Genomic DNA, 72,089 nt, shown 5'->3' on the forward strand with positions numbered 1-72,089 from the left:
CGATATGAATGGGCTGCCATTGCTTCTCTGTTGTCTCTCTTTTACAGAGTGAGGAGTCTATTAGAGACAGGAGTCTACATTTATCAAAGCAAGAGAAAAACACATTCACATTATTAAAGGAAGTGACATACTGGCCTCGGGAGGGTTTGCTATTTGATGGGATGAATTTTGTGCTTGGTCTGTTTTTGAATGTATGTCTGCATTTATGAATGTATGTTTTCATTTGAATGTAACACATTGTGGACACCTTTTGTTCTACAGGCTTTTTTTCTATTCATTAAAGCATAATGTATAATAAAAGGAACCTTTGAGACAGAGGTTATTGGATGCTGCCACCCTCCAAAACAACTGGCCAGACTGTAGTGGAGCTGTAATGCTTTTAATTTTTTCAAAGTTATTTTTGGTCAAATCACTTCCCATTTCACTAAAGAACTACTTCAGTGGGACTTTATTTTATCACAGGAAATGCAAACAAAGGAGGAGACTTGAAAAGAGCATGCTTAAAAGAGCTGAATGAATGGGCCCCATTTAACTTTTTGGAAGCAGCAGGAGTGATGGGCATCAAGTGAAAGATGTGCGTCAAAAGGACTACATTAGTCTCAGTTCATGATGCTCATTTTGTTTTCTCGTACTTTGAAATATTTTAAAGAAAAATGCAAGTTGCAATACACTGTTCTGCATTTCAGTTCTTAAACCTTTTTACTGTAAGGCCCCCTTTGAGAATTGTAAATGCCACTGTTGGCCCCCCGCTTGCTTCACTGCCCCCTTAGATTTTTCCCCCATGGCACCCCCCTGCAGTCTTTCTAGGGGCCACCAATTTCAGAATGACTGCTATAAATATTGTAAGAAGTTGCTCAGGGGTCCCAACCCACCAGGAGGCCCACAGATATGTAATATTTATTCACTGTATTTATTTATTTATTTATTACATTTCTTGACATGCTTTTTTATTGTTTAAAAAGAATTCCATTCATTCTTCCACTAAAAGTTCTGCATAATTAAGTCGTTAAGATGATGTCAAACATGATGTTCACAGTGCTGGTGATGGCAACCAGACGTCTGAAGGGTTTGATGTCTCTAAAAGCTCTATTTTACATCAAACCAATCTGAATGACTTTGTTTACATTTCAATGAATGAATTTTGTAGCCACTTTGAAAAACTAGTGGAATTCCTCTTCAAACTTTTTTCCTGTCCAAAAATAATAAAATAATGAAATACCAATGAAATAATTAACCAAGTTGGTTAGGGGCTCCAAATGTTCAAAAACAGCCTTGCTGTTAAATGACTGCTTCAAATATGTGATTTTCTGTTTGAAGCTAAGCTGTGTTGCCGGATTAGAAGCTGTGCTTTGTTTTCTGGATGCTCTAACATTCTGCCTTCAGCTACTGCTGCTGACTACATTCATCACTCAGCATATCTAATTGAGAATAAGAGACTTTCCTCTTTAAACACCAACCATGTACATTTTGACACTAAAATTAACGGAACACCAATAATCTCCTGTTTAAAGTCCAGCTTTGTATTTAATTTATAATTTATAATCTTGTACATTCTCAGAACTTCAGAGTTTATGAGTTTATCCAGTTTTTTTTTGTTTTCTATAAACAATTTAGTGCAGTTAATGAATTTATTCTAATAATTAGGAATCCAAAACATCAAAGTGTGTGGAAAGTAGGATAAAAACCTGTGCTGCATGGTTTCCTCTCTTACATTCTAAAATGCTTTAAAAATGGGCATCATTATCCAAATAACCATATTGAGGGATGTTCGAAGTTGCGTTGGAGAGCTTGTTCTTAACGTGAGTTCCATAAAGCTATTTTACAACTGCAAGGTAGTTGATTGGTTGAGGTTTTGTGTCACATATCAGCGGTTAATTGCATTGCAGAAATTGCATGTGTCAAAAGCTTTGACAAATCCCCTCCTTCAGGTCTGGTTTGTTTGTTTCACACAGCACTACATCATGGCTGGAATGCCGACATGTTCTTTTCTAAACAAAAGAGGGTGACTTCATCTTTCTTCACTTTCATGCTTTTGCAGCACAAACAAAAACAGAACTTGTAAGGTTGTTTTAATGTAGGATCAAAAATGTCTTAAGGAATTACATTTACAGCTTTTACTTACAGAAAAAAGAAACAGGCACAAAGACAGAGCTGGCAGACTTAAAAGCACTAGACAACTGGACTGTTTATTTATTTTCCAAAGTCATTTGCTGTGTTTGTGCTTTAAACAGTAGAACACTTGGCTCGACTCCCAGAATTCAGAGATAGTTTCTACCCCACTGCTCATCACAGGCCAAAGGTGGAAACAATTAAATCATATCAAGTGGAACTGGCCTGCCAAATGCCTATATAAGGCCTTCTGACTTTTTTGGCAAACTGTTTATGTACTTTACAATGCAAGAGCATGTTGACAAATATTAAAAGACCAGAGCACTGTAAATTCCATCTGCACTGTAAATTCCATCAGCAGCACTTTTAAAGACAAGCAGAACCTCTGGCGCTTTGAAGTATGAATAGCTGACCCAGTGAGTGCCATTATAGCAAAGCATTGGCATTGGAGGAAGAAAAAATAACAAGCCACTCTTTGTTACACCACCCTTTTGATGTTCTCACTTTCTCAGTGTTCCTTTGACCCTGATACTTCCTCTTGAAAAACTCATTACAGAACATATGAGGCCACATACTCAAAAGAACAGATGGGAACTAAATGTTTTTGCTGTCAGAGACAGAGAAGAAAACCCATGCAAATGCTTTACGTCAGCTTCAGGATAGATTTAATGCTTTTAAATAAAAGGTTCATCTTTCAGTTTCACTTCTCTTCAGATCTAGGGTTATTTGAAGCAACGTACTGCAACAATGAGCCTCCCAACAAGGCTACAGCTGGCAGTGCACTGTCCTCATGAACATGTCTTAACACTCATGAAATATCATCTTCAAAACGGCAAAGGATCTAGTTTGGTGGCATATCGTGCATATGAAACTGAAATTGTCTCCATAATGTTCAACACTTTTTCAGGCTTGATCTGAGCTGTGTCTCTTGAAAGATGACCTATTATGTGATGTACTTCTGGACAACCATTCTCAGCTTTATGTATCCTGCTTGACACCTTCCCTCTAGTGAATTAATGATCAGCCCATAAAGCTCAACTGTGCTCATGAATTTGTGCAACACAAATGGTGTTTTTCCATTACACAGTCAAAAACCAACCCAAACAAGAACCAGCTCAAACAGGAACCAACTGAAATGTGAACCAACCGAAATGGGAACCAACAAAGCTAAGCCTTCTTGTTCTAATTCATTTTCTGCCTGCTTGTGAGAGCTGGAACTGTCATAATAACACATATTCTGTGGCTAGTGGTAATAGTGTTAGCATTAGCTTCCTATCCAGCATAACTGTGATATTGTGAAACTCTTGAGCCAAGATGCCAGTTTATTTCCTTTTAATTCTTTATCTGTTCTCTTATAGATGCCTGTTGCTCAACATGGCAGTACTCACTCTCACCCTCCACTCTAACTAGCACAACCCTGCACAACTAAGACTATTGGGAACCCCTAGTGGGCACTGAAGATACTACATTCCTCCCCCTTTAGGCTAGAACATAATACTACATACAACTGTAACTAAAGGTACATTCACTATTAAGTATTATTATGTTCTACTTATCCAGGACTTTATTGTCCTCGTAAGGCAAGTTACATAACAAAGTCTTTTAACTTTAATGGGGCACGCCGTTCTCTCTCCGAATGACGCATACTCACAGTAGGTGTGCTTGGAAGATAGGGCTTTACAAGAACAATCTCTGGTGCAACCTGTTGTTCGGTACAATCCTCACAGTTCTCAGTTGAGGTTGGCACAGACAATTCCACAGTCTCCTGTACTGCTGCAGGTACCCTCACAGGACAAGATAATTGGAGTCCAACAGAGAGACCTGGGCTCTCTGTGGGAGAAACAAGTGGCCCAGAAAGCAAAAGGAATTATCACTCAATCTGATCATGTTTTGTCCTGCAAACTAACTGTAATGCCGTCAGGTTGGCGTTATATTACTCCCTTCAGTAGAACAAATCACTATTCCAAGTCTTTTATTCCTTCTGCTATCAAGCTATTAATTGTGGATAATTTTATTTTATTTTTAAATGATTGTTATATTCATTGTCTCCATGTGTTTATTTATTTATGTATTTACCTGTGTATGTGGATTTTGTGTGTCTGACATATGTAAGGGGTTATTTATTTATTTTTTAAAGTATGTATGTGTGTTTGTATATATGTACAGTCGTGTATATGGATGAGAAGGCTGCAAATGAATTGCCCTTTTTGGAACTAATAAAGTATTCTGAACTGAACTGAACTTTCCATCAGCTCTCAAACTCAACCTGAACTGCAACCTCACAGATGATTGACATGTCTTTTCCAGGAGTGCCCATTTCCCAAAAACACTGAATAAGACAATATACCTGTGCAATCCTCCACAATAGCTGGAATCCACTTCAGACAATATCCATAATTCTGAGCTAGAACTTCCTTTCCTCTTATGAAATCTCTCAGTTTGTTTTGTCCATCTCAGTTTTCTTTCTGTTCAGTTGTTTGCTTCTCACCTTGGTCTGGATGTCCAGTGTAAGCAAATCAAAGGTGGACCTCAACCTTCGGGACATCATCAGTTCTGCTGGTAACACCCCTGTCGTTGCATGTGGAGTTGCGATAGCTGAACAAAAATCTAGACATTTTGCTCCCTTTGCTTTCTTCAGACCCTCCTTCAAGGTCTGCACGGCTCTCTCAGCCAACTTATTGGTTGAATGGTGGAAAGGGGCAGTCTTCACATGTCTGATTTCATTCTGCTTCATGAACTTCTCAAACTCAGTACTTGTGAAACAAGTCCTATTGTCTGAGACTAGCACTTGTGGTAGACCAAGCACACTAAAACTCTGGAATAACTTCTCAATGGTAATCTGACAATTTCAGTGGGTAGGTGTCTAACCATTTTGAATGAGCATCCATGATGACCTGAAACATTCTTCACATGAATGGTCGAGCACAATCTACATACATCCTGGACCATGGACCTTCAGGCCACTCCCACGTGGGAAATGGTGCGGTTGGTGGTGCTTTCTGGTGACACATACCTGGACTCTCTTTTCTACGTCTCTGTCCATTCCAGGCCACCACATGTATGACCTAGCCCTTTAAACCCTGAATGTGTCTGAGATTTTAACATCATTTCACTCATTTCTCTCTCTCACTGTGGTATCACTACTCGTGTTCCCCACAGTACACAACCGTCTAGTGGTCTCGCTCGGTCGCGCGATCTCTCGCGATTCTCTGGTGCTGCTCCCTCTCTCTGGTGCTGCTCTCTGCTACTCTGGTTTGCTGGATTAGCTGTTTGCTGCTGCTGTTTGGTTTGTGTTAGTTTCTAATTTCAACTGAAACAAGGTGAGTGCTTTTTTGTCATGGCTACTGCTGGGTTTTTCTCTTGTTCAGAGTGTGGCATGTTTAGTTTAGACCCCTTCTCCACCGATAGTCATAATGATAGTGGTGTTTGTTCAAAGTGCAAGCTAGTTAACTGCCTGGTAGAGAAGGTGGACAAGTTAGAGCTGCGTATCCGGGGTTTAATAAGGGATAGACAGCAAGGGTCACTGTTAGCAGCCCCGGGTACACCAGGGAGAGCTAGTACCCCCTCGACTCCGGCCTTAGAGCCCCCACAGCAGGGCGAATGGGTAACGTCTCGGCGGCATAGTCGAAAGGCTAAGGCTAATGCTACTGCAAAGGCCACAGCCAGCCCACCTGTACACCATGCTCCCCCAGTTCACGTGTCAAACAGGTTTGCCCCGCTCAGTGAAGCACCCGCTGAGGAGCCTGTTAAAGGTACTCTGGTGATAGGAGATTCTATCGTCCGGCACGTGAAATTAGCTACTCCTTTAGGGGCACCAGCGGCTAGAGTTATCTGCTTACCGGGAGCCAGAGCACCGGACATTAGTGGCAACCTTAGGCTGTTAGCAAATAGGAGATATTCGAGGGTAGTTATTCATGTAGGGGCCAATGATATTCGTCTGCGGCAGTCTGAAGTAACTAAGGCTAATATTAAAGAGGTGGTTAAACAGGCCCAGACGCTGTCCGAAGAGGTAATCTGTTCTGGCCCCATCCCAATGAGGCGTGGCGATGAAGCTTACAGCAGGCTTTCTTCGCTGAACCGCTGGATGTCCAAGTGGTGTACGGACAATCATGTGGGCTTTATAGACAACTGGCTAATGTTTGAGGGCAAGCCTGGTCTTTTAGGTAGGGATGGTGTCCACCCCACGCGGGATGGTGCTGCCTTACTTTCGTGCAGCATAGCACATAGTCTCTTAGTTAGTCGGCAGAGTAGCAGTAGCCTTAGAAGCTGCTGACAAACCGGAGCCGGGACCAGGCCGCAGACAGAGAGGCTTAACCGACCGTCTGTGAGCTGCAAAGAGACGTTACCTAGATACCAATGTATTCAGACTGTGTCTGTCCCCCGAGTCAAACATAAATGTCAAAAAACTCAAACAGTAAATCTAAATAACCTAACGTATATTAAACAATCATATCCAGACTGTAGCACTAGCACTTCAAAACTAAAGATTGGTTTACTTAACATAAGATCTCTAAATTCAAAAGCAGTAATAGTGAATGAAATCATAACTGATCAGAAATTTGATGTGTTGTGCCTCACTGAAACCTGGATTAGACCCGATGAATATTTAGCATTAAACGAAGCCACCCCTGCAGGCTATAATTATATACACAACCCCAGATCGTCCGGTAGAGGAGGCGGGGTCTGCATAATTTTTAGAAATTCCCTAGCTGTCAATCAGAAACACTATGATAATTTCACTTCTTTTGAGCTTCTTTACATCAATATAATTAATCCAATTACAAAACAGAATGCATTTTCTTTAATTAATATTTACAGACCACCAGGACCCTATGTAGAATTTTTAAAAGAATTTAGTGATTTCGCTGCAGATTTAGCAGTTTGTAGTGATAAAGTAATTATAGTAGGAGACTTCAACATTCATTTTGAAAAAGTTGATGACTCATTAAAAAAGGCTTTTGCATCAATTCTAGACTCAGTTGGTATTGCTCAAAATGTAACAGGACCTACGCATTACTGTAATCATACTCTGGATCTGGTTTTGACCCTGGGTGTTAGCATAGATAACCTAGATATTCTTTCTCAAACCTCAGTAATCTCAGATCATTATCTTATTTCTTTTAAACTTCATCTTAGTCATAATATACGTACATCCCCCAGCTACTCTATGAAACGTTCAATAACGCCCTTTACCGCTCAACAATTTACTGATAACCTTCCTGATTTATCAACCATAGTGTACTCTCCAGGTAACCCAGCAGAACTAGACAAACTAACTGATTGTTTAGAAAATACCTTCCGGTCTACTTTAGATGGTGTAGCACCACTTAAACACAAAAAAGAGAGACAGAAAAAACTTGCGCTGTGGTATAACGACCAAACTCGTACTTTAAAGCAATTAGTACGAAATTTTGAGCGAAAATGGCGATCAACCAAACTGGAAGTATTCCACTCTGCTTGGAAAGACAGTATTGTTGAATATAGAAGAGAAATTAATAAAGCCCGCTCAGAGTATCTGGCCTCTCAGATCGAGATTAATAAAAACAACCCTAGAGTTCTCTTTAGTGTTATTTCTAAACTGACTAAAAATCAGGCAGGTACTGATCCTCAGATTCCAGCAATCCACACTAGCAATGCTTTTATGGACTATTTTGATAATAAAATCGAAAATATTCGGGACAAAATTCAACAGATAAATAGCACAGCTTGTCTGTCATCTGGTGTGGCTGATATAGAACAAAATCCAGCTACCGAAGTCAGGTTGGAAGTTTTTAACCCACTACATCATTTAGAACTGGAGAAAATTATCTCCTCATCAAACTGCACAACCTGTACACTTGATGCAGTTCCCACAAAACTATTAAAACAGGTATTACCAGACATAATTAAACCACTATTAACAATAGTAAACTCATCATTAAACCTGGGGTATGTTCCCAAAGCCTTTAAACTAGCAGTAATTAAACCTTTGATCAAGAAACCAAATCTTGATCCTAGTGTACTATCTAACTATAGACCTATTTCAAATTTACCATTTATTTCTAAGATTTTAGAAAAGGCCGTGGCCCAACAACTTGGCTCTTATCTGCAAAGAAACCAGATCTATGAAAAATTCCAATCTGGATTTAGGCCTCATCATAGCACTGAGACAGCTCTAGTTAAGATAACAAATGATCTGCTTCTTGCCGCTGACCAAGGCTGCGTTTCTTTACTGGTACTTCTTGATCTGAGCGCAGCTTTTGATACAATAGATCATAATATCCTCCTAGAAAGATTAGAGAAAATGGTCGGTATAACTGGAACTGCCTTATCATGGTTCAAATCATACTTGACCGATCGTTTTCAGTTTGTGAGGGTAAATAATATACCCTCCAATTATACAAAGGTTAGATATGGAGTTCCACAAGGCTCTATCTTAGGACCGTTATTATTTACGTTATACATGCTCCCCCTGGGCAAAGTTATTAGAAAACATAATGTTAATTTTCATTGTTATGCAGACGACACGCAGCTCTTCATATCAGCCAAACCTGATGACAAACAGAGAATAAAGAAAATGGAGGATTGCGTAAAAGATGTGAAATCATGGATGTCACACAACTTTCTTCTATTAAATAGTGATAAAACAGAAGTTCTTCTATTAGGCCCTAAAGCTGCTAGAAATAAATTATCACACCTAATGTTGAATCTGGCCGACTTCTCAGTCACACCTGGTTCAACAGCTAAAAATCTTGGCGTTATCATAGATTCAGATCTAGCATTTGATAAACACATATCTAATGTTACTAAAACAGCTTTTCTACATCTCCGTAACATCGCCAAGCTAAGAAATGCTTTATCCTTACATGACGCAGAAAAATTAGTACATGCCTTCATTACGTCAAGGCTAGACTACTGTAATGCGCTACTGTCAGGATGTTCTAGCAGTAACTTAAATAAACTTCAGCTAGTTCAAAATGCTGCAGCCAGGGTCCTTACTAAAACTAGAAAATTTGACCATATTAGTCCAGTCCTATCAGCTCTTCACTGGCTTCCAGTCAAATTCCGCATAGACTATAAAATTCTCCTGTTAACGTATAAAGCCCTACATGGGCTCGCTCCTGAGTATCTGAGAGACCTTATCTCCTATTATGAACCACCACGATTACTTAGATCACAGGGTGCTGGCTTCCTAGTAGTTCCCAAAATTCAGAGAAGCTCTGCAGGAGGAAGAGCTTTCTCTTATAAAGCGCCCCAACTCTGGAATAATCTCCCCGATAATGTTCGGGACTCAGACACAGTCTCAATCTTTAAGTCTAGACTAAAAACTTACTTGTTTAGTTTAGCTCTTGGTAGTTAATGTTAATTCCCTTTAGATAAGGCTGCAGATCCAGGGGTTCATGGACATAGTGAATTGTGGGTAAACTGAGATGCTGGTGCTGCTGTCACTCACTACATGCAGTCACTCAGGTTTGTGGACGGTGGAGTGGGTGAATGCCAGTGTCTCAGGGAGCCTCCGTGTCTATGTTACCTTCTGGCTCTCTCCCTTTAGTTAGGCTGTCATATTCAGACCTGCCGGAGTCATTAGTCACACTCTGATAATTTTTTACATTTTCTGTTCTTCATAAATCCAGTCTAAACTAATTCCTAAATCTTTCCTTCCTCCGAGTTACTGACTGTCCACCGGTCCGGCCCAATACTGATGGATGTCCCACCCTCAAGTCCCCCTGTCCCCCTGATTGACCAGACTGATGGAAGTTTCTGGAACGCAGCTTCTCCACTACAGATCACATCCAAATCTATATGAACTCTAATTGTTTCCACTGTTGATTATACACACCTGAATATATTAGAACTGCGTGGATGTAAAATTGACTTTTCAATGTTTAACTTATAAGTTGTCTGACCAGTGGTAGGATGGTCCCCCCTTTAGATGTGAGTCTTGGTCCTCCCGAGGTTTCTTCCTCCTCCAGCTCTGAGGGAGTTTTTCCTTGCCTCAGCGCTCACGGGGGTTCTGTATATTCTGTATATTATGTTCAGTGTTTTGTCTGATTCTCTGTGCTGTGATTCCCATTTTTGTAAAGCTGCTTTGTGACAACATCAGTTGTAAAAAGCGCTATATAAATAAATTTGATTTGATTTGATTTGATCAAGCACCTAACTCCCATCATCTTTGGAAGTATCACTTCAACTTTGGTTCTACTACACTAGACAACACTGAATCCTTGGCTGTCCAGCTCTTAATCTGCATGGAATCCACAGGAACTGAATCTATGCAATCCATTATCAGAACTTGCTCTGTTTCCTTCTCTTCTCCAGGACTCTCTGGAAGGGGTAGTCTGCTCAAAGCATCTGGCCTTCTTCTCCACAAATAAGGCAACTAGCGGTCTGTGATCAGTGCACACAGTGAATGTATGGCCATACAGATACTTGTGGATCTTTATCCCAAAGATGATGGCTAATGCTTCTTTGTCCAGTTGTGAATATTTCTTTTCAGCTCGAGACAAAGTACGGGATACAAATCCCAATGGACTTCCACTTCCATCTGGCATGCAATGTGCTAACATGGCTCCCACGCATCACACACTAATATGAAATCTTGGCTTGGTATGTAATGTACCAGTCTTGTGGCTGATTCCAGTACCAGCTTGGACTCACGAAAAGCTTTCTCTTGAGCTTTACGCCACCCCCACTGTACATCCTTCTTCAACAGGGAATGCAGTTTAGACAGTTTAGGCAGAAATTTCCCATAGAAATTTAAGAGGCCAAGGAAAGCTTTCAATTCTGAGACAATCTTTGGAATTGGCACATCCACTATGGCTTGTGCATCCACTCGATTGCCTATGTAATGCACATGACCAAGTGTCTTTCCTCAAGCTGTCACGATTGGCCCCTCCCAGTCCTGTCCATGTGTTCATGTTTTGGTTCGTGACTCCGGTATGTGGTTGTTTCGTTGGGACGAAACTCCGGCTGTTTCTAAGCAGCCCAAGTTCGATATGTCCCTACGCCACCAATCCGGAGACTGCAAATCCCCTGGCGTTGAGGGAACACGAGCGTTTCGCCGGTCTCGCAAGAAAGCGAAGGACCTTCAAGCCTTATGTCCGGACGACAAGCGCTCAGGTAAGCGCCTTGGGTCTGCCCGTCTTGAGCAACGCTGCAGGGAGGAGCGACCTGCAGCGCAAGACGTGGTTAGGCGGTTGAAACATACATACTTTCAAGAGCCACTGCGAGCTGCCAATTGCTCGAGTGAGCCTTGGGAGCGCCCGGTGGGTTCCGTATCTGTGTGTTTCTCCAGGTTGGAGCCGCTGTCCCTAGCCAGAGCTTCTGATCCCGTGGCCACACCCCGCGGCAAGCCCACGCCTCCGGACCCGCTGCCAGTTGCCGCACCTCCGGACCCGCCACAAGTCGCCGCGCCTCCGGACCGCCGCCAGTCTCGGTGGACATCGTAGCAGGCCCGCCTGCCCCCATGGATGTCGTAGCAGGCCCACCTGCCCCCGTGGACGTCGTAGCAGGCCCGCCTGCCCCAGTGGGCATTACATCCCATGCCCATTCCCTATCTGTTCCCCATGGGCCTCCCATTTCTCCTGTCGGTGTTCCCCTTGGTCCTTCTGTTCCTCCTTTTGAGCCTTCTGTTTCTGTCCCTTCATTTCTGCCCTGTTCGGTCCCTGGTTTTGTCCTGTTCCCTGCGGTTGTGTCTGTGTCGGTTCCTGTTTCTGTTGGTGTTCCCGTTCCTGTGTCTCCTTTTGTTTCTGTTCCTGTTTCTGTTCCTGTGTCTGTCTTGGTTCCTGTTCCCCTGTCGTTTGCATGGTCTGTCTTGCGTTCTTGTTTCCCTCGTCCTGTGTTTCTGGTCGTCTCTTGTTCGGCGTCGTTTTGTGTTGTGCCTCCTCGTCCTCCCTATGTTTTTCATCCTTGTTTTGTTTCATCTGTTCCTGTATCTGGTGTGTCTCCATCTGTGTCTGTTCCCGTTGCCTGTTCTCCATCTGTGCCTGTTCCCTGTTCTCCGTCTGTGCCTGTTCCTGTTGCCCGTTCTCTGTCTGTTCCTGTTCTCCATCTGTGCCTGTTCCTGTTGCCTGTTCTCCATCTGTGCCTGTTCCTGTTGCCATTCTGTTTCTGCCTCTGTGCCCGTTTCTGCCTCTGCTCTGGCTTCTGTGTCTGTGCCCGTCCTTGTTTAGTTTTGGTTCTGTCCTTGTTTTTGGGTTTTGCTTTGTCTGTTTGTTCTGTTTGGCACGCCTCGGTGTGCGTGCCTTTTTTGGGGGGTACTGTTACGATTGGCCCCTCCCAGTCCTGTCCATGTGTTTGTGTTTTGGTTTAGCCCATGTGCATTTGTTTTGGTTTTGTAACTCCTCCCATGATTGTTTGCACCGGTCCCTCGTTTTCCCTGTTGTTTAAGCCCTGTGTTTGCCCCTTGCATTTGTTGGTCTTTGTATTGGTCTCTGTTTCACATCCTTGCTCTGTTTTGATGTTTGCTTCATTGGACTCTGTTTGCTGTTAGTTCTGTTCTGGTTTGTGTCATGTCTGAACCCCATTCTATCCTCCGTGTCGGCTATATGACCATGGACCGTTATGACCCTGATTCTGGATTTGCCCTTAATAAATCTCGCTTATCTCAGCGTATGCGTCCACCTCCTCGCTCCCCGTCACACAAGCACAGTCTTGCCTTTTCCATTCTGGTTAGCACTTCCTCTAAGTTCTTCAAATGCTCTTTCTCATCAACTCCAGTGACCAAAATGTCATCCAGGTAAATTGCTACATGTGGAATTCCTTGTAGAAGCCCTTCTATGACCCTCTGGAATACTCCTGGTGTGGATGCCACCCCAAATGGAAGACAATTGTAGGTGAACAGTCCACGGTGTGTGTTCACTGTCAAATACTGTTTAGATCTAAAAGTAACTGTAGATAGGCATGGCTCATATTTAACCTTGTAAATTGCTTTCCACCTGACAGAGTTGCAAAAAGGTCTTCCACACGAGGTATGGGGTATTGTTCCAGTGTAGCGACTTGGTTCACAGTCAACTTGTAATCTCCATATAGTCTTATTGAACCATGTGGCTTCAAGACGGGGACCTCTGGAGCAGTCCATTCTGAGTATTGCACTGGCTTGATGATTTCTTCCTTCAACAGCCTATCAATCTCTGCATTAACCTTAGCTTGCATGGCATAAGGAACAGGTCTTGGTCTGTAGAACTTAGGTTTAGCACCAGGTGACACATGTACGGTAGCTTTGGTACCTACCAAAGTTGCCAGCTCTTCCTTAAACACCACTTCATGCCTCTTTAAAACTGACTTCTCTTGTATCTCTCTCATTTGTTTTACTCTCTCCCAAGGTAGATAAATCTCCTCCATCCAACTCCGGCCTAGCAAGTTTGGACAATCTCCTGCTACTATAATGAGAGGTAAGGTCTTCTTTTGATGTTGGCTGCTTACCGAGAACTATGCTTGACCCATAACCTGAATATCTTGGTCTGTATGCGTTTCATACTTGACCTTGTTAGGGCTCAGTTTTGGAATTTCCATGTTTTCCCCAAGTCTTCCTGAAGCTTGCTTCATTCATTAAGGTGAGACTACGCCCTGTGTCAATCTCAAATTGAATGTTTTTTCCACCCACTTCCAAGTACACAGTATATGGGGCAACTTTCCTCAGATACTTTTCCTTCATACAGCTCAATTTGTGAGTTATATGGATGCCGATGCTGCTGTGTCCTCCGAGCTATGGCTTGTGCTGACTACGACATTGTGGGAATTGTGAGAGTAGTGGCGAGAACTTTACCACCTTTCTGTTCTTCCTTGTTGTTTCCTTTTCACTTTGTTTAATTTCTGTTTATTTTTGCAAGCCCTCGCAATATGACCAAATTTCCCACAACAGTGTCACTTCTCTTGCTTAAATCGGCATTCAGAGGCCGATTATCTTCCGCTTCTCCGGGGTTCGGGTCGCGGGGGCAGCATCCTAAGCAATGAGGCCCAGACCTCCTTTTCCCCAGCCACTTCCACTAGCTCTCCAAGGGGGATTCCGAGGCGCTCCCAGGCCAGCTGGGTGATATAGTCACGCCGGCATGTCCTGGGCCTTCCCTCCAGGAGGCATCCTAACCAGATGCCCGAACCACCTCAGCTGGCTCCTCTCGACGTGAAGAAGCAGCGGCTCTACTCCGAGTCCCTCCTGGATGACTGAACTTCTCACTCTATCTCTAAGGGAGAGTCCAGACACCCTGCGGAGGAAACTCATTTCGGCCACTTGTATTTGCAATCTTATTCTTTCGGTCATTACCCAAAGCTCATGACCATAGGTGAGGGTGGGAATGTAGATCGACCGGTAAATCGAAAGCCTTGCCTTATGGCTCAGCTCTTTCTTTACCACAACAGACCGATAGAGAGTCCGCATCACTGGTGACCCAGCACCAATCTGCCTGTCAATCTCCCGCTCCCTTGTACCATCACTCGTGAACAAGACCCTGAGATACTTGAACTCCTCCACTTGAGGCAAGAGCCTATCCCCGACCCAGAGAGGGCTCTCCACCCTTTCCCGCATGAGAACCATGGTCTCGGATTTAGAGGTACTGATTCTCATCCCGGCTGCTTCACACTCGGCTGCAAATCGATCCAGCGAAAGCTGAAGTTCGTGGCCTGATGTCCCCAATAGGACCACATCATCTGCAAACAGCAGCGATGTGACCTTGAGGTCACCAAACCGGACACTCTCCATCCCCTGACTGCACCTAGAAATTCTATCCATAAAAATTATGAATAGAATCTGTGACAAAGGGCAGCCCTGACGGGGTCCAACTCTCACTGAGAATGAGTCTGACTTTCTGCCGGCTATGTGAACAAAACTCCAGCTTTGTTTGTACTGGGCCTGAATGGCTCGTAGCAAAGAGCCATGTACCCTGTACTCCCGAAGCACCTCCCACAGAATACCCTGGGGAACACAGTCGAATGCCTTCTCCAGATCAACAAAGCGCATGTGGACTGTTTGGGCAAACTCCCATGAACCCGAAGGAGACGGTGAAGAGCTGGTACAGTGTTCCATGACCAGGGCGGAACCCGCACTGCTCCTCCTGGATCTGATGTTCGACTATAAGCCGGACTCTCTTCTCCAGTACCCCTGCGTAGACCTTACCAGGGAGGCTGAGGAGTGTGATTCCCCTGTAGTTGGAACACACCCTCCGGTCCCCTTTTTTAAAAAGAGGTCCCACCACCCCAGTCTGCCAATCCAGTGGCACCGCCCCCGATGTCCACGCAATGTTGAAAAGGTGTGTCAGCCAAGACAGCCCCACAACATCCAGAGCCTTGAGGAACTCAGGGCAGATCTTACCACCAAGGAGCTTCTTAATTACCTTAGCAACTTCGACCTCAGTAATGGACAAGCCTATTCCCATGTCCCCAGACTCAGCCTCCTCACTGGAGAACATGCCGGTGGGATTGAGAAGGTCCTCAAAGTATTCCTTCCACCGCCCAATGACGTCTTCAGTCGAAGTCAGCAGCACACCATCTCCACTATATACAATGCTAGTGGCACACTGCTTTCCCCTTCTGAGTCGCCTGACGGTTTGCCAAATTCTTTTCAGAGCCGACTTAAAGTCACTTTCCAAGGCCTCACCAAACTCCTCCCATACACAGGTTTTTGCCTTGGCGACGACCGAAGCCGCAGATCACTTGGCCTGTCGATACCTGACAGCTGCCTCTGGTGTCCCACAGGCCAACCATGCCTGGTAGGACTCCTTCTTCAGCTTGACGGCATCTCTCACCTGGGGTGTCCACCACCAGGTTCAAGGATTACCGCCCCGACAGGCACCAACTACCTTACGGCCACAGTTACAGTCAGCCGCTTCAACAATGGAGGAACAGAACATGGCCCATTCTGAGTCAATGTCCCCCACCTCCCCCGATATCTGGTCAAAGTTCTGACGGAGGTGCGAGTTGAAGATCAATCTGACAGGTTCTTCTGCCAGACGTTCCCAGCAAACCCTCACTATACGTTTAGGCTTGCCTGGTCTGACCGGCATCTTCCCCCACCACCTGATCCAACTCACCAACAGGCGGTGATCAGTTGACAGCTCAGCTCCTCTCTTTACCCGAGTGTCCAAAACACATGGCCGCAAGTCCGATGACACGACTACAAAGACAATCATTGAACTGTGGCCTAGGGTGTCCTGGTGCCATGTGCACTTATGGACATCCTTGTGTTCAAACATGGTGTTCGTGATTTGTGGTTTGCACAGAAGTCCAAAAACTGAACACCACTCGGGTTCAGATCAGAGAGGCCATTCCTCCCAATCACACCCCTCCAGGTCTCACTGTCATTGCCCACGTGAGCGTTGAAGTCCCCCAGTAGGACAATAGAGTCTTCAGGAGGAGCACTTTCAAGCACCCTTGCCAAGGACTCTAAGAAGGCTGGGTACTCTGAACTGCTGTTCGGTGCATAAGCACAGACAACAGTCAGGACCCGTTCCCCAACCCGAAGGCATAGGGAAGCTACCCTCTTGTTCACCAGAGAAAACCCCAACATACAGGTACCGAGTCCAGGGGCTATGAGAAAGCCCACACCTGCCTGCCGCCTCTCACCATGGGCAACTCCAGAAAGGAATAAAGTCCAGCCCCTCTCAAGGAGATTGGACCCAGATCCCAAGCTGTGTGTTGAGGTGAGCCCGACTATATCTAGCCTCTCAACCTCGCGCACCAACTCAGGCTCTTTCCCCACCAGTGAGGTAACGTTCCAAGTTCCAAAAGCCAGTTTCAGCAACCGAGGATCAGAATGCCAAGGCCCACGCCTTCGGACACTGCCCAATCCACAAAGCACCGAACCCCTACTACTGCCCCTCCCATTGGTGGTGGGTCGATGGGAGAGGGGACTCATGTAACTCCTTCGGGCTGGGCCCGGTCGGGCACCATGAGTAAATGTCCGGCCACCAGACGCTCGCTGGCGAGCCCCTCCCCCAGGCCTGGCTAAAGGGTGGGGCCCCGGTAACCCTGTTCCGGGCAGGGTACACAAGTCCTGTTTTTGAGTTTTCATAGGGGTTATTATGGATCACACTTTGTCTGACCTGTCACCTAGGACCAGTTTGCCATGGGAGACTGTACCAGGAGCTTTTGCTCCAGACAACATAGCTCCTAGGATCATTCAAGCACGCAAACCCCTCCACCACGATAAGGTGGTGATCCATGGAGAGGGCTTCTTTGTATTCTTTAATTGTTTATTCTGCACAAAATCCGATCTCGCAACCTCTGCTGTTGTGTGTCTCCATAATTGCAATCCTGTGCAAGATGGTGCAGCTCCGCTATTTAGTCAGCCACTGACTCGCCTTGATTTCTATCATGGGAATCAAACTTGTATGTCGGCACAATCTTACTAGGTTTGGGGTAAAAATGTTCCTTTAGCAAGGTGACTAGCTGTTCATATGTTTTCTCTTTGGGCTTTTCAGGACTGATGAGATTCCTCATGACAGTGTAGGTCTGTGCCCCAACAACACTAATAAGTATTGCTCTTCTTCTGTCTCCATTTTCTATTTCTTTGCCTCAAAAGATTGCTCCAGAATCTCACAATACTCTTCCCACATTGACATTTGGAGTCAAACGCAGATAATGTGCCAATTGTAGCCATAATCCTGTCTGCTTAGTCTTCTCCCCCACTCATAGACAGAAACTCCCTTACCAGCAGTGCAGCAGCCACTCGTTGCCAAAAAAAGTGTGATATTGTGGTACACAAAAACTCTTGAGCCAAGATACCAGTATATTTCCTTTTAATTCTTTCTCTGTTCTCTTACAGATGCCTGCAGCTCAACATGGCAGTACTCACTCTCACTCTCCACTCTAACTAGCACAACCCTGCACAACTAAGACTATTGGGAACCCCTAGTGGGCACTGAAGGTACTACAGTACCTTAGCAAACTGTACAAAATGATCACTCTAAAAATAGCAATCAGAACATCAACATACTATTCCAGCATATTTATAGTGTACTTACTGATCATGCAATAGTGCTTGATGACTTATTTTCATCTAGCATTAATTAGCAAAAATGTCGCTGGCTTCAGCTAGGGTTACCACAGACAGGGATAACACCCTGTTGTACCCTGTAGTGTTAGGTTCTTTTGATACCAGTCTTGAGCACTTTTTGGCCAGTGATGATATGCTGGTTTTGGTGGTGGTCAGCATAACAGCTTCCACTGTCTCTGACCAGCATACAAGCATACAAAAGCAACACAATGCTGTTTTTTTTTTTCATTGATCAGTTATGCTGGACTATAATGTAGGTAGGCAAAAGGGTTCTCCAAAAACCCTACTTAGGGCCCTCTGAAAGGCCAGAGCCAGCTCTGCCTACAACAGTTATCATTTAGCCTTTTTGCTATCTGCACCAGGCAGTAAATACGTTAGGGTCTTTGTTTTTAATTTTACAGTGCCACCATTTTTATAGCAGTAATACGTTTTGTTTACCAGCAACCATTTTGACACTGGCTCATGGTCCTATAAGATTATTAGACGTGCAATGTATATTGGTACTAATACTAATAATACTAAAATAGTTGGTATACATAATAGTTAACTAAAACACAGAGTTTGGTCACTATGTTCTGGTGACAGCATTAGTCTTGTGAAAACTGTGGTCTAAAGTTAAATAATAAGAGAACAATAAAAGCTGCATATGTGAATGCAACCGAATAATGAATAAGCTTGGCTAATGTTGAAGAGATGTGAATTTTGAAGAAACTTTCTTCAGCGCTACAGAAGAAGTGCTCATTTAAAAATCAAGAAACATAATACAAATGAGATGCATGGGGTAGAGTAGATTGTTGATGAGTTTTACGTCTTTAGTTCTACAAGTGCACTTTTGTTCTAAGTTATTCACAGTGACAATGCATTTGCATCCAGATCTGAAGCTCATTTGCAAATGGGCCTCTCCAACAGGGCTGAGTTAATGCATGAGTACTGTGCGATGGTGCTCTCTTGCTTGATGACTCCAGCAGTATGCTCTGTTGTACGTTGAACCAGGAAATAAAGCGGTGTCCTGTGCTGCCATGGTGGGAGCCCTGTCAGAAGCTCTGATGACACTTAATGAGCTTCAGCCGTGTTCCCTTCATTAAAACCCTACTCTTCCCTGCACTCATGATCCCTGATGGAAAGTGTGATGGTGGTATTTGGATGGAGAGGAGAGGAGTGCGTCAGGGAAATGAAGTCCACATGTCTGAACTGAGTGTGTTACATGACTGATCCTGGGGTGGATCAGAGACAGCTTAAGGCATCTGGAGTCTAGATGTGTTGTTTCGACGTTTAAAAGGTACCATATTCTGCATTGGATCTGTAGCATGTGCATCTAAATTTTTACCTTATTCACAAAGGCATGTTTGTAAGCATGGAATTTTCTGTTTGTTTTATCTCAGAGAGCACAGAAGAATGCATGTAGGACATGCATGTTGTTTATTATGTATTTACAATGGTAATGCTAAAGGTACACAAGTATAAAATTAAAATGGTTCTTCATACCTGCCCACCTCATTTACAGTAATGTCATTTAAAGAAAATCCACTGAAAGATTCTTTCAAATGAAAAGTGGTCTTCCATGGAATCTCTCCAGGGAACCCAGTTTGGCATTCATTTTTAGTACAGATAAGTACAACTTTATTAAAACTAGTGGACTCATTGTGTAGCCATTCTAAAGTCTAGTAGATACTGAAAAGATCATAAATCAAGCTTTTGAGATTGAAGAAATTTTTAAAATCAGAGGAAAAGTCATGTTTCATATACAATAGTGATTCTGGGAACTGTGAAGTGCAGGTCTGAGAGCTTCTCCTGATTTTACTTAAATGTCAAAGACTTGGCTAGCTTGTGGACTAGTCTGAAAGCTTAGGCTCATTTTTATTGAAATTGATTAATAAATAGGCCCTCTGGCTGTACTTGGCATTGAAGTCTCCCAGCCTTTGCTGGGTAGTACACTGTAATAGTCACTGAATATTACACAAATAAGCACAACTAAAAGAGTGAATCAATAACCAAGAGCAAGATAGAGAATGGAAGTGATCAATGTTTTTTTCTGTTTCAACATTAGAAAATGCCCTGAGCCCTACCCTAGGGTTCAAAAGTGTGGAATCATTTGCCAAATTAATAATTGCTGTTAATTTCTACAATGTTAGCATATACAAGGTGCATTAAAATACGTTGAGACAGACATCAGAATATATTTTAAGATTAATTTGATATTGTGTATGGAAGAGCAAAATGGAATATGTGATCAATATGTGATCATTTCTTTCATTCTGCAGATATATATTTATACAATATATATGTTTAAACATATTTCAATATTCATTCAATATAAGTTCATCTTGTATAAATCAAATTAAGAGACTCTTATTAGTCCCACAACGGGGAAATTTCACTTCTGTAATCTAACCCATCCGTGCAGTGAAACACCACATACACACTAGTGAACACATACACTAGGGAGTCCTATCCACAGTGCCTAGGAAGTAGTTGTGGGTTAGGTGCCTTGCTCAAGGGCACCTCAGGCATGTCCTGCCGGCTCAGGGGATCAAACCAGCGACCTTCCAGTCCCAAGGCTGGCGCCCTAACCTCCAGCCCACGACTGCCCCGGAGTTGTGAAATGTTTCCTGTTTGGCTTACCACATTATGTATATATAAATATAATCTATAAACTACACTCACCTGCCACTTTATTAGGTACTGTGCAATTGCTTGTTAACACAAATAGCTAATCAGCCAATCACATGGCCACAACTCAATGCATTTAGGCATGTAGAGGTGGTCAAGACAACTTGCTGAAGTGCAGACCGAGCATCAGAATGGGGAAGAAAGGTGAATTAAGTGACTTTGAACATGGCATGGTGGTTGGTGCCAGACGGGCTGGTCTGAGTATTTCAGAAACTGCTGATCTCCTGGGATTTTCATGCACAACCATCTCTAGGGTTTACAGAGAACGGTCCGAAAAAGAGAAAATATCGGCAGTTGTGTGGACGAACATGCCTTGTTGAAGTGAGAGGTCAGAAAGAGAATTGGCAGACTGGTTTGAGATGATAGAAAGGCAACATTAAATCAAATAACCAACCAAAATCTCTTTCCAATACCTTCTTGAAAGTATGCCACGAAGAATTAATGCAGTTCTGAAGGCAAAAAGGGGTCCAACCTTTTACTAGTCTTCCACCTAATAAAATGTACCTAATAAAGTGGCCAGTGAGTGTATAAATATACTGTAATTATTCATAGCAATTTCTGCATTGTATTACTATTTTCAGAATTTTATTATAACTAACTTTTTTTTAGTTTTCAGTCAGTCTACAGCTCTGCAATACAGATGAACACTTAAATGTCTAAAATGTCTCTTTTTTTACAACTTCCTGCTAATTAGCTGGATGGAAATATGTAAGAATGTGTCTAACATATATTATTATTATTATTATTATTATTATTAATAATAATAATAATAATAATAATAATAATAATATTATTGAAAACAGTGACCTCAAACCTTTGAACATGAATGTATATTTTTTCCTGTTCTCTCTCTCTGGGCTTTTGCTATATTGACTAGGTTAATTATACATATAAAACTTTTTCATGTTTATGATTACAGTTCCGTTAGCTTAGCCTAATCCTCTAAATTTTTTATATGATTTTTTATTTTTTATATCAAGACATCACTAAGGCTCCAAACAATAGGACCGGGATGAGTACAGATAATGCGATGTCAAATGCTGCATATTAAAACTGACATTTTCTATGTCTGAGTGAAGACTCTTCAACATCTCTGAGTTGCAAGGTATGTTTTCTGGGTGTATATTTTGTCTGAAAGTGTGTGATACCTCCTTCTCTCACACTCTCAGCTTCAGAGGGACACAGCTCAGCAGTTCTTCACTCTGGAAGAAAACAATTAACGTATCAAGAGAGGAAATTAGGACCTGTGCATACATTATATCTGCTCTTCTGAAACTTTCTTTGCACTTTCTAAAACTTTACAGTTAATTTGCTAATTAGATTTGCTTTGTTTCACACCTCCTTGCTGTGCAGCTTTCTGCCTCTCTCTCTCTCTCTCTCTCTCTCTCTCTCTCTCTTTCTCTGTCTCTCTCTCTCTCTCTCTCTCTCTCTCTCTCTGTGTCTCTCCCTCTCTCTCTCTCTCTCTCTCTCTCTCTCTCTCTCTCTCTCTCTCTCTCTCTCTCTCTCTCTTTCTTTCTCTCTCTCTCTCTCTATTAGCAGTTTGCATTGATGATGTCATGTTTTCAGAATCAGAATCAAGCTTTATTGGCCAGGTATGCTTACGCATACAAGGAATTTGGTTTTGGTTACAGGAGCTCACAGTGCACACAATAAAATAAATATTAAAATATATCCATCCATCTTCTAAGCCGCTTCTTCGTCAGGGTCACGGGGGTGTGCTGGAGCCTATCCCAGCAGTCTTCGGGCGGAAGGCAGGACACACCCTGGACAGGTCGCCAGTCCATCGCGGGGCAGACAGACAGACACAGACAGTCACTCACACCCAGGGGCAATTTAGCATGTCCAATTGGCCTGACTGCATGTCTTTGGACTGTGGGAGGAAACCCACACAGACACAGGGAGAACATACAAACTCCACACAGAAAGGACCCTGATCACCCGGCCGGGGAATCGAACCCAGGCCCTCCTTGCTGTGAGGCGACAGCGCTACCCACCACGCCACCGTGCCAAACATGCATTTCTACCTTCACTCACTCAGACATGTGCACACACATAGTCATACCTGTAAACCTTACAATGTGCAAAGTATGGGCCTAAAGGTAAAGTGCTGACTGCAGCAGTTAAAGGGTGTATAGTGACAGAGAAAAGCATTAATGAGGTGACAGTCACATAAGTGGGGTAATAAGGCAGGTATCTTGCTGGAATAAACATTGGTTTGAGAAGGCAGTTCCAGAAGATGGAGTTGAGTTTGATACTATATACCACTATATACCAGTATTTTTGAAGTGCAGTATGAAGCTGGAATATTTGTAATGTAATATGTATTGTATGTGTAATATTTTAACAGCCTGATCCTCATCAGGCTGAAGCACCTGATGGAAGGGCTGGAGGGCTCCTCCTGAAGTCCAGTGTCATCTCCACTGTGGACCTTTGAGCTGATGAGGTCAAAGCTGTCGTTCTCCCACACAGTTAATCAAATGCACACGACTAGGATTGTTTTCATTTAATCCTGCAAATAAACAACACAAAGTTTGAGAATTTAGAAAGGTGTAAAAGAAAGAATAATCATGAGGAGTAAAATAAGGAAAAATATTGAAGGTTCTGCACACATTTGTGGGTCAATATAAACGTAAGCAAATGTGTGACACTGGCCATGTTAAGGTAAAAAAAAAAGGTCAGTTTTTGCATTTTGAGTCCTCTGCCTTCCGTTAAAGTTTGTATTCAGAGAACATCAGGTGCTTTTGATCTACTCACCAGAGGCTTTTGTCACTGTTAGTGCCGGCTCCAGTGCACATTGCCAGTAAAGCAAAACAGGGACAAACACTGAGAAATTCTAATATTCATGCAAATATTTGTAACAATCTACTGATCACTCAGATTGCTGTGGCAATAATATAATTTGTAATAAATGTATTGAATTAGGGAGGAATACAAAATAGAAGCATTTGTGATCTCAGACTTTTGGACCCCACTGTATCATACAAGATATTAAATACATTCTTGAAAAATATGTTACATTTTACTGCATTTATCCATCCATCCATCATCTAAGCCGCTTCTCCGTCAGGGTCACGGGGGGGTGCTGGAGCCTATCCCAGCAGTCTTCGGGCGGAAGGCAGGACACACCCTGGACAGGCCGCCAATCCATCGCAGGGCAGACAGACAGACACAGACAGTCACTCACACCGAGGGGCAATTTAGCATGTCCAATTGGCCTGACTGCATGTCTTTAGACTGTGGGAGGAAACCGGAGAACCTGGAGGAAACCCACGCAAACACGGGGAGAACATGCAAACTCCACACAGAGAGGGCCGCCCAGCCGGGGAATCGAACCCAGGCCATCCTTGCTGTGAGGCAACAGCGCTACCCACCACGCCGCCGTGCCACCCGTTGCATTTATCTTTGTTCTAATTCTAATGATATATGGTAATTTTACAAGCAAAGACATGCTTATTGCCAAGTTAAATGGCTTCAGATAATCTGACCTTTGCACAGTTCTGTATGTCATCACGTTTTAATATGTAAAGAAAATGGAATAAAAAAGTTTCTCACATACTACTATTTTGATCAAGAAAGCAAACGATGAAGAGGAATATACCCCACATTGCCTTTTCCTGGCACTGATCAAACAAATCAATGGTATAGGTATTATTGTAGTTATAACATTTTCATTACCTTTTATGTTTATTCGTTTTTATTTTGTAACAAGAAATCCAAGGAATCCACTAGATGTTTCTTTATTACCTGAAAACAAAAAACTAAGCAGTTTGTGTCTATAATTTGTTTTAGTTACTTTTAGTTTCACAAATTCTGCATGAAACAAATAAAACTTTCAGTTGTGTACATTTTTCTGGATAAAATTACTAGATACATCTTAAATGAGAAATCAAATGTGTGTGTGTGTGTGTTTGTGTGTGTGTGTGTGTGTGTGTGTGTGTGTATATATATACACACATACACTGCTCAAAAAAATAAACACTTAAACAACACAATATAACTCCAAGTAAATCAAACTTCTGTGAAATCAAACTGTCCACTTAGGAAGCAACACTGATTGACAATCAATTTCACACGCTGTTGTGCAAATGGAATAGACAACAGGTGGAAATTATTGGCAATTAGCAAGACACACTCAATAAAGGAGTGGTTCTGCAGGTGAGGACCACAGACCACTTCTCAGTGCCGATGCTTTCTGGCTGATGTTTTGGTTAATTTTGAATGTTGGTGGTGCTTTCACACTCGTGGTAGCATGAGACAGACTCTACAACCCACACAAGTGGCTCAGGTAGTGCAGCTCAACCAGGATCTTGCACATCAATGCGAGCTGTGGCAAGAAGGTTTGCTGTGTCTGTCAGCATAGTGTCCAGGGGCTGGAGGCGCTACCAGGAGACAGGCCAGTACACCAGGAGACATGGAGGAGGCCGTAGGAGGGCAACAACCCAGCAGCAGGACCGCTATCTCCGCCTTTGTGCAAAGAGGAACAGGAGGAGCACTGCCAGAGCCCTGCAAAATGACCTCCAGCAGGCCACAAATGTGCATGTGTCTGGTATGAGGGCCCGACGTCAACAGATGGGGGTTGTGCTCACAGCCCAACACAGTGCAGGATGCTTGGCATTTGCCAGAGAACACCAGGATTGGCAAATTCGCCACTGGCGCTCTGTGCTCTTCACAGATGAAAGCAGGTTCACACTGAGCACATGTGACAGATGTGACAGAGTCTGGAGACGCCGTGGAGAGCGATCTGCTGCCTGCAACATCCTTCAGCATGTTGGTTTGGCAGTGGGTCAGTAATGGTGTGGGGTGGCATTTCTTTGGAGGGCCGCACAGCCAGAGGTAGCCTGACTGCCATTAGTTACCGAGATGAGATCCTCAGACCCCTTGTGAGACCAACTTGTCAGACCGATTGAGCACATCTGGGACATCATGTCTCGCTCCATCCACCAATGCCACGTTGCACCACAGACTGTCCAGGAGTTGGCGGATGCTTTAGTCCAGGTCTGGGAGGAGATCCCTCAGGAGACCATCTGCCACCTCATCAGGAGCATGCCCAGGTGTTGTAGGGAGGTCATACAGCCACGTGGAGGCCTCACACAATACTCAGCCTCATTTTGACTTGTTTTAAGGACATTACATCAAAGTTGGATCAGCCTGTAGTGTGTTTTTCCACTTTAATTTTGTGTGTGACTCCAAATCCAGGACAACGGGGGGAGAGATAGTGGATCAGGAAGTGCAGAGAATTAGCAAGGTGGAAGTGAGGGCAGCTTTAAAAAAGATGAAGAATGGAAAGGCAGTTGGTCCAGATGACATACCTGTGGAGGTATGGAGATGTTTAGGAGAGAAGGCAGTGGACTTTTTACCAGGTTGTTTAACAAAATCCTGGAGAGTGAGAGGATGCCTGATGAGTGGAGAAGCAGTGTACTGGTCCCCATTTTTAAGAACAAGGGTGATGTGCAGAGCTGCAGTAACTACAGAGGTATAAAGTTGCTGAGCCACACATTGAAGGTATGGGAAAGAGTTTTTGAAGCAAGGCTAAGGCGAGAGGTCCAGATCAGTGAGCAGCAGTTTGGTTTCATACCCAGAAAGAGTACCATGATGCAATTTTTGCGTTGAGAGTGTTGGTAGAGAAGTGCAGAGAAGGTCAGAAGGAGCTACATTGTGTCTTTGTGGATCTAGAGAAGGCATATGATAGGGTGCCAAGACAGGAACTGTGGTACTGTATGAGGAAGTCAGGTGTAGCTGAAAAGTATGTTTGGGTGGTGCAGGACATGTATGAGGATAGTGAGACAGTGGTGAGGTGTGCAGTTGGAGTGACAAATGGTTTCAAGGTGAAGGTAGGGTTACATCAGGGATCAGCTTTGAGCCCCTTCTTGTTTGCAATGGTAATGGACAGTTTGACAGATGAGGTCAGGCAGGAGGCTCCATGGACCATGATGTTTGCAGATGACATTGTAATCTGTGGTCATAGTAGAGAGCAGATGGAAGAGAATCTGGAGAGGTGGAGGTTTGCACTGGAGAGGAGAGGAATGAAGGTCAGTAGAGATAAGACGGAATACATGTGTGTGAATGAGAGGGAGGCAGGTGGAAATGAAGATGCAAGGAGTAGAGGTCGTAAAGGTGGATGACTTCAAATATCTTGGGTCAACCATCCAGAGCAATGGACAGTGCAAAAAAGAGGTGAGGAAGAGGGAGACGGATGTCAGGGCTGATGTGTGACAGAAGGATAGCAGCAAGAGTGAAAGGGAAGGTTTACAAGGCAGTAGTGCGTCCTGCTATGATGTATGGTTTGGAGACTGTGGCTCTGTCTAAAAGACAGGAGGCTGAGCTGGAGGTGGCGGAGATGAAGATGCTGAGATTTTCGTTGGGAGTGACAAGGATGGACAAGATTAGAAATGAGCAGATCAGAGGGACAGTGAAGGTGGAGCAGTTTGGAGATAAAGCCAGAGAGGCCAGGTTGAGATGGTTTGGACATGTGTTGAGGAGGTATAGTGGATATATTGGGCAAAGAATGTTGGAGATGGAGCTGCTGGGTAGAAGGAGAAGAGGTAGACCTCAGAGAAGGTTTATGGATGTAGTGAAGGTGGACATGGAGATGGTTGGTATGAAAGTAGAGGAGGCAATGGATAGGGCAAGATGGAGGCAGATGATCCGCTGTGGCGACCCCTAAAGGGAGCAGCCGGAAGAAGAAGAAGATATGTTCCACAGTATGTTAAATTCTGAAAATAAACAGGAATTGTTTATTAAATGTAAAAAACGCCCCGCGACCCTGACGGAGTAGCGGCTTGGAAAATGGATGGATGGATGGATGTAGAAAACGATTGTTCCTTATTGAGGATGTACTTTTTTTTACTCAAAACATTCACAAAACATGTAATTTGACTATGAGCACCCTAACTTTTGCATGTAACTGTATATTGACTACACTGAACAGTTTTTATTAACAATAGTCATAGTTTTCATTTGCAATAACAACTGGTGGAGGATTGCTTGGTAAAGGCAGCTACATGCTATGTCACAGTGACAGAAAACAGCAGCACAGCCTGTTTTCACCTTGTATTAACATGTGTGTCATATCACGATTATATCTGGATAAACTTTTGCTGGATTCCATTTACATTTTTCACCAAAATGTGTCCCCAGTGTGACCAAATGAGATTCAGTTGTATTTTTCCCACTTAAAAAGCACATCAGCGCATGCATCATTTCCATTTGACTTTTATTTACACTTTTCCCCATTACAAGTGCCTATCTTGGCCCAGACACTTCCTTTGGCCTGGTGTGCATGTTCTTAGTTCAAGGCTAACTTCAGCCTCATGTATCCTCCATCTTTTGTTTCCTTGTTTTATTACTCAGCTGCTAGTCAGGCATACATATTTCCATTCACATAATTATATATGCACAATGAAAACACTTTATCCTATGTTTTCCGAAACACATATTAATGCAAGATGTGAATCAGCTCAGACAGCTCCAATTGCACATGTATAGTACATTTTACATAGACATTTACAGAATATGGCCAAACGTATGTGGACACTTAACCATCACACGTATATGAGCTTGTTGGACATCCCATTGCAAAACTATGTACATTAATATGGAGCTGCCTCTCTTTGTCTGTGTTCCAATTCAGGGGCTGCATCCTTTGAAGGATGTGGTCTACAAAGGCGTGAACCGAAATAACACAGTCTACCCTATAGTGGATTTCCTGTTTGTGTCACAGCCTGGCTGATCCCACCCTTACTGTTATATCACAAAATGCTGCTCCTGTCAAGTTCTTTTAAAACTCTTTAAAGCTGAAGCCATAAACTTAGAATTTTGTTTTACTATTTTTTCATTTATTAGAGCTGGGGATTCACTGCCAGGATGTATTTAAGACTGATGAGAGAGGTTCATCATCATGTAAATAACAAAAATAAATAAAATTTAAAAAAGTAAAATCTGCTTCTTCCTTTCTAAATACCTAACGAATCCTTAATAAAATCTTTACATAACTATTGCTTCGGACCACATTTGTACCATTAGCTATTCAATTCGGTTTAAACCCAATACTTACATTTAAAAATGTACTTTTCGCTGTTTGCTCCTCTGCTGACGCAACCATGTTCTTGAATCCTTGCTGCCACGCAATTAACCTCACGATATGTTGGCCGACAAAGGATCCACGCTGCCATGGAAAAGAAGGAAATGTTTCTTGGCTGCATATGAAGAAGCGTTCGAAATGGAACAGCCTAGTTATGCTGCTTTGACCCAATCAGCCTTCAAGTGCAGCCTCTGAAGGACGCAGCCACTGAATTGGGACACAACCTATAACAGCCTGTACTCTTATGATAAGGCTTTCTACAGGATTTTGGAGAGTGTTTGTGGGAATTCGTGCTTATTCAGTCAAAAGAGCATTTATATGGTCAGGCACTGATGCTGAATGAGAGGGCCTGTCTCGCAATTGGTGGTCCAGTTCATCCTAAAGGTGTTTAGTGGGGTTGAATCGAGGGCTCTGTGCAGACCACTGTACTTCCTCCACACAAAACTCATCAAGCCATATCTTTATGGCACATTATGGCACAGTTATGGTAGAGCAGGAGAGGGCCTTCCCCAAACTGTTGGAAGCATAAAATTCCAAAGAAAACTTTCTGATCTGCGGCATTCTCCTGTCATTTGCCAAACATTGATTTGTCCACCAGACTGTCAGATTCATCATGTGATTCATCACTCCAGAGAACATGTTTCCACCGCTCCATCACTCCAGCTGATGCATGGCAACACATATAGTCATCTTAGGCTTGTGTACAGGCGTTTGGCCATGAAAACCCATGATGCACAGTTATTGACATACAGTTCTTGTGTTGATGTTACTTCAAGAGGCAGTTGTGGTAAAGGTGGCATCCTATGACAGTGCTATGTTTAATGTCACTGAGCTCTTCAGTACATCCATTCTGCTGCCATTGTTTGTCTATGGAGATTGTATGGCTATGTGCTTGATTTTATACTCCTGTTTTCAATGGGTGTGGCTGAAACTGATAAACTCAATAATTAGTAGGGGTGTTAAAGTCACTAAATGTTTTACTAGCAACACAGGAAATACTCAGCAGTCTTTCAGCAGTGGTCTTGTCTAAACATTGCAACTGAGGAGGCAGACTGCAGCTTGTTCAGCTCAAATTCAGCAGCTGTGCCATTTCTCCCTTGCTTTATATTGCCTTCTCCAATTCCATTCCTCTCTGCCTCCCTCATGACTCCAATTATTGGACACAGCACTGAAACTTGCCATACAATACACATGCTTTCTTAGCTGCACTGACATCTTATGTCATTACAATAACATGCTCATTGTTCATGGATGATTTCATTAAGACTATGGTTACTGCTGCTTTTTCGGACATGTCTTTTACACGTGCTACAAACCTAGTTTACACACATGCAATTAAGCAAGGAAGCATGCACTGGCACTCCCTAACCCCCCACCCCCCCCAGCCCCACACACACACACACACATGCATATAATCTGTATAGAAAGACAGGTGTTGCAAATCAGACCAAGGTCTAGTTCAGTCAATTGAGATTTTCTTTCACATTCTGAAAGTGGTGAGATCACCATGATGACTTCATCCCAGCTTTGGGTCTGCTGCCTCTGCAACACAATCCACTCCAAGACTCCTTTCACTCAGTTGTTCACATTGTTGTCCACAGACTATTCACCGTGGTTGGATTTTTCTTCTCCACACATGTCCCAACATAGCTACATGAGATTTCAATGGGTTTTAAATCTGTTCTGAATTTCACTTAATGAACTGTGTGGCATCCTGCATTGCGCTGCTGGAATATCTGTCACTTGTTGCGGTTTCCTCCTTTCAGTGAATGGAGAAAATGAACTCATCAGAAACAGTGGCTAAACATTGTGCATGTGAACTAGCTTTTTTGACCATTGATACAGACCAAGCTTTTGGTCTGCTGCCTCTGCGACATATTCTAGTCTGAGACTCCTTTCACTCAGTTATTCACTGATGAGGCTCCTAATAGACATAAAGTTAGAATATACAAGGATTAATCCATATGAAAAGCAGATTAAAATAAATTTCTCAATGCTATCCCATTTTTAAAGCACAACAGGAAGGATGCTGCAATTTTATATAAAATGTATGCATGACTCAATAAATGACACTATTTATTCTTATTTTTTTTTATTTTTCAACAAGACACTGAAACAACATGCTATGCAAAATATTAAGTGAAATTCACGCATGATTTAAAGAGCAATGAGATCTTGTGGGGCCATGTTGGGAAATGTGTAGAAAAGATAAAGCCAAGCATCTGTGGCCAGCAGTGAAGAATATGTGGGAGGCAGTCCTTTTTAATAATCTGAAAAACCTCTGACAAAGTGGTGTGAGGTCGTCTTCAAGACTAGAGGACCCACAGAATGCTGATAAACACTGTAAACTGTTAGAGTGCATTACCTATTTTGTCTTTAATTTTTGGTGTGTCAGGGATGATTATGAACGACAATGTTTGAGCAACTCTTTTTGACAATGTGTAGTGTTTATCAGCATTTTATATGTCATTTAGTCTTGAAGACGAGCTCACACTGTTTGACATACATTCCAAAAGTTTAAAAAGATTTAAAGAAACTGCTTCCTACACAATCTACATTGTTGTCCACAGACTATTCACGGTGGTTGGATTTTTCTTCTCCACATATGTCCCAAAATAATGGGTTTTAAATCTGTTCTGAATTTCACTTAATGAACTGTGTGGCTTGCATTGCGCTGCTGGAATATCTGTCGCTTGTTGCGGTTTCCTCCTTTCAGCGAATGGAGAGGATGAACTCATCAGAAACAGTGGCTAAACATGCATGTGAACTAGCCTTTTTGACCGTTGATACAAACCGACGGGATTAAAACTTTTGGCACAGTGACACCAAGTGGTTAGAGAACTGCGACTGTACGAGTGGACATTTTTGAGCAAACAGCGGCCTCTACTGGAGACATCAAGCAAATACAGCGCTGTTGACGGTCTCTCTGCAGAGGGAAGCAAACTATAAAAAGGTGCACAGTAGTAAATTCGGATCCTCAACGTCAGAACAAACGAAAACGTTTATTTCTGTCATTTATATGTCATTGTTTTATAGAGTTAATGTTTCGTAACTAAAACCCAATATTTAGAGGAATTGTGGTCATTAATAAAATCTGCTACGTAAGATATTGTGACCCCCCTCCGACTCCTGCTGCTGCTCGTACTGCGTGTGTGTGTCAGTCTGTTGTGGTGGGAGGGAAGGAGGGAGGGTGGACGAGGAGAGAAGCGCAGAAAGCGAAAGAGTTGTGCTCTTCTCCATGGGAGGCTGTGTGGGCAGTCACCATGACTCGGCCAGTCTGAACGGAAACTCGGACGGAACCGGAGGTACGGGACCCGCTTTTTCTTACGTTTCTCTGTCTGTCCTCTTGCGTTCACTTGAGTTCAGTGTGTCTCCGACTTTGGATAGCCTAACGTTATACGACATGTCATTCACTGTCATTTCATTCTGATAGATTCAGTGTGACCCTGAACTTCTCTGTGAGGAGGAAGCCTCGGATCTGCTTCCCTACTTGTGTGTGTATCACTAGTTCCATTAGTTTTTTCGGGGTTTCTGTCGTCGAAACTGTTAACGGAGCTTGCATGAGAAAGTTTCCAGTGTCTTTCCACTAGGAGTTCCACTGCAGCATATTTATCACATGTGAATTAAAAATGTAGGTGAAGTTTTGTCAGTGACATCATACTGAGATCTACAGCCCTACTTTGGGACTTTGGCTGAAGACACAGCATCAGTGGTGTCTCATTGAAAAAATATGTTTAGTATGCTTTAATGGCTTAATCTGGGCTCACTTCCACTGAAAACAGAGGTGTAAATATATTAGATTCAAATGTAAATCAGGTTCACACCAGCAATTAAAAATGCCAATAACTCAATTGTTATAAAATTTACTGCTTTTTGACAACAACTGTTTACAGTGTTCTTACAGGTGAGGGGGAAATAGTGCACTGTGATTCTCTTTAAAGATTCTACCATATGGATTAAAACTGTATGTGCATATATACATATATATATATATATATATATATATATATATATATATATATATATATATATATATATGTGTGTGTGTGTGTGTCTGTGTGTGTGTGTGTAATATTTTTAAATATATGAACCATGTTTAAATATATGGCATTGTATGCATTTATATGGCAATGTATTTAAATATATGCAGATATATAGATTAAGCACATGTACTAGTGTCATTTTTAAACATTTACACATTTGTTAAATATATTTGGAAAAATTTCCTTTGCATGAATCAATGCACAAAATATTATGACTGTTGTTTACAAACACTCTGCATTTCCCTTCCTGTAAATTAAACTCTTGTGCACTGAGAAACATTCTAAAGCAGGATATGATGGCACAGCTCAGCTTGGATTGCACTAATGCGCACGTTTCCACTCACAAATTGGTCACCGTTTTCAGGTGTATGAGATAAAAGGTCGTAAACCATAGTAAACATGCTTTATTTGACAACCACCTCGACCAATTGCTAACAGAATAGCATTCTAATTCAGTAGTAATTTGTAATATCATTAGTATTCAATATGAGCTATACTGTATACAGTAAGACACACAAATAACAAGAAGATCAAATAAAAATGCAGGCACCTTGAATTGTAGTCAAAACAAGTCGTGAGGTACGTAGAGATTCCCTCCACTATTCTACTGTTTTATACAGGTCAAAACCAATTACATCAAGTAAATCAAATCTACATTGTCTTCTTACGGTAGCTCATTTTCCTCCAGGCCACGAGGCACGAGTTTTAAAATAGCAATTGTTCTTGTGTGAAATATTGATCTTATAAAACAGTGCACCTGAGCTATAACAATACAAGGACTGTGCCCACATATCTGGCTCATTTACTTACACCATTGCCTGTTATTTCCACAATAGACAGAGTGAGAGACTCTCCCAAAAGACTGATAATACAGTTAAAAATTTTGGTACATCGTTTCGAGTGTTGATTCAGCACATACCTGCATGACTGTGGTCATCTGTAGGGATGCACCTATATGGGAATTGTGGGCTAATGCCGACATCAATTTTTTATGTATGTATCTGCTGATGCGGGTACAGAGGCCAATACATAAACATAAAAAGTTAGCAATTTTGTAATAAAAAATTACAAATAAATGTAAGATGGATTGGTGGAGAGTTAAAGAAGCAGTAAAACAAATAAAATTCAGATATTTTAGCACAGAGTCACCTAATGTTCTGCTCTTTTGGAGTACGATAAGCGCATCATCCATTGCTGATGTGGACACTGTGTCTTAATTGGCAGAAAAAGTATGTCTTAGGCCTGATCACAGTTATTTTGTTATAGCTGGTCACAATTATTTTCCACCACTGTTATCTTGGTTTTGTTAACAACAAAAGTTCCAATGTGTGACTTATAGTCTATATCTTATAGTACATTTAGAGGGCAACGATGAGTAATATTTGTTTATTTGAGCTTGATCTGTTTCTGTTGTCAGTTGGGAGCTATTGAGTATCCATTGCAAGACAGAAAGATAGCTGATCAGCTATTTTGTCCACTTTATGCATGTACTTTAATATTTACATGCAATAAAAATGACAATTAAATTGTTAATCACAGTTTTATGGTGGAATCAATCGTCAGCTAAAACGGAATCATCGTGACAGGCCTAGTATGTTTCATAAATAGTGAGTAGTCTCCTACTCCTAATGTCTATTGGCAAGCTGTGTGTGCCAATAAGAATGTGTGTAATAGAGCACATATCAAGCACAGTGCAGAATAGAATAAACAATATTTAAACTCTTCTATTTAAATGTCAAATTGACAGGCATATGGTGATTTACTTAAGCTTCTACCTAACCTCTCCAGCAGCAGGCTCTTTATCTTGTAATAACTCAGGGTTGCAGTTACAAGTTGCCTGTTTTATCTCATAATGTGCCTTTGAACCTTGTAGAGCTACTTTGTGTTGTTTTTACTGGCATTGGATACCAGCAGTCAGCATTTCATGTGCGACTTTTAGTTCTGATCGCTAGAAAGGCCTGATTATTTATGTACTTCATCAGTGCAAAGGAAGGAAACTGAAAATAGTCACACACTGAGTCTGTCTCTTTCTTTCCTAATATAATTTTCTTGTCTTCACAAACTGCAGGCTAGCCCCTTAGATTCCAGGCCTATTACATACTAGGTCTTATTATTTAGTAACTAAAGAGACTTTAATGCAACAGTTCTTTGGTTATGTAAGTGTGTAATAAATCTTTGGGCCTGCTGGTTGGCCCTGGCCATTTAAGGGGTTAACTCTTGCTGGTAAACACAATGTGCACCTTTTAAAATCCCTTCATTTGCATATCCCTTCATTCATTCACTTTTATATTTATATTGTATATGTTGCATCTTGCACCATTTTTTCCACTGCACTAGTCCATTTTGTAGAGAACTCTAGTAAATTGAATATATCACATCTCATGTATATATTGAACCATATTCTGGCGAATTGTATATATTGCAGCATTACATTGTATTATTCAACAGTTTACTGTATACTGTACAAAAGTTTACCCAACATGTTGTCTCTTACTTTGTAGTATTTCTCCACATAGTACCACACCTTCCTACACTGTATGTACAGAATTCAGTGTTATTACTGCCATCGATCGAATTTCTGACTGCCAGTCACCTGTACTGCCGGCACCTTTTATTTATTTATTGTTACTTGTTATCTGGTGATCTTGTATAGTATGTGCAATGTCTTCTTTTATGTGTAATAATCCCTCCTCTATTGGCCCTTTTTACTTCTATTTATGATTTTTTGTATGTAGGAAAATGCTGCTAAAGTTGAAGTTCATTGTATTTTTGAATGCTCTGGATTCTGATTACACTTGACAATAAACTAATCCTATATCTTAAATCTTAAATCTTGAGATGAAGCAAATGGTTCTTCCATTTGCTCATTGGTCCAGAGTCAAGCATCACATTGATATTAAGCTCAGTGCAGTTATTGTCTCACAGCTCCCTTCACAGGGTTTCACAGCTCCCGCAGTGAATAATTCATATAGGCAGTATATCTGTACTCACTGTTTTATGATTATGGCTTCAAGTGCACTGGTAGGCAATCCTATACTCATTTGTCATTTATGTATTACATCTCCTTTGGAATACATTTAGACATGGTTCATGTTGTTCCTATTGTCTTTTAATACATAGCTCATAATATACCTTACAGGACTTATAGAATGTATTATATGTATACTTGTATACATTAGGGGTGCACCAAAATGTTGGCTTCCCACCTTTTTTTCTCTGAATGATCTAAGACTTTAAATTATTTCAGTAGTACTGGAAATTGGAAACATTAAGTAGAACTGTAGCCAGTTCACACACGTTCCAAACAGTTTAAGCAGCAGTAGACCAACAGTGAAAATGTCAGCTGTGTGGAACTATTTTTTGCTTTCCACAAGGGACATTAGATAAATAAGACAAGTAATTTGTAATTGCTGTACATTCCAAGAGGGTATACAGCACCCAAGAACTTCTCCACTACAAGTTTGATGCCACCTGAAAACACAACGCAATGTTCAATATGCAAAACACAGCAAAACAACAGAAAAAGAGAGGAAAGTCACTGCTAGCACACGTTTGACATATGTAGCCAGTTTTTTTAAGCACCTGAAAACATTTAGAAAGAATAATGCCAAAGTGGAAAGTAGCTAAAAAAGTACTAGAATTCATTGCGTAGGATGACCAGCTATTCAAGCACATTGCATTTTATGACAAATACTGTATCCTACATAATGTAAAGTACATACATATCACCGAGCACTTTATTAGGAGCACCTATGTTCATAAATAATTTGCTTACCATATAGGTGCACTTTTACAGACTGTAGTTCATTTGTTTCTCGGCATACTTAGCCCCCTTTTACCCCGTTCTTCAATGGTCAGGACCCCACCACAAAGCATTTAGTATTTGGGTGGTTGGTCATTCTGTACCATCTTGTGTACCTATGTAAAATCAGATAGCTCATCTGTTGTTGCACATTTTGTGTTGGGGTCAAAGGATGGTCAGGGGTCAAAGGACGCTGTTGGTTGGATATTTTTGTTTGGTGGACTATTCTCAGACCAGCACTGACAGTGATGTGTTTAAAAACTTGTGTATGATCCACTTGTAACAGCACAGCACGTACTATTACAACTCCCCAAATAATGAATACTCTGTGGTGGTCCTGTGGGGTCCTGTGTCTTGACCATTGAAGAACAGGATGAAAGGGTGCTAACAATGGAGAATAGATGGACTAGTTAGTGTGTAATTGTAGAACTACAAAGTGCACCTGTATGGTAAGTGCTGATAAAATAGACAATATATATACTGGTAAGTGTACTGCGCAATCTGCTATATGATTTAGTTTGCAGTGTCATTTCTGCCTCTGTCCTGCAGTGGCCTTGGGGAGGAACCAGCCTTTACGGAGGGAAAAACCTAAATGGAAGAGTGACTACCCGATGACAGAAGAGCAGCTGCGCAGTAAGAGGGACGAGTTCTGGGACACGGCTCCTGCCTTTGAGGGCCGGAAAGAGATTTGGGACGCGCTCAAAGCAGCAGCACATGCTTTTGAGAGTGAGGAACATGAGCTGGCTCAGGCCATCCTCGATGGAGCCAGCATCACTCTGCCTCATGGTACAAATCCTACTTTTGGTGTCTGTGGCATCGATATGCATTGTAGCATTGCAGAATGCATTGCTTTTCAGTCTTTCTGCGATACTGATTTCTTTAATATGATATTTCAAAGATACCATACATACATCTTCTGTTACCTGAGACTATGGTTTAAAACTATTCATGTGGGCAGGATATATGTAATGTGAAATAACAAGAATTGGTAACAATTTACATTAAGGGTCACTAATCAATCATTAATTATATAATAATCAACTATTAATTTCCCATTATTTAGTTAATAGTTAACTCTTCATTAAGCATTAGCTATTACTTAGTAACTGATTAAGCACTTATCAACTAGTAATTGAGTATACTTTTAGTTGATAAGTTAGTTTGTCATTAGTTTATTGCTTGCTTACTCATTGTCTGTGTACTAACCGCTGCTTATTACTTTACATGTGCACTGATAAAAACAAGTGCTGCAACTATTTCACATTCCATTAAAGACACATTACACTGTGCTTTTGTGTCATACACTGCAATAATACAGCATTTATTTTAGGGAATTAATTACATTGAACAATCACTCTACACTCTACTATGTTAACAACACTAAGAGTATTTTGTTTAATTCACATTTTATTTTTTTCCAGTTGTTGTCATTTAAATGTTATTAAGTTTGGTCAGCAGGGGAGGAGTGCACTCACTGTTGGACATCAAACTCCGCCCATGAGCACGGCCATTAGCTTTCATGCCAAACACTGCCATTTTATTGGCTGGTTACTGAAACATCTGCATGAATTAGTGTGTGCTTCATGTAAATGACATGTAAATGAGGTGCTGGTGTGCTGGTTTCATGCACTGAAGCTGATTATTCATTTATGCTCAAATCTCCACTTATTTCCACTTCATACTAAGAGCAGTCCTTACCTTATAAAAGGCAATAAAACAACTTTGATGGTTAATGGCCATTAGATCTTTCATTTTGACCATTAATTACTTCTTAAATTCCCCTTACTTCCTCTTACTGTGTTTTCTCATCTTTGTATGTCTTAGCTGTCTGGTTTTATTTCAGTCATGTCGCTTTTTGGTCTGCCTACTTTGGCAGTATGTTTTAGCCTAGGATGACTCCATTTGGGTTTGCTGTGATGCTTTTCCCTGCTTTTGTCTGACTTTGCCTTAATGTTAGTTTTGTCCTGTTCATCGGGCAATTGTGGCTCTAGCAAGTGAACGCATAGAATAGTCTTTTTAGTAGAGGGTGCTGCAATGCTGGTTGTGTTTTGTTCCAGTGTTTTGGTGATGACTGCACACCTGTTGTGAAAGGCTACAGCCTGATGTAATGAAAATGTGGGACACGGTCACATTTCGAAGTTGTATCTACCAAAGTGACTTCACAGGCCTATCCAAAAAGCAACTCTGTCTACGCCACTGGTGAGGATTCTGCTTTCGTGAGCATTTCCCAAGATTAGGTCTGCCCCGTATATATCAAAAGAGGTGGATATTGGCAAAAAAAAAAAAAAAAACGTTATTAAACATTCAAAAGTCATTCACAGGACATAATTTGTTGATGCAGATTGTTTGCCCACATTAATGTACCTAGAAAGAAAATACATTCTGGGACTTTAATGGATATTTACATTTATTTTAATGTTAATGGGTTTGTGTTTAATGAATAGTACAGAATCTATGAATGCTAGGTATTTATGGATTCTGAATGTGCTCTGTCATATTGCAAATCCTATTGCAGATGCAATATTAATCATGATGATCACAATAGTATGTTTTGTTCATATTGTGCAGCCCTCATTCTTGCATCTCTTCTTATTATCAGAAATATACCAGGTAGAACTTATCACTATCTTATCTTCTCTGTCACTCTCCACTGTTTTGTTCATAAGGCCTAATCAAGACATCTGTAAACTGGATTTTAAAACAGCAAATTAGTATGAAGCATCACATCTCCTGCTTCTGTGCTCCAGGTTTAGTTGGGTCTTATCAGTGTAGCTCCACTCCCTTTGCCGTTCTCACCCTTCTTCCTTAAAGGCAGATGAAGGGAAAAAAAGACTGTTTCATGGTGATTTTCAGAATGAGTTAAACAGGCTCCCCTTGAAAGATTCAGACTTTTAGGGAAGCTCCACACTGAGTTGTTTAAGAGCAATCAGAAGGGAACTGGGGTTTTGGCAAAGTGTTTTTCTAAATATAGCTGTTTTACCCTGAAACTGAACACTCTCTCCCTTTCCTCTCCCCGAGAGGTGGGACAGGCAGGAGAAACTGCTGGAAAACATTAGCCCCTAATAATGCTGGCAGTACTGTAATAATGTTTTCAAAGCATAACACAGTATTATAATATTTGATGTTATTTAAGTTTACATTAACAGTTAATGAACCTGTGCTTTCTGCGTTCAATGTTGGCACAGCTTGTTTTGATTTGACTGTTATCTTTGGTTCTGCTTCTCTTAAAATATTACCAAAGAGAACCTTACAGCATTGTAAATATTAACCAGAGGGAAGTCTGATTTTCAAGAAGTAAACTTAGACTGTCAGTTTTGCTTTTATGTATTTTGAACTATTTTTTTTTATTCACATCAAATTGAAACCTCCAACAAAAGTTACATGTACTGAAGTTAGCTACGCTAAAATCTGCAAAAACTAAAAGTCAGTATTGCCATATTATATAGCACTAGAGATGAGTAAATTTAACTGACAAGCATTTACTTCTCATCTCCTGTTGGCTGCTGTAGGTTTACTTTAGGATTTATATAACAAGGAATGAAGCTATTTGGAAGATACATGATTCTTAGCTATGCACTCATATAGGAATGCTGGGCAGATGCCAGTATCCAAGTTTTTTCTTGTACATATCTGTCATCTGATGGTGAGACAGACACATGTATAGACACAATAGCATTACAGAGAAATGTAACATTTAATCGTGGAGAGTTACAAATGCATACATTTTAGTGTGGTAGCCCAGCGGTGCCTAAACATCATGCTCTTCTCAGCATACAATAAATGGCATAATATTTTAGTAAGTGAATTATTGCTTAAATATAGTCATCAGTCCAATCATGATAGCTTTTTTTTATTACTGGTCAGTGCTAATATGATTCTAAAATCACTGCACATCTCTGAGCCTTGCAGGTTGCACCAAAATAGGAATTATGGTCTGGTTCCGATTTCCAGTACATTCATGTAAACATCTGCTACTGCCAATACAGCAATACAGACATAAACATTTATGAATGTAAAGCATCTACCTAGATTGGTATTATAGAGAAATGTAAGTTTTATCTTTGCAGAGTTACAAATGCAGTAAAATGATAAAAAAAACATATTTAGCACATGCACATCACCTAAATACTCTGCTGTTCTGGAGTTCAACAAATACATCATTAAAAATCCGTTATCAGTGAAATCTAAGCAGCTGTCCAATTATGATTTTTTTAAAAAAAACAAAACTCTAGCGATACTGATATGATTCCAATACCATCCCTGCATTCCTGCCACATACCACTAAAAGTGTCAAGTGTCAATATCCAATATTCCAATAATATTTGGAAGACCTCTCTGCATTTCTGAGGATTAGCTTGATCGTTAAACCTGCATGCTGCCTCCAGGTCCTCCTCTCTCTCACACACATATGCATAATGAATGAGCAGCTGTATCATTTTCCTTCTGTCCTCTCTCTGTTTAGCTCCTTGAGAAGTACACACCGACCTTTCAGATTTTGGATTGATTACATTTGTTTCTGTTGTGCATGCTTCAACAGAAATCCACCATCATTTCCTGTCATAATGTAATCAGCATTCTGATTAAAATAGACACTTGCTACAAACATAAAGTTGTGGCATGACCAGAATATAAAGATTGTTAATTTATGTGCCTGGTAATATTAAGCATGATTTGCCATATATAATGTCTTAAAAATAAAACAGTTGTTGTTTTCCTTGTTGTCTTGTAGTGTTTCATCAAAGTTTGCCTGAATCTAAGACATCTTCTGATTTTTTGATTATGTTAAACAAGTAGTACTAACTAATAACATCATGTTTAAATTATTCTCCCAAAAACCCAGCTATCATCGAGTGAAAATGCTCTGCTAGATCAGAGTCCCTCCTTAAAACCATGTTTTAATAAGAAATGTGTAAATGTATGGAAGGAAAATGGGTTATGATGATTTCACAGGCAAGCAAGATGAGTTAGCTACATTAGGTAAGGACTGCTTTAGCAAAGAACCTAGTTGACAGGTATTTGGCTGAACACTGTGATGTAGTCTGCATGTTCCAGCTTGCTGCAGCTGTTAGACTGGACAGGTTGTTGGTTTCTTTTATAACTGGATAGGTCTTCATGCTGAGAGTGATGTGTCTAGAGGAAATGCTGTGGAAAAAAAAGCAACCTAAAATGTCAGGGCCAAAAACAATTCAACAGAAGGGGACAGAGCACCCTTAAGTAAATGTGCTTCTGTAAATTATGAGTCAAGTGGAAGTAATTTTCTGAAAATGCCGGTAGGAGCACAAAAGTACCAGATCAAAAACTACTGAAGTATTAAATAACTTAAAGTACATCCAGCATCAAGAACGGAGGATATTTGGTGAGTAAATTATTACTAGTTCCTACCTGATTATTTTTAAAAAGCTATAAAATTCATTCTTTAAATCTAAAAGGGCCGACACATTTATTTTTTAGTTATTGAGTTTAGGTCATGATCAGGTTTAGGAAAAGGGTCAGAAAATTCTTAATACATAGAGGTTACATATTGGACATGTGTATGACCCCATGTGTATCAGGAAAGCCATCACAAGCACACACTCCCATATTGTCTAGATGCCATATCCACAGTGGGTTTGATCTATAGGGGACTCTTTGAGTCCCTGATTTACAGGCTTTGCTTTGACTCCCTCTTGCCAATCCAGGACATATTGCTCAATCTGTTGGTTACGGCGCCACAAAAACAATAAAGCACCACATTTCTTGGTGTTCTGCTCTTCTCTTATTGAATCCTGAACAGTGCCAGACTTGCCTGGTTGCATGTATGGTGTAATTAAAATTTTCTGGCCTGGATTCTGAATGGCAGGATATTTCCCTATGGATTCACTGTTGGCTGGGCACTGTGTAAAGCATTTGATTCTTTTTCTACTCTAAAAAACACAACATGAATTGTTTTCTGTTTCTGGAGTGTTGGAGACTTGTAGCTTATATATAGTAATTTTTTGACAATGAAGATGGAAGGCCTTCCACACATAAACCTGAAAGTGAGATGGCCTTAGTACATTTTGCAACAACAAGAACAACAATAATAATAATAACAGTAAGGACATTTATTTATGTAGCACCTTTTCAAAGCTCAAGGTCACTAAGAAACTTAATAATGAAACCATAATAAAATGAGAGCAAAACTAAAAGTAAACAAGCAGGAAAAGTAGGAAACAATAGATCCAGCAATGAAGTGCTGTATTAATAATTAAAGGTGTTCAATAAGAACCAGACCGTTTTATTTCTTATTTCTATTAATACAACAATTCAATGATCATTGATTATGACTACAAACATAACTGCATTTAAATACCGCACTGCCATCTAGTGGACATCCCACATCCTGTCATTTCCCAGAAACGACAGCATTGACGGTTTAATTGTTTTCTAAAGGGATATTCCAGAATTTTATATATGAAAAGTTTTTAAAGAAATGCATGGCATTTTAAAACTTCAGTGGGGGAAATGGCAAGTGAAAGGTGAGATGTCAGCGTGTCTGACTGTGCTCTTCCCTTTTCTCTGTATTGTAAGTTAAAGGCACTGTGGTTAAATGTGAAGTGACACTGGCTGAAGTTTCAGTAAGCAGCATTTTGGATTTGCCATGAGTTAAAACGTGACAATCCAACCCTAGTCCTGGAGGGTCTGACTTCAGCACAGTTTGGTGATTTCCCTGCTCATACTCACTAATGATCAGGTTTAGTAGACGTGTTGAAGTGTTGAATTAGAAATCAACACTGCTGGAGCTTGCTGAAGATGGGCTTCCCAGAATTATAGTAGTACCAGTGTACTTGGACCCCTGATCTCAATATATTGACATACTTCATTTTTGTTATATTATTTGCCTCTATTACAGTAAGAAATAAAACTAATTTTCATAAATCAAACAGTGAAAAATATCAGATGTATTTGATTAATCAGGATATGTTTGTGGCATATAAGCTTTTACCTTTTACCTTTAAACCAGTTACTGATTTGCATTGGCCTGCATTATATCCTAAGGAACAGATACCTCTAATTTGTTCATTTCTCAGGATTTAATGTGTCTGTGTTTGTATGTTAGGCTTTATAGACAGGCCTGCATACAGTTGGCAGATTTAGCTCACTAAAATGTTACCCTAACCCATCACCTCACCCAATAAGATATAATCAATGTAACATGCATTTTCTAATCAATTGTCCAAAATAATTGCTTCAAGTGAGAGGAATGGCTTCGTTTGGTCAATGATCCATTTTTATGTTTTCTTTGCCATCCAAATTACTCCTCACTATCACCAAAAGTTCAAAAGAATGAATATTTTTCCTGTCTCACTTTTTATTGTCCAGCTTTCTTAAACATGATGACCAGCCTGGACATTTCTGATCTTTATTCAGAGAGGCGTCATTACATTTAAAATTCTCTTCAAGCTCCTTCATCTTTGATTTTCCAGTGTCAGTATGCGTTGTATTTCTTAAATGCTGAATCATTTGTTGCTAATAATTGATCCAAGTAGGCAAACCACTGCCCAAGACTTCTTCATTTTTAACATCAATGGTCATGATCTTTATTTGCTTCACATTTTCAGTCTAAAATCTAACTTTTTCATTTGTATATTGTATATATTGTTTTAACATTGCAATTCGGCTGATCCAAGTTAAAAATCTTGGATCCCGTTTATAGAGGGTACCATACCATTATGGTTAAAATAATTAAAACGTAAAATATCTTCACATCTAATTTCAGTGTGTGGACAAAATAAAAACGTGAAACTCCATGCTACAAAATGTTGACTATATTAACTCATAACAATATTACTGCTTATCAGAATTTTTAGCTCTAAAAATATTTATATTAGTCATTACATTTTGATACCTCTCTCTCTGTCATTCTTTCATCAGGCACCTTGTCTGAGTGCTATGATGAGTTGGGCAATCGCTACCAACTGCCAGCCTACTGCCTCTCCCAACCTGTCAATATGATGGAGGAGCGAGCCAGCAGTGACCCTGAGCTCCCACAGACCCCAGACCTCTCTGAGGCCCCAGCTGAGAAAGGCCAAGAGGTTCAGCTTCGCTTGCGTCTCTCCACAGGACGGGATGTGCATTTGGACGTATATAGCACCGACTCCGTGAGCCAGATGAAGGGCAGGCTACAGGCAGAGGAGGGCCTGGCCACTACCGCCCAGCGCTGGTTCTTCTCGGGTCGTCCACTGGCCGATAGGAGCACTCTGGAGGAGCTACGCATCCCTGCAGACTACATGGTCCAGGTGATCATGAGCGACCCCCCACTGCCATCTCCAGACCGCTTGGTGCCAGAGGTCAGCTAGAACTGACCAGTCTTTTCTTACTGACACAGACCTCACGATAAAGAGAGGTGTTGCATCTTTTTGCACTGTTATTTTCATTATTAATATTAAATATTTTCATTTTGTTTTCCAAAGAAATTATAATTTTTTTAAATGCTCTTTTTACTCTACTGCCCTCTCATGTCTGAAGAGAGAAACTGCAGCTGATGTTTTCAAGCATTCCCTGGCAGGAGATGGAGATGATTTCACAAGCACTCAGATTGTAAGACTTGTTACATGCGTAAGATTTTTAATGCATATAATATACAGTACTGTGTAAATGCAAGTCACTCTTTTATTAGTTAAATTTTCAGTCAAAATGTCCATTAAGTGCAATGTATACATTTTATTTAAAGAGGAAACACATTCAACAGAAAATGACACAAAATCATCTAACAATACATATAACATAAAATCTATTAGTATTTAATTTGTCTTCTTTATACTTTTGTGTGTCAGCCTACTTAATTTGTCCACTTATCCATCCTTCCAATCCTAAAACCATTTTTTCCTTTTAAAAAGACACCAAATAGGACTGTCAGTCACTGTTTGACACATGGGCCCTAAAAGAATGGAATTTCGAATAAAGTGCAGAGTGCAGAAAGTGGACACACTAAATTCTAAAAAAGGATATTATATTTTAGTGCTGTGGCTTCTGTGTGTTCTCCTTTAAATACATGTTTTCTGCTTATTTCGGAAGCTGAAAATGTAATAAAACATACTTAGTGGCCTTTTTGACTAGAAATTAAATAAATGAAAGGGTGGTCTCTGACTTTTGCACAGGGCTACGTATGGGTAATAGTTTTTTATGAATACTATGTATGCAGTGACATGACAAGTTTTACATATGTTATAATAGCTTATCATTATGTTCAACTGTGAGATATAATCATAGTGCTGTTTTGATGTATGTAAATGTATCAGAACAGTGCATGATGGGCACTTAAGATGCTGTGTGACACAATTAAGGAATGTACGGTTACATGGACATACATTTCAAAACACTTGATCCTGTATTTGGTTCTAAATGCTGCAGATTTTGGAATAAATGAGTTTATTTAATGACAGCTTTTTATTCTACAATAAACCAGGCTACATAGGGCTGGGTGTAAATTCCTGGAAACTAATAGTTCCTCAAAGTGAAACTTTTTACACTAAGCTAGTATAAAAATGTATTTTTTGTGTTTCTAACCTTTAACAAGTCAAATGTCACCATGTCACTGATAACCTTGTACATGGTAACTGACATATAGTCAGATGTAAAAAAGGTTAGAAAAAGCTGAGAATGTGTCTACTGTGAGTACATTACTTTCTTCCCTAAGGTAGCGGACAAATTAGGAACTGAGTAAAGGTCCTGTAAATGTCTCTCTCACTGTGGAATCACAGTTTCACTCATAAACCCAGGCTTATTACAGCAAGATCAGGTCTACTGTACCATGACATCACTGTCTCACATTTACAGGAGTGGAAGTTCTTGGAGTTCAGCAAACTGTGTAAACTCTTTGTGTCGATTTGTTTGCACTCTTGCTATTCGCTTGACATCTCCAGACTCTTAAATATAAAGGTGCCAAAAAGTGTTTTTTGAAGAGATACCATAGATTGAATACGACAGAACCGTTCACTTTGATGGTTCTTTAAAGTACAAGTTCTACACATAAGATGTTCAAATGTTCAAGTACAACCCCAATTCCAGTGAAGTTGGGACATTGTGTAAAACATAAATAAAAACAGAATACGATGATTTGCAAATCCTTTTCAACCTATATTCAATTGAATAAACTACAAAGACAAGATATTTAATGTTCAAATGGATAAACTTTATTATTTTTTGCAAATATTCACTCATTTTGAATTTGATGTCTGCAACACGTTCCAAAGAAGTTGGGACAGGGGTGTTTACCACTGTGTTACATCACCTTTCCTTTTAACAACACTCAATAAGCGTTTAGAAACTGAGGACACTAATTGTTGAAGCTTTGTAGGTGGCATTCTTTCCCATTCTTGCTTGGTGTACAACTTAAGTTGCTTAACAGTCCGGGGTCATACCAGGTCATACTAGGCAAACCCAAACGTATAGTAAGCGTTTGCTGGGAACGTCTGGCAGAAGAACCTGTCAGATTGATCTTCAACTCACACCTCCATCAGAACTTTGACCAGATATCGGGGTAGGTGAGGGACATTAACTCAGAATGGGCCATGTTCCGCTCCTCCATTGTTGAAGCGGCTGACTGTAGCTGTGGTCGCAAGGTAGTTGCTGCCTGTCGGGGCGGTAATCCTCAAACCCGGTGGTGGACACCCCAGGTGAGAAATGCCATCAAGCTGAAGAAGGAGTCCTACCAGGCATGGTTGGCCTGTAGGACACCAGAGGCAGCTGGCAGGTATCGAGAGGCCAAGCGATCTGCGGCTTCAGTAGTTGCCAAGACAAAAACCCGGGTGTGGGAAGAGTTACATTACATTACATTACATTACATTTAGCAGATGCTTTTATCCAAAGCGACTTACAAATTTTGCAAGTTTGGTGAGGCCTTGGAAAGTGACTTTAAGTCGGCACCGAAAAGATTCTGGCAAACCATCAGGTGACTCAGAAGGGGAAAACAGTGTGCCACTAGCACTGTATATAGTGGAGATGGTGTGCTGCTGACTTGGACTAAAGACGTCATTGGGCGGTGGAAGGAATACTTTGAGGACCTTCTCAATCCCACCAACACATTCTCCAGTGAGGAGGCAGAGTCTGGGGACACGGGAATAGGCTTGTCCATTACTGAGGCTGAAGTCGCTAACGTATAGTTAAAAAGCTCCTTGGTGGCAAGGCTCCAGGGGTGGATGAAATCCGTCCAGAGTTCCTCAAGGCTCTGAATTTTGTGGGGCTGTCTTGGCTGACACACCTTTTCAACATTGCGTGGACATCGGGGGCGGTACCACTGGATTGGCAGACTGGGGTGGTGGTGCCTCTTTTTAAAAAGGGGGACCCCAGGGTGTGTTCCAACTACAGGGGAATCACACTCCTCAGCTTCCCTGGAACGTCTATGCAGGGGTACTGGAGAAGAGAGTCGGCTTATAGTCAAACCTCGGATTCAGGAGGAGCAGTGCGGGTTCCGCCCTGGTCGTGGAACACTGGACCAACTCTTTACCCTCTCCAGGATTCATGAAAGTTTGCCCAACCAGTCCACATGTGCTTTGTGGATTTGGAGAAGGCATTCGACTCTGTTCCCCGGGGTATTCTGTGGGAGGTGCTTCGGGAGTACGGGGTACATGGCTCTTTGCTACGCGCCATTCAGGCCCTGTACAAACAAAGCAGGAGTTTGGTTCGCATGGCCGGCAGTAAGTCAGACTCATTCCCAGTGAGAGTTGGACTCCGTCATGGCTGCCCTTTGTCACCGATTCTATTCATAATTTTTATGGATAGAATTTCTAGGTGCAGTCAGGGGATGGAGAGTGTCCAGTTTGGTGACCTCAAGGTAACATCACTGCTGTTTGCAGATGATGTGGTCCTATTGGGGACATCAGGCCGTGAACTTCAGCTTTCGCTGGATCGGTTTGCAGCCGAGTGTGAAGAGGCCGGGATGAGGATGAGTACCTCCAAATCCGAGGCCATGGTTCTCAGGCAGGAAAGGGTGGAGAGCCCTCTCTGGGTCGGGGATGAGCTCTTGCCTCAAGTGGAGGAGTTTAAGTATCTCGGGGTCTTGTTCACGAGTGATGGTACAAGGGAGCGGGAGATTGACAGGCGGATTGGTGCTGGGTCAGCAGTGATGCGGGCTCTTTACTGGTCTGTTGTGGTAAAGAAAGAGCTGAGCCATAAGGCAAGGCTCTCGATTTACTGGTCAATCTACATTCCCACCCTCACCTATGGTCATGAGCTTTGGGTAATGACCAAAAGAACGAGATCGCAAATACAAGCGGCCGAAATGAGTTTTCTCTGCAGGGTGTCTGGACTCTCCCTTAGAGATAGGGTGAGAAGTTTGGTCATCCGGGAGGGACTCGGAGTACAGCCGCTGCTTCTCCACGTCGAGAGGAGCCAGCTGAGGTGGTTCGGGCATCTGGTTAGGATGCCTCCTGGACGCCTCCCTTGGGAGGTGTCACAGGCAAGTCCACCCGGGAGGAGACCCCGGGGAAGACCCAGGACACACTGGTGTGACTATATCACCCAGGTGGCCTGGGAGCGCCTCGGAATCTCCCCCAGGGAGCTAGTGGAAGTGGCCGGGGAAAGGGAGGTCTGGGCCTCATTGCTTAGGATGCTGCCTCCGTGACCCAAACCCCGGAGAAGCGGAAGATCCTGAGTGAAATAAATAATACATAAAGACTATGTATTTAAAAAAATAATACATAAAGACTATGATCCGTACTTCCAAAGCATGTTCAAACTTTGTGTCTTGGGTACCCTAAATGCAATGTTTGTGGTGGGCCAGGGGTCAGCTAGAAACCACTTTCTTAAAATACCCAAATTTACCTTACACACAAAGCAATGCCTTGCCTGTCCCACTTTGGGCAGACCTGTTCAAAACTATCTCAGAGCAAGAATACTGTGGACCATCACCTCAAACCTTGGGCCAACACCTTGGGGGGCAGTCATGGGCTGGAGGTTAGGTAACAGGCCCTATGAACGGAAGGTCACTTGTTCGATCCCCAGAGCTGGTAGTGCATGACTGAAAAGGCCTGGCTCTCAGTCTCCACTCTAATTCATTCTAAAGGTGTTATATTGGGTTGAGGTCAGAAATCCATGCAGGCCAGTCAAGTTTTTCCACACCAAACTCGCTCATCCATGTCTTTATGGACCTTGCTTTGTGCACTGGTGTGCAGTCATGTTGGAAGGGGTCATCCCCAAACTGTTCCCACAAAGTTGGGAGCATGAAATTGTGTAAAATCTCTTGGTCTGCTGAAGCATTAAGAATTCCTTTCACTAGAACTAAGGGGCCAAGCCCAACTCCTGAAAAACAACCCCACACCATAATCCTCCATCCACCAAACTTTACACTTGGCACAATGCAGTCAGACAAGTACCATTCTCCTGGCAACCACCAAACCCAGACTCACCCATTGGATTGCCAGACAGAGAAGCGTGATTTGTCACTCCAGAGAACACGTCTCCACTGCTCTAAAGTCCAGTGGTGGCGTTTTACACCACTGCATTTAACGCTTTGCATTGCGCTTGGTGATGTAAGGCTTGGATGTAGCTGCTCGGCCATGGAAACCCATTCCGTGATGCTCTCTATGCTGTTCTTGAGCTAATCTGAAGGCCACATGAAGTTTGGAGGTCTGTAGTGGTTGACTCTTCAGAAAGTTGGCGACCTCTCAGCTCTATGCACCTCAGCATCTGCTGACCCTTATCTGTCACAGGTGGCATCCTATCACGGTACCATGCTGGAATTCACTGAGCTCCTGAGAGTGATCCATTCACAAATGTTTGTAGAAGCAGTCTGCATGCCTATGTACTTGGTTTTATACACCTGTAGTCATGGAAGTGATTGGAATACCTGAATTAAATGTTTTGGATGAGTGAGTGAATACTTTTGGCAATATAATGTAATTCAATAGTAGATAAATGCTCCAAAAATTCGGAGCTGCTTGCCGGCTCAGGAAGGTGCGAGTGTGTCAGATTGCATGGTTGACAGTGGCATCTCCTGGCAATGGAAACAATGGTAACAGCAATGTTGAGATAAGAACAAGAACCTCTCCCCCAGGAAAAAAGACCACTTCTCTCTGTTCAGCTGGTCTGTGAATTGCCAGTAAAATGTGCAAAACGGAGAACAAGTTGTCTGATGGTCAATTTAGAGCTCTAATTATACTGAGCAGCTAATGTAATAGAACTCATCTAATGACATATATAAGGCAGACATATTGTATCCAATATTTTAACGTCCACGACTAGTATTACTATGCACTTTTTAGCATTTTTCCTGCTCCCAACTCTCCTTATCCAACTAATCAGCTTGTTCACATCTCAGTATTGAGTTAAAGTGGGTGTGTTAAAGCAGGGAAACTAAACTGTGCATGGAAGTGGGCTTCCAGGACCAGGGCAGAGAAACACTGATATAGACCATAGATCTGTGTAAACGCTCTACAAGTTTTACATTGATTAAAAAAAAAAAAAAAATATTTAATTGTTTTTGAATATATCACCAGTACCTGAGACATGTATCCTGTCTCTAGAGACCTAAAATGTATTGAAGATTTTATTAAATGTGTGGTGTTTCATTTTGAAGAAGAAGTCAGAGGATTGGAACTGACCTGGACTGACTTCACCCACCACCCATGCCCACGAAAGGACTGAAATGAAGTTTATCTCTATTGATGCTGTGAGTTTGCCGTATAAAATTATATAATAACAGTCTACATTTGCTTTGAATGTATTTCTGGTGTTTTATGTCCACATTTGTTTTTCCCTCTCATAAAATGAAAGATGTACACATCAATATGGAAAGGAAAATAAAAACTAAATGACTGTCATTCTTCTCCATTCTTAATAAGACCTCAAATGTGGCTTAGCAATCAAATGTTGTTATTGTTGTGGTGTGCCTGGAGTGTTTGTGTGGTAAATTGCTGTTTCCATCTCTTACCTCACTCTACAGACAATAACATAGAGCAAGATGTAAAATTCCTTAGTCAATATTCTGGCTGGTATTCTAGTCCAAGCATATGAAATGACCAAATCAGCATGACCCTCTTCCTCCTCACATCTGTCACATACCTCGTGAAAAGTTAGGACTGAATAGTGGCATCAGTGGTTTTAGTACTATGAATAAAGCATATGCAATAATTATCTTGTTGTCTAAACACAAAACAGCAATGATATTCAAGAAATGTCTGTATTCTAGTTTCATCTACTTTCATATATCAATATTATAATTTCCACCAAAGAGCCCATGCTGAGTGCATGACTGAAATTACAAACTTCTTCAGGAATGAGCAATTCATCCTACTGCACAAATGCATCTAAGTCTGGCTAGGCATTCATTTAAACACAAAGGCCAAACCTAAAGTCTAAACAGTGGGAATCATAACGTTCAAAGTGTATTATGAGCATCCAACAGGAAATAATCAACCAATATTTTAGTACAAGGTCTCCGAAAAAATTTGACATCATTTGAGATGTGAATATCTGAGTAACTACATGTCCTAAGCAAGCAAAATTAAATAGGCTTCATGTTTAACAATACAAGATTTAAAAATTCTAACAAGAAATTCAGAGGGGTGTAGATTTTATAACTGATTTCGCAAAGCTTCACAAATGTTCAATATACGCACCGCCTGTGACATGACACACATCAAGTCAGTAAACCAGCTCCTGCCAAACATGCTGTGTTTGTGCCATGTCCAAATCTGCTTTCCAGTTGATGCATTTGTATTGAATTGTTATTGAAAATGCAGGCTGCACACTTTTGTTTGACTGTGTTCGAGCATATTCTAACACCCAAATTGCCCTTTCATTTCTAGTGAATGCCATTCTTCAATATGAAAAACAAAAACATTAAAATTTAAACTGGCTTAGTTTTTACACATTTTGTCATTAATTTGAGATCATCTGAGGGAGAATTGGCTATGTTATTAGACCACAAAATTATGTCAGTTTTTTGGCACAGTGTATTTCTGTCAAAAACTAGCATTTCAATCAAAAAGTAGCAGAACCCCAACCTTTACCTTCATTTTTGCTTTCTCTGCTGTGCAAAGTGTCTTCTTCTGAGTGATTCAATGCTTACTTCATCACTATTAGAATGTCAGTCAGCTGAAAGCTGTTTGTCAGATTCTGTATATTACACAACAAACACAGGAGCTGTATTTGCCCCAAAGTGTATTAAACCAGAACTTCATTATGTCAAAGTGTCAACTATCATATGTTAAGCTCAGCAGTTCCTTTGTGGGCTCACTGTTTGTATTATGATTGGTGGGCCAACACTAGACTGGATTACATAATCCAAGAGAAAAAGGGAAGTTCCCCTAATAAGCTGTATTGTTACTGCAGTGGAAAAACCTAAAGAGTAGGGGTAATTCAGGTATGCATGAAAACATGGAAGCAATACTGCTAGGTGAAACAGGTATCTTACTGTTTATAAGAAGGACACGTCAAGAAGGACAGTTTACCTAGATAACCACCAGACCTTAAAAACATACATTCCTGATATAGCCAGAATACATAGCCTGATTCTTTTCTCTTTCTTTTTTTTATCTGGAAAGAGCTTTGGGACACCCAGAAAAAACACCTAGGTGTCATAAAATGCTCAGTCATCGTATTATGCTATCACAAAAAGGCTCTTTTTGTTTATGTAAACAGATGAATGTGTGAAAGCCGGGTAGCCCCTGGGGCTATGGGAATGGCTGTGCTGGTGGAAGTGAGAAAGATGATGATATTTGGATTAAGTGGTGCTGGAGCTATGTTAGTTCCTCTGACCTGTTTGAGCTGTACTTTTCCTGGGTGGGGAATTTCTAGCCTCCTGACATACTTCATTTAAAAGCTCTGGCTTGCATGTATAACAGAATGAAAGAGGCTGGCTGAGCTCTTTGATCTTGAAACATTCATTAAAGGTAGGTCTACACAGACTCTAGTATTACTGCATTTTATCATTTAGTTTTCCATTTCAAATCTCACCCCATGATCTGAGAGAGTAGAAGACAGTGGAAATCAGATTAAAATTATGCTTATAGATCATAAGACCATCTTCCTTAAATTTGACTTGTTTAGAGTTAAAGCTAAGCAAAGCATGAGGTGGGTCACGTGTTTAAATTCTTGGCCTTTGTTTCAATAGATGATTTTACTTGTACTTCAAGTCCTGTTCGTCCTTCCACACACCACAACAGGATCCATTAAAGTGGCTGAAAGTTACTGGACACTTCAACCAAATGGTTTGTTTGAAGTATTTTATTCTTGAATTCAAGGTTATTTCTACACTGTTCTATATTTTCTGTGGTGGAAATGCATAGAATGTTATGCAAAGATGATCAAAAGATGCAAAGATGATCAAGTAAAATGTGTGGAGAACAGTTTAAAAAAATTTTTTAAACCCTTTGTCCATAAGAAAGATTTGTAGGGTATAATTTAATCATCAAAATCATCCATTCATGGCATTATAAGGCAAAATAATACCAAAAGAATTTGTTTTCCAGATTTATCAATATAAATGTTGCATATAATACCTCAAATGACACATGCAGGTTTACTGGTCATTCATTTACATTCACGGCATTTGGCTGACGCTCTTATCCAGAGCGACTTACAGTTTGATCATTTTTACACAGGTAGGCCAAGGTGGTGTTAGGAGTCTTGCCCAAGGACCCTTATTGGTATAGTGTAGGGTGCTTGCCTTGGTCGGGGATTGAACCCCACTCTAACCACCTTATTGGTCATTTTGTAAAGTCGTAGACATCATGGCAACTGGTCATTATCACCACCACTGCAAAGATTCTCTGGAATGCTGCATTTCTCATCACTCCGAATGATTTAATTGAGCATATTTTTCTTTTGTGAAAAAGGCAAACAGAGAAAAATTGTTCAATTCTTTCAAATTTGAAGGCCTTACCAGACTACTTTGTCTTAAATTTCTCAACTTTTGGCCTATTTACGCATACTCTTCTCCCCTACTTCAATGCCAGAGCTGGTTGTGGATGAAGATATGGCTAAATATGGTAGCAAGGTACAGGTTCCATTGATGTGTGGGGAGGCCTTTGAGGGTCAAGACATTGTATGGAAGAGAGCGAGCGGAGAGAAGCTCCAGGAGCGAGGGAACAGAATACTTGTGACTGTGGAGGAGAGGCGGGGGGGTAGATACACCTGTTACAACACAGAAGATTCCTACCTCAATCACACTCTGGTACTGGTGCGGTGGCCCTACAAGAAGATTATTAAAGAGATACCGGAGAAAGGTAAATGTGGATATAGGTTTAAACTTTGTGTAATTGCATAAAAGTTAAAAACATCTAGTTGTTTTGCACAAATGAGCAAGTACAAGTACAAAGCAATGAAATAAAAAATTATTTGTTGTTAAGCTGGAAACATTTGCTAGAATTCTGAAGAAAACTGAGCTTTCTCAAGAACCGAGATAGAAATAAAGGTTAAGTCAATTAAGCTATATTTTAATTCTTGTTGGCAAGGTTATGTCCACTGTTCAACAAACAACTACAGTGGCTCTTTTCAGTGCTCCTGGACCTGGGATGAAAAAAGGGCTGGAGAAGTTATACTTATTAAAGCAGTACGGTGAGATCTTCTTTCTGTTTTGCGTCTATTTGTTTTCCTTACTTTAGCACACCTTAAGCTTTTTAACAAAGTGTCCAGGACTGAGATTCAGAAATTCCATCTTATAAGCACCTCTTTTTCTACTGTTTCCTTTTATAGTCTTCCTTGTGTTTTGTCCTGTTTTTGCTATCTTGAATCCTATTTGGAGTATGGATTGCTTTGTCTGAATGTTAAATGATGATAAGTTTTGAAGAAGACTGTAGTTTCCCTCTGATTCATTATGAAAACAGTATCATTGATTTAATTACAGATCTTACAGTGGAGGAAATGTCAGCTGCAGCCTGAACTCCAGTGGACAGACCATCACATGTCAGGACCAAGAATACTGCCCCTATGCTGAAGAGCTGGAGCATATCAATTTGACCATTTATTTCCGAAGCAACTACGTTGTGGAGACTTATTATCTACAGTTTCAAATTTCAGACATAGGTAATGATTCAAAACGCACTTTGAAAACAAGCATTCAAAGTGGTTTATTACACAAATAGCAGGATTAAAGGAAAGGGCCTAGCTTTGAATGATTAAATAATTCAGTATTAAAGAAAATGTCCAGTGTTTTTCAATCTAATCTTGGTTGGTGACACATGTAGTATATGGTCAAGCCCCTTGGACAAATAACTTTGATGTGCTTTCTTGGGCCTTGGCGTTCTGATCCTCGGTTGCTGAAACTGGCTTTTGGAACTTGGAACGTTACCTCACTGGTGGGGAAAGAGCCTGAGTTGGTGCGTGAGGTTGAGAGATACCGGCTAGATATAGTCGGGCTCACCTCAACACACAGCTTGGGATCTGGGTCCAATCCCCTTGAGAGGGGCTGGACTTTATTCTTTTCTGGAGTTGCCCATGGTGAGAGGCGGCGGGCAGGTGTGGGCTTTCTCATAGGCCCTCGACTCGGCGCCTGTACGTTGGGGTTTTCCCCGGTGGACGAGAGGGTAGCTTCCCTACGCCTTCCGGTTGGGGGTCCTGACTGTTGTCTGTGCTTATGCACCGAACAGCAGTTCATAGTACCCAGCCTTCCTAGAGTCCTTGGGAAGGGTGCTTGAAAGTACTCCTCCTGGAGACTCTATTGTCCTACTGGGGGACTTCAACGCTCACGTGGGCAACGACAGTAAGACCTGGAGGGGTGTGACTGGGAGGAATGGCCTCTCTGATCTGAACCCGAGTGGTGTTCAGTTTTTGGACTTCTGTGCAAACCACAGTTTGTCCATCACGAACACCATGTTTGAACACAAGGATGTCCATAAGTGCACATGGCACCAGGACACCCTAGGCCGCAGTTCAATTATTGACTTTGTAGTCGTGTCATCGGACTTGCAGCCATGTGTTTTGGACACTCTGGTATAGAGAGGAGCTGAGCTGTCATCTGATCACCACCTGGTGGTGATTTGGATCAGGTGGTGGGGGAAGATGCTGGTCAGACCAGGCAAACCCAAACGTATAGTAAGGGTTTGCTGGGAACGTCTGGCAGAAGAACCTGTCAGATTGATCTTCAACTCACACCTCTGTCAGAACTTTGACCAGATATTGGGGAAGGTGAGGGACATTGACTCAGAATGGGCCATGTTCCGCTCCTCCATTGTTGAAGCTGCTGACTGTAGCTGTGGTCGCAAGGTAGTTGGTATCTGTCGGGGCGGTAATCCTCGAACCCGGTGGTGGACACCCCAGTTGAGAAATGCCGTCAAGCTGAAGAAGGAGTCCTACCGGGCATGGTTGGCCTGTGGGACACCAGAGGCAGCTGGCAGGTATCAACAGGCCAAGCAATCTGTGGCCTCGAAAAGATTCTGGCAAACCGTCAGGCGACTCAGAAGGGGAAAGCAGTGTGCCACTAGCACTGTATATAGTGGAGATGGTGTGCTGCTGACTTCGACTGAAGACGTCATTGGGCAGTGGAAGGAGTACTTTGAGGACCTTCTCAATCCCACCGACACATTCTCCAGTGAGGAGGCAGAGTCTGGGGACATGAGATAAGGTTCGTCCATTACTGAGGCCGAAGTCGCTAAGGTAATTAAGAAGCTCCTTGGTGGTAAGGCTCCAGGGGTGGATGAGATCTGCCCTGAGTTCCTCAAGGCTCTGGATGTTGTGGGGCTGTCTTGGCTGACACGCCTTTTCAACATTGTGTGGACATCGGGGGCGGTGCCACTGGATTGGCAGACTGGGGTGGTGGTGCCTCTGTTTAAAAAGGGGGACCGGAGGGTGTGTTCCAACTACAGCGGAATCACACTCCTCAGCCTCCCTTGTAAGGTCTATGCAGGGGTACTGGAGAAGAGAGTCCAGCTTATAGTCGAACCTCGGATTCAGGAGGAGCAGTGCGGGTTCCACCCTGGTCGTGGAACACTGGACCAACTCTTTACCCTCTCCAGGATACTGGAGGCTTCATGGGAGTTTGCCCAACCAGTCCACATGTGCTTTGTGGATTTGGAGAAGGCATTCGACTGTGTTCCCCGGGATATTCTGTGGGAGGTGCTTCCGTAGTACAGGGTACATGGCTCCTTGCTACGCGCCATTCAGGCCCTGTACAAACAAAGCAGGAGTTTGGTTCGCATGTCAGACTCATTCCCAGTGAGAGTTGGACTCCGTCAGGTATTCTATTCATAATTTTTATGGATAGAATTTCTAGGCGCAGTTAGGGGATGGAGGGTGACCGGTTTGGTGACCTCAAGGTCACATCGCTGCTGTTTGCAGATGATGTGGTCCTATTGGTGCCGTGAACTTCAGCTTTCGCTGGATCGGTTTGCAGCCGAGTGTGAAGTGGCCAGGATGAGGATCAGTACCTCAGTACCTCAGGTTCTCAGGTGGGAAAGGGTGGAGAGTCCTCTCTGGGTTGGGGATGAGCTCTTGCCTCAAGTGGAGGAGTTTAAGTATCTCGGGGTCTTGTTCACGAGTGATGGTACAAGGGAATGGAAGATTGACAGGCGGATTGGTGCTGGGTCAGCAGTGATGCGGGCTCTTTACTGGTCTGTTGTGGTAAAGAAAGAGCTGAGCCATAAGGCAAGGGTCTTGATTTACTGGTCGATCTACGTTCCCACCCTCACCTATGGTCATGAGCTTTGGATAATGACCGAAAGAACGAGATCGCGAATACAAACGGCCGAAATGAGTTCCCTCCGCAGGGTGTCTGGACTCTCCCTTAGAGATAGGGTGAGAAGTTCGGTCATCCGGGAGGGACTCGGAGTAGAGCCGCTGCTTCTCCACTTCGAGAGGAGTCAGTTGATGTGGTTCGGGCATCTGGTTAGGATGCCTCCTGGACGCCTCCCTTGGGAGGTGTCACAGGCAAGTCCACCCGGGAGGAGACCCCGGGGAGGACCCAGGACATGCTGGCGTGACTATATCACCCAGCTGGCCTGGGAGCGCCTCGGAATCCCCCCCAGGGAGTTAGTGGAAGTGGCTGGGGAAAGGGAGGTCTGGGCCTCATTGCTAAGGATGCTGCCCCCGCGACCCGAACCCTGGAGAAGCGGAAGATGATGAATGGATGGATGGATGGATGCATTCCGCTTTTATTTACGTTTTTTCAACATTGTTCCAACTTTTTTGCAAAAACAACAAAAAGATCCTAGAATTTAAACATACATACAAAAGAAGTGGAAGCAACTGTTCATTGGCTTCTATTTTAAGCGTGGTTTATCTTTTTCTGTTTTTCTGTTTTCTGCACGCAGTAATCAATTGTGTGCTTCAGGTGAAGAAAAGACATCATTGGACTATTATTTAATGTAAAGTTCTGGTATTCTTTGATTTCCAAAGATTTTTAATTCAAAAACTACAAAAATGAAAGAGAAAACATCAATTGGTTTGTAGTGATACAGCAGAATTATGCATTTTCAGAACAGCTGTTTGAATGAAAGAGGTTTCTGATCATAGCCATGCATCTCTGTCCACAGTGAGGCCGGACATGGTGCGTGTCAAGAAAAAGAATAACACTCTGGAGCTGCACTACCCAGACACCTGGAACATCCCCTTCTCCTACTTCCCTCTTACCTTCCAAGTGAAAGAGATCCGCTGCGGGAGGAAAAGTGACTGTGATTGCTCAAACCACAAATCATCAAAGGTTTAACCATCTATTCCCACAGACACATATTAGGGAAACAATATATTAGTAGAGCACACAGTTAGCAATCTATAGCTGTCAACACGAATACATTGCCATATGTAGCGAATCCATGCATTCTTACTGTAAAACAAGCATGATGTATGTCTTGTTTAACCTCAGGTGAACCTTATCCAGGATCAGCACTGGCCACTGAAAAAGGGGGTAACGGTGTGTGTGAGAGCACAGGATGACCTGTGCAACTCCCCCTGGAGTGAATGGACCCAGTATAAGTAAGGAAATTCCATTTTTTACAGGATTTCATTTATATGTAATAAGTGAAGGCATAGTCCTGTGTGTTTATGTCTTTGCTGTAAAAGATATCTTTCATCTTTGTCTTTTTTAGATGTATTAAAGAGAAAAAGAAGAAAAGATCAAGAAGGAACAAGAAAAAGAGGCCTCAAAAGGAAGAGTAATATCTTTCCAAATTAATGTTGTATCCATTAAAATGAAGTATAGTTATTCATGTTAAGTCGCATTTAACATTATTTCATGTATTCTGATCAGGTGGTACGGTAGTCATTTTTAATTCAATCTCAAAACAATAGCAGTAGTAATGTATAATGTGTACATATATATAAACCCTGCTGTATTAAAAAGGCAGCGCATATAATGGACAATTGATTGTAAACTCCTCTACACATGCAGCTTGGTGTACACAATAAAATATAAGGTATAAGATTTATAAGATGTGTAATGGTGGGGAGCGAGGAGGCGGACGCATATGCTGAGATAAGCAACTTTTATTGAGGGCAAATCCAGGGTCGTGGTCATGACAGTCCAGGTTCATATAACCAACACGGAGAGATCGATAGATCGCAGACATGATGAAATACACTCACAAAAACACAAACCAAAACATCTCCCACAGGACATACAAACAATTCAAACAATTCAAACAAGCATACAAAGCAAACAAAGACTAGCAAGACAAACAAAGACCAACACAGACCAGGGCAAACACAGGGCTTATAAAACACAGGGATACGAGGGACAGGTGGAAAACAGGTGGCAACAATCAGAGGCGGAGTCACGAAACAAGGGGCTGGACTAAAAACCAATACAAAGAAGCACATGGACAGGACTGGGAAGTAAACACAACACAAGCACATGGACAGGACTAGGAGGGGCCAATCGTGACAAGATGTTTGTCATAAGTATTTTATTAAAGTTTAAATCAGGCTCTGAAAATTCTTTCAAAATGATGCCAATAATTCCTTTCTTAGCTGCCATAGATGCAATGCTTGCATAACACAACAGTGTTTTCAACGCACCACTGTTTCCATTTAAATCAACACTTTGCTAAGTTTGGTCGAGGCTGAACGCAGCTTTGATTTGTGCTTTTGGCAGCATCTTCTTTGTCTCGTTCTTCTTACAGACCATAACTGGGAAACCACTGCCACTGAGTGTTTACATGAAGGACGTCACTTGGGAGTGACAGAATCCAAGACGCATCTCTGTATCTAAAACTAGTCTTTAATGCTATGTGTTTCAAATAAAACTTTTTAGTAAGCCTAAATATTACATGCAAAAAATTGGGCTCTTGGAATCATCCTAATTCCCCCTTAAGTAAACAGATCTGCATTTTGCTTGTCAGTTCACGTGTGTTACATGTCACTTTATATTCCATTGGAGGAATTGTGGAATATGAAGTCTTTTCTGTTTTATATCTCATAATGCTGTTGTCCACTGCAACGATTTTTAAGCTTTACCTTATAGGACAAATCTGTTCACTCTGCAGCCATCTTAGCAATGCCACAAATGAGTTATTTTTAGCCACAAAAGATCAGACTCCTATATCTTTGAACAGGGGGAGGCCAAAAAACTCAAAACTGAAACCAGATTATTGTTACAAAAACATATTTGAGATCACTGGTAAAATCTGATAAAAACAAACATAAATAGTTTGTAGCATAAATATTTTGTATAGCTTTGCTGCAATATCACAGAATAGAAAGCATATCTTATGCATTCATGTGAAAAATGGATAATGCCACCAAGAAATATGATATTAAAGCCTCTATTTATTTAATCACATGTCTAATTATTTATTCAGAATATTCTGTAATTTAATTTAATTTTGCATTGATATTAGGCCTCCTGTAAGAAAGTATGGAACACATGATTTATAATGTCCATGTGGTTTTACTTCACTTTTTTCTTTGAGAGTACTCATTATGTCAAGACATAAATATAACATGCCCTCTAGAGAGACTTCTTACACTGCCCTTAGGAAGCCGTTAATTTATTTACTGTGGTATAAATGTGTGGCTTTTGGGTTTGCAATGTTAATGTAATGTACTGTGTATCTTTTGTTGTACTGCAGACCACAAAAGGCTACTCAAGACTCACATGGCCTGGACTACTGCCACATATCTGAGTGTAGCACAGCAAAGTGCTACCCTTCAAGAAACAAATGGTGTCACTCTACAGAACTCTGACATCACATTTTTGATGCAACGTTAGCACTAATACAGATTTAGTCAGATCAGTTAGTCATATGTGTTAAAAATAAATCATTTGGAACGATTGTAATATACTTGACTATGATATAATTGAGTAGGTATTTAATGTATTTAATGACATGCATGTTTTTTTAAATGGCAGCCAATCAGTAACTGAACTGTGACCCAGTTGGATATTCAAGACAGTCTATGCACAGGAAAATTAACTAAAACAAGTATCTAGCAGAAATATTGCACATGTTTAGACCAACGGCACACACATTTATACCAAGATGGAAATGTTTAAATAAAGGGTCTCAAGACATGGCTGCCTTTTTGTTTTTTTGGGGTGGTTGGGGGGCAGAGAGGGTGGGGTATGGAGGTTTGGTTTCTGTTTAACCTGAGATTGACTTGAGTGTTTTCCTCTCCAGAAAGGTTAAAAGTGCATTACTTAGTAATCAGTCTCTCTGTTTGTGTTCCAATACATTCCAATACATTTATTTTTATATTTGATTATGTTGTTTTTCATCTTGAGTACAAAGGACTTGAACTGGAACTGAAAGATTTACTGTTGTCTTTGTGAACTGATTGCATTTTAATAAGATTTCAGACTTGCAGATTAGTCTGATATTGCAGATTATGAGAATTGCAGATGAGTAAAATGAAGAAATTACTATATCATTGCTGTCTCCAGGATATCCAAGAATGGTTTATAGGATAGGGCAAAAACACTCTTACTTTTAATGTAAGTTAATGTAAAGAGATTTTATTCTTAGCAATTTTGGAGTATTTCTGAGTGCTTCCAGACAGGCGTATTGCATGAGAAAAATTAATAAAATTAACATCTTTCCATGCTCTGTGGAATGTATACAAATGCTGAGCAGGCCTAGCTGACCCAATTTTGGATGTAAGAGGTAAGTGACTTTAAACAAGGTCTCATTACTGAGGCACAGATGGCAGGAGCTTCAGTCAAAAAGACTACTCCACTAGCTAGTACTTAAATAAGTACAGTGACTGCAGTAACATCTGCATTAAATCTGTGGGAACTGTGGTTGAAAGCATAGGTGCACTTCCCCTGATGCTCTTGTAGTAGTGATATATTTGGAAAAGCAGAAGAGCAACTCTTCCTCAGGTGACTGAGAATATCAATGCAGAACAAGATCAGATTGTGTCAGCAAGAGGAGTCTGTCCATGACCTAATAAACAAGGATATTATAATAGGATTGCAGTGCGTTACAAAAACGAATGCACATTTGAGAGTTCACTAGTGTAAAAACCGTAGGCACTCGTCTACATAGATGTGGAAAGAAGTGATATGGTCAAATAAATCATCCTTCAACATATTCTCCACAAGTGGGCAAGTACATGTGTGACACAAAGATAATGGTACAGGCCTGAGTCCCTGACCCTGACTACTGTCAGTCAAATGCTGTGGGAGCATTTTGTGGCAGGATTTAGGACCACATGTCTTCTTAGCAGGAAGCGTCACTGCAAATCAATACAAAATTATTCCAGCTAAACAGCTTTATCAAGTGATGAAACATTTACTTCCATGATGACAATGTCCTCATCCACAAGGCATGAGGCATCATTAAATGGTTTGATGAGTAGGAAAAAAATATGTAAATCAGAAGCTATGGCTTTCAGTCACTAGATCTGAACCAAGCTGACCAATGCCTATAGGAAACAATGCTCTCCACCCCCATCATCACAACATCAAGAGAGGGAATATATTTTACAAGAAAGGCACTGCAACCCTCCAGTACAGTTCTAGAGACTGTCAGAATCCAAGATAAGGCACACTGAAGCTGGCCTGGCAGTCTTTGGCAGACAGAAATCTTATTAAGACACTTTATTGCCTTAATAAGACAATCAGACTTTATCACCTATCTGTGTGTACATTACATACTGGCTATGATCCATCAGCTGTCTCCGTTGTCCTCTTAAATATTTCTGTACTCCAAGATTAAATAGCTGGCAGTGACATTCTTCATCCTCAGATGAGATCACCCATGCCTTGACCACTGACACTAATTTGAAGTGAATTACCATAGACATTGCTGACTCATTGTAAAGCCCTCTTGCACCAAGAAGATACATCACTTCCCTTGAAACTATCCAGCCCCATCAGTCATTTAGGACTCCAGTATGTGTGAATAAGTGTAAGATCTTGATTCATTTCCTTAAGGTCATCAGGATTGAGAGGCAGGTATGTGTGGCCAGTATGTTGACCCATTTTAATTAAGCAGAGACTCAGAAAGTGAACTGGCTCTTCCACCCCTACCCTCAGGAGATTCATTTTCATCAGGAGGCTGACACAGATGTGCAAATGGTAATAATGAATAGATAATGCGGTCTATATGCAGCCCTGGTGTCTTAGCTGGTGCATATATTACTAGATATATTTTCATTAGCTATCTCTACTGCAAATTACATGGTGATATAATAGGAAAGTGATGTAGGTAAGCATACACATATGTACTACTTGTATGTAATACAAGTATGGCTATACCTGTCCAAAAAAGGGTTTTGTTTTGTGTGAATTCTCAGACCAAGCTGTGGCCCTGAAACCCTCAGTCCCAAAATGCTGTCGTTGTGGGGAAGACGTGACAGTGTAAAATCCTGCTTCTGCCTGCAGGTGCCCTGCTGCTTTTCTAAGTGGCTCTTATATGCAGTTATAGTGTTAATAAGTGAAGTCTATTTGCTTGTACACTGTGTGTGTGAGTGTTTCAATGGTGTGATTTGTGTACATGTGCAAATGTTTAAGTGTATTTCACTATGAACACCCCCCAATAAGAAAGAAAGACAGAGAGATAGATAGAGAGAGAGAGAGAGAGAGAGAGAGATGCCCTTTATCCATTATTTAATATTATTCACTCACAGAAAGATCACACACACACAGTCACACACCTGTCACCCCCCAATAATTTGTTTCTATTCTCCAGTTTCTCATTCAATCTCGATTCTCCAATTCACAGTGTCTCTTTTTCACATTCCTCTTTCTCTTTCTTTCTCAGCTCTGTCTTGGTGTCTCTCTCTCTCAGCTGTTTTCTCTCTCTCGTTGACTCTATCCCCACACACTTTGTCTTGCTCTATCTCTTCTATCATTCTTTCTCAGCTGTCTCACTGTATTTTACTTTTTGTCTTCTGTCTGTCTCTCTCTCCTCTTTCTCAGCTCTCTTACTGTCTTTTTGTCCTCTCTCTCTGTCTCTCTCTCTCCTCACACTTTCTGTCTCTCCCCATCTTCATATCTGACCTCTGTCTTGCTGTATCTCTTTTTGTACTCTATATTTGCCTCTCCTATTTATCTCTTTCTCAGCTGTCTTTTTGTTCTCTGTCTCCCCATTTCTCTGTCTTTATTTCTGAGCTGTCTCACTGTATCTCTTCTTGTCCTCTTTGTCTCTCCTTTCTACCTCTTTCTCAGCTGTCTTCCTGTTTTTTTCCTCTGTCTCTCCTTACATACTTTCTGTCTCCCCATCTCTCTGTCTTGATTTCTGAGCTGTCTTGCTGTATCTCTTCTTGTCTTCTCTTCCTCTTTCTTTCTCTCCGTTCTTATCTCTTTCTCTCTCAGCTCTGTCTCACTGTATGTCTCTTTTTTCCATCTTTCTCGCTCTCCTTTCTTAGCTGTCTTGCTGTCGCTTTGTCCTCTCTGTCTCTCTCTCTCATAGCTGTCTCACTGTATGTCTTTTTTCCTCTATCTTTCTCGCTCTCCTTTCTTAGCTGTCTTGATGTTGTTTTGTCTTCTCTGTCTCTCTCTCCTCATACATTCTGTCTTTCTCTCTCATATCTGTCTCACTATATGTCTCTCTTTTTGTCCTCTATCATTCTCTGTCTCTTCTGTCTTGGCTGTCTTGCTGTTGTTTTGTCCTCCTTCTCTGTCTCTGTCACTCTCTCCTCATACAATCTCTGTCTCTCTCTCTCAACTTTGTCTCACTGTACCTTTTTGTCCTCTAACTTTGTCTCTCCTATCTATCTTTCTCAGCTGTCTTTTTGTTCTCTGTCTCCCCATCTCTCTATCTTTATTTCTGAACTGTCTCACTGTATCTCTTCTTGTCCTCTTTGTCTCTCCTTTCTACCTCTTTCTCAGCTCTGTCTTCCTGTTGTTTTGTCCTCTGTCTCTCTCCTTACATACTTTCTGTCTCCCCATCTCTCTGTCTTGATTTCTGAGCTGTCTTGCTGTATCTCTTCTTGTCTTCTCTTCCTCTCTCTCAGCTCTGTCTCACTGTATGTCTCTCTTTTTGTCCTCTATCATTCTCTGTCTCCTCTTTCTTGGCTGTCTTGCTGTTGTTTTGTCCTCCTTCTCTGTCACTCTCTCCTCACAGACTCTCTGTCTCTCTCTCAGCTTTGTCTCACTGTACCTAATTGTCCTCTATCTTGTTCTACTCTCTACCTCTTTCTCAGCTGTCTTTTTGTCCTCTGGCTTGCTCTCCTTACACACTTTCTGTCTCCCCTATTTCTCTATCTTCATTTCTGAGCTATGTCTCGCTGTATCTCTTTTTGTCCTCTCCCTCACCCTCTCCCTCCTTACTCATTTTCTGTCTCCCCATCTCCCTCTCTATCTTTATTTCTGAACTCTGTCTTGCTGTATCTCTCATGTTGTCCTCTCTCTCTCTTTCTCTCAGCTCTATCTCGCTGTATCTCTCTCGTTTTGTCCTTTATCTCTCTCCCTCTCCCACTGCTCTCGCGCAGTAATCCCCTCTCAGTGGCGCACATGCTCAGTACGGATCGCGCTTTTGCTCTCTCTCTCTGTAATGGCTGCGGGATGAAGGAGGGATGAAGTGATCCGGGATGCCTCTTGCCTGTGCCCGCCACACGCTGCAATCCTCCGCCAGCATGGCTCATGATCGGCCCGAGAAACGTCGCGAAGCCTAGTCCAGACGAGCCGCGATACTTTTGCTTCTGTAAGTGGCTTCTGTTCTGCACACCGCGGCTGGTTCAGCGGGGACATAGCAGCGTTTCCGTTCATTAAGCGACTGGCGAGCCGGGCAGGGTTACTATAGTTCAAACGAGCATCACAGCTTGTGGAAACGCACGCTGTGTGAGAGCGTTATTAGACTGACACCGTAGACCCGCAGAAAGCTAAATGAGCTAGCGACGCTAACAAAATAACAAGGATCACAGGTTCTCAAATCTTTAGGCTCAGTGTGTAATGTGTATACATACGGCTGTACTTGGCAGTGGCCGTTAACGTGCCCTCACGACAGTGTGAACGTCGCCAGGCCTTTGTTGGCTTTTTAATCGGTAACATTCATACATTTTATTTTTTACCAAGGTAGTCGACATACACAGAACTGCTTGCTTGAAACATCGCAACAGGCTCGTTCTTGTCGTGCTGGCCATGTGACTCCACACAGTGAATTTCCAATGAGTTCGGGGTTACTGTAGTTCACTCTGGGGAGAAGCTCAGTCACAGGGAAGTATCAACAGCAGATGACATGCTGGTTAGCCGCTGGCAGTCGCCTCAGGTGTTAAAAGGGCCATTATCATATATAACTGAATTTTCCTCGTGCTTTTATGTAGTATGTGAACACTGCTTCAGAATGTACTGTTCGTTCCCCAATCAATATAGTTAATACATGAAAATGGAGACACAAAAACTGCTATTTGTTTTTGTGATGTCACATTTGCATATATGCGCTTCGGTTTAGTCCTTTAGTTCAGACGTTTAGCCACTTCACTTCATGGCTTTGTTCAAACCTGATTGTTGTTTTTTTCCCCACTCTGGCTTGTGTGATAAAGCCGAGCCATCACACACATCCTGGTTGTTATGCAATGGGGTATGACCATCTTGTCCTGTGTGCATTGGGCTGGTAAACTACTTTCTGTGGCTTTCATTAATAAATCCACAGTCTGCCTTTTGTGTTTTCTCCTCTCCAGTGTAGATCCTGTAGATCTTCTTCCCTGTTAGTTAATCATTATCTCTAGTACTTGGACTCTCTGTGAACAGACATGTGTTCCATGTCCTGAGGATGGGCAAATGTGGAAAGGGCAGGGGAGAAGATGGTCAGTAGCACGTTTATGATTTAAGAAAATTTTAAAGCCTAGTTTTGCCTCAAAAAGCTACAAATGTGCCATCACCTCCAGGTCTTACTGTCCTCAAGGCTGTGTTGAGATGAAACTTATGCAAGGTCTCTCTCACCTTATGTTGTATCCTCTCTCCCCTCTCTGTCGGTTAGTTCAGTGCTGGTGTGAGGCTGAGTGCTGTGTGCGTCTGTGGTGGAAGAGTGGCATGATGGCGCTGAAGGAACGGATGGAGGCCGTACTGAACGTGGGTCTCCGTGTGCCCAGCATCATGCTGCTGGAGGTGCTGTACCGCTGGGATGTCAGCTCCTTCTTTCAGAAGATCCAGAGGAGCAGCCTCAACAACAACCCCCTCTTTCAGTACAAGTACCTGGCCCTCTACCTGCACTATGTGGGTGAGTTTCGTTCTCTGCTCCCTGCTCTTGTAATCCTTCAGAAAGTGCTTTTCATGGCCAAACCAACTGTGTTATCGCCTACTGTGTGGGTCCTCAAGACAAAATGACAGGAAATTCTGTTAAAGTTGGACATAAAGTGTGTGTCGTGTAAAAGTCATGTAGTGAATGACCAGCTTAAAATGAAGCTGCTGTTGTTTTGGCTTTTGAGTGATGTACATATTAGTTAGTTGGTACTAGTTAAGGCATGACATAAGGATTTGTGGTGCACCTAATTTCAGCAAAAGGATAATGTAAAACTAGTGTTAAAAAAGGACTTTGTACAGACTCACCACACAAATGCATGAACAAATCTGTGCAAAACCAGTCCAACCCAGTACAGATTCACAGGCTGAGCTGTTAAATTTGAGCAAAACACACTTGAAATTCACCCAAAACTAACTTGATAGCATGATAATAAGTTCCAAACATGTTGTAAGTAAGAAAAATTTAAGAGAACAGTGTGTGACGATTGATAACTGGCATTGATAAGTTGGCACCTAGCAGTCTGTAAACTATTGTTTAACCAAAATTATTGGAATTCGCATATAAAGTTATTGGAGCTGCTCTATTAAATTATAACTGCTATTGATCAGTTATTGTGAAATTTTAGGCTCTTTAAAATCATTATCATTCACAGTTTTCGTTTCGTTTACTACAGTCACTTCTCAGTTTAGTCACGGCACTGCATCGAATAGTTGCATTTTTATAGTTGTAACACATCTGATTGAATTACCCAGGCACCTGATGACGGAGTGTCGTGTTCTTTTTGACTGCTTGACATCAGCAGGTGATATGATTCCCTCCTTAAGAGCCTTTTATGTTCATTCAAGTCATGCTGCTTGTGCCCTGCCATAATTCTTTCTCTTTAACCGATGTCCCTGCGGAAGTAAGGATTGTAGAATACAGCACTTTTCATTTAAAATTCTGTCCAGGAATGCAGTCCATGTATTAGGATCAGAAGCAGCTGAAGTGCTCAGTAGGAGAAGCTTCAAAGATATTATAGAGTACTGAATGATCAAGGTCAATGGGCTGACAGTCTGTCTATCATGTTACCTGTGTGAGTGATCTCTCTGAGGACATGTGGATAATAGTGGTACAGTCTTAGACAGCGACAGATGATTGAGCAGCAAATGAGGCAAAATTAAATAGGCTGACAGGAGGCAGAACTTCAAAAAAAAAATTAATAAATAAAAATAAAAAAAGGTTTAAAATCCTTCAGACCAGGCTTCACTCCCTCTCTATTTCTGTCTGACTGTCTCTTGCTCGCTGGCCGTTTTTGGGGATTTGCTTACGCTGGGTTTCTGCTGACTGTGGGCCAGTGTCGTGTGGCTAGTTTGGGTGGTGGGTCTCCCAGACTGTCCTGAGTTTTTAAAAGAGCTCACTGGAGCGTGGCATCCAATGCCATTCAGCTACTGCCCATGCACACAGCCATGGCTCATGGCTTATTCACAGGGATTGTGTGTGTGTATGTGTTTGTGTGTGTGTGGGTATATGCATCACAGTCACTGTGTGCTGCTGAAAGGAATGTGTTTGGGTGAACAGTGTGAACTGTCTCAATGGTTCACGATCTGTCTGTTTGTTGTTGCCCCCCCCCCTCCATTCAGACTGTTGAAGAACATGGTGGAAAGTGCCCCAGTTTCAGGGTTATTCAATCCTCTGTTTCTGTTTAATCCATGGTTAATTCACTGAGCAATCCACTCCAGGAAAGCAGCATTTTTATAGGAAATTTTCCCGCAGTTGTCAAGGCAGTAATGAAACATTAGTGATGGCCTGTGCAGGCTTTGTGTGTACACATAGGTGTGAGTATTTGTGGATTACTGCTCATAAGGCATCGGTTATAATAAGAGCTATCTGGGGCCACTGGCCCATGTCTTTATATGCAAGCACTAGCCTGAGGTGGTTTGTCCACAACATGAACTATCTTGAACAGCAGGTCGAGTTTAACACTTTCAGAAAGAGGACTTATACATTCTGTTGTTCCTCCAGCTCCTAATGAGGGGTAAGTGGACTCTTTTTAATGATGTTGCTTAATTGGGTATTTGAATAAGGCATGTGTAATTTTAAATAAAAACATCAAATACATGCTTTTTAAGGTGTTTTTGACTGAGTAGGTGACATACAGCCACAAAGAAAGTTTGGACAGACGCAGCTGATATGTTTCACATAAAAAGGACCACTTTATGGAAAAGAGAACATTTTTTTTAATGGAGTAGATATGTAATATGTAAACATCTCATAACATATCTCCCATTCTATGCAGTCTATATATGGAAACTAGGCTGCAAAAACAGCCTGTTTTGAATGAATAATTTTGTGGTGTCAACAAAACAATAATTGGCTCTACCAGTTCAAATAAATGTTATAATGAATGTTTTAAATTGTTAAAACGCTTAAAGTGCCCATCCATTCTCCTGTCCAGACCTTTTGTCAGTCTCACTGGACTTCTGTTAATTTTAAGAAAAATGGCCCAGCATGTTCCCAAGACCTTTAGATTACAATAATACGACAATAAAAATGGTACTTTCTCCTCTGCTGAACACAGACCACAGAGCCAAAATAGGACACTCAAAGGCCGCTGGAACTAATAGAGATGGCCTTCTTGGACAACAGCGAGAGCCAAAGCTCCACTGCAGCAGTGCTCACTTCACTGCTAAAGCTGTTAATATCAATGTTCCCTTGGCTTTAGCCCATTATGTGGACAGATCAGAGGTGCTGCTTTATGGAAAGCCTCTCTGCCGTTTGCTTCCCCTCTAATGATACGTTAAGAATAGGGGGGATAAATTGCAGATGCTGCGATGCTGGAGGTGGAATGGAATCACAGGAAGGGTAGCAGAGAGAAGGACAGATATAGAGATGTGAAGAATATCTCTAGTCAGCGAATCCACAGGCACACTGTTTTTACTGCTTGTGGTTAATGTAAACGGTCTCTCTTTATTCTGGCTCATCACAGGCACTGCGTCGTTCTCTGGTGGTTTGATCCAAGAAAGAGCAAATTTGCTCATATTTCAGGATTACTATAAATTTCCTAGATATATCTGGCCGATCTTTCTCATGTTTTTTTTTCTTTTCTCTTTCTAAACATTCCTGTTTCCATTGCTTGTATTCAGTGTAGAGTATAATATGATCCAGAACAGTTTGCTGACATACAATCAATTTCTTTTACTTTCTATTTCTAGCAGCGTATTTTGTTGTGCTAGCAGGTTTTGCTGCCTTCCAGGTCACTGCATGTTGTCCTTTTCTCAGCAGTGCATCATGGTTTTTTTTTTTTTGTCTGTGTCTCTGTTTTCCATCTCATGTTGCCTGCTCAGTAACCACCTAACATGTTTACCAGCCCAGGCGTATGTCTGCCTCTTTGTGCGTGTGTGTGTCAAGCTTGTGAATGGCAGGAGACAGGGCTGCTGGAGAGGGTGACAGGTTCAGCAGCAGCAGACAGATAAAGCTCTCTGGGGTTACGTAACGTGACAGATCAAGCGGGCAATGCAGTGGAGTAATGAAAGCTTAATCTGTGTAGAGCAAAGCCTTAATCTCTTGCCTGCAGTTTATAGCACATACACACACACACACACAAGCACCTTACATGTACACTCACATTCACATGTGTACTCACACTCACACATGCTCACATGCACATAAATGCAACCAACTCATGTGCCCCATCCACACAGAGGTATCTGAACTCACTGCACATTCATAAATATGAACTGACCCAAATGTGAACCCAAATTCCACCTGCTGTTGCGTCAGCTAGAATGGTCTTAATAACTGTGTTAACGATTTTATATCATTTTGGTGATTTTACACATATAACGACGGGCCACGTTGTTAAGTAGACCTACACCTACCCTGCTTCTACATTCTTTGTCATGTGGGTGCACTTTATAGA

The 72,089-nt window shown here is 41.6% G+C and overlaps 3 protein-coding genes across 3 annotated transcripts in view; all 3 read left to right on the top strand.

Annotated features, from left to right (window-relative positions):
* The first annotated feature begins 32,009 nt into the window (after window positions 1–32,009).
* Window positions 32,010–46,069, top strand: LOC108427808 (ubiquitin domain-containing protein 2-like). Its single transcript, XM_017698299.2, has 3 exons — window positions 32,010–32,131; window positions 37,221–37,457; window positions 44,565–46,069. Exons 1-3 carry the CDS (start codon window positions 32,065–32,067, stop codon window positions 44,987–44,989), a joined length of 729 nt encoding a protein of 242 aa, XP_017553788.1. The 5' UTR covers window positions 32,010–32,064; the 3' UTR covers window positions 44,990–46,069.
* Window positions 46,070–50,465: 4,396 nt separating this feature from the next.
* On the top strand, window positions 50,466–62,072 carry il12ba (interleukin 12Ba). The gene is made up of 9 exons (XM_017698300.2): window positions 50,466–51,300; window positions 53,746–53,842; window positions 54,590–54,859; window positions 55,088–55,190; window positions 55,480–55,658; window positions 59,102–59,268; window positions 59,431–59,540; window positions 59,654–59,719; window positions 61,634–62,072. The coding sequence occupies exons 1-9, from the start codon at window positions 51,277–51,279 to the stop codon at window positions 61,746–61,748; spliced, it is 1,131 nt and encodes a 376-aa protein (XP_017553789.2). The 5' UTR covers window positions 50,466–51,276; the 3' UTR covers window positions 61,749–62,072.
* A 4,341-nt stretch (window positions 62,073–66,413) lies between these two features.
* The window catches only part of rnf145a (ring finger protein 145a), a 34,019-nt gene continuing 28,343 nt past the window's right edge, over window positions 66,414–72,089 (top strand). Inside the window, exons 1-2 of the mRNA XM_017698402.2 lie at window positions 66,414–66,652; window positions 67,928–68,167. Of these exons, the coding sequence (XP_017553891.1) occupies window positions 66,592–66,652; window positions 67,928–68,167 (301 nt within the window). The 5' untranslated portion in view covers window positions 66,414–66,591. The remainder of the gene's footprint in view (window positions 66,653–67,927; window positions 68,168–72,089) is intronic.

This window comes from Pygocentrus nattereri, chromosome 8 (genome assembly GCF_015220715.1).
Source record: "Pygocentrus nattereri isolate fPygNat1 chromosome 8, fPygNat1.pri, whole genome shotgun sequence".
NCBI classification, from domain to species: domain Eukaryota; kingdom Metazoa; phylum Chordata; class Actinopteri; order Characiformes; family Serrasalmidae; genus Pygocentrus; species Pygocentrus nattereri.

Bases quoted from the DNA above. Each gene is read 5' to 3' on its own strand.
- LOC108427808 (XM_017698299.2), top strand. From the start codon at position 32,065: ATGGGAGGCTGTGTGGGCAGTCACCATGACTCGGCCAGTCTGAACGGA. The intron at 32,132-37,220 runs GTACGGGACCCG...TCTGTCCTGCAG, and splicing joins AAACTCGGACGGAACCGGAG to TGGCCTTGGGGAGGAACCAG. The intron at 37,458-44,564 runs GTACAAATCCTA...TTCTTTCATCAG, and splicing joins CAGCATCACTCTGCCTCATG to GCACCTTGTCTGAGTGCTAT.
- il12ba (XM_017698300.2), top strand. From the start codon at position 51,277: ATGAAGTTTATCTCTATTGATGCT. The intron at 53,843-54,589 runs GTTTGTTTGAAG...CTTCAATGCCAG, and splicing joins CTGGACACTTCAACCAAATG to AGCTGGTTGTGGATGAAGAT. The intron at 54,860-55,087 runs GTAAATGTGGAT...CTTGTTGGCAAG, and splicing joins TAAAGAGATACCGGAGAAAG to GTTATGTCCACTGTTCAACA.